The sequence below is a fragment of the Oncorhynchus mykiss genome, chromosome 16, assembly GCF_013265735.2.
Source record: "Oncorhynchus mykiss isolate Arlee chromosome 16, USDA_OmykA_1.1, whole genome shotgun sequence".
Lineage (NCBI taxonomy): Eukaryota > Metazoa > Chordata > Actinopteri > Salmoniformes > Salmonidae > Oncorhynchus > Oncorhynchus mykiss.
The window spans coordinates 38,286,653-38,358,741 of NC_048580.1; the positions used below are offsets into that span (position 1 = coordinate 38,286,653).

Genomic DNA, 72,089 nt, shown 5'->3' on the forward strand with positions numbered 1-72,089 from the left:
TTCATTTAGCCAACTGTACCTTGTACTATTTACAATCCCGTTTTAGGTTGGACGTGCGCTCACAATCTAATTGTTATTTTCCAATTATTTATTCTTTCTTAAAGGAATTTTTCCAGGAGTTTAGCAGTCCCACTCCATTTGTAAATTTTGTATTTTTTATTGAAGAGATGAACAGGGTCTGAAAAGGGGAAGATTTTAGAAGGCATATCTGTGGAAAGTAGGGGTGAGGACGGTGCTGCAGCTTCCCCTGATAAAAAAAAAATGAATTAAATAAATCAATAAAAACATTTTTTTACAAATAAAATAGCAAAATCACCAAATTAGTGAACTAGGCCTTTATTATTACTCCTGTATGAGCTGAGATAAATAATCACCAGCAGAGAGGAGAAAAAAATCTCCCTAATGGAAAATAAATATACCCCCTACAAAGATGTACATTTATTATGATTCACATAATTCACACCAGATGCACGGTTACCTGCACATAGTCTACATGGGCTGCTTGAACCAGAGCCCAGTGGAACTGCAGTCTAAGGTACACTGCATGACCAAAAGTATGTGGACACCTGCTCGTCGAACATCTCATTCCAAAATCATGGCCATTAATATGGAGTTGGTCCCCCCTTTGCTGCTATAACAGCCTCCACTCTTCCGGAAATGCATTCCACTAGATGTTTGAGCATTGCTGCGGGGACTTGCTTCCATTCAGCCCCAAGAGCATTAGTGAGGTTGGGCACTGATGTTGGGCGATTAGGCCTGGCTCACAGTCTGCGTTCCAATTCATCCCAAAAGTGTTCGATGGGGTTGAGGTCAGGTCTCTGTGCAGGCCAGTCAAGTTCTTCCACACCGATCTCGACAAATCAAATCATTGTCATGCTGAAACAGGAAAGGGCCTTCCCCAATCTGTTGCCACAAAGTTGGAAGCACGGAAACGTCTAGAATATCATTGTATGCTATAGCTTTAAGATTTCCCTTCACTGGAACTAAGGGGCCTAGCCCGAACCATGACAAACAGCCCCAGACCATTATTCCTCCTCCACCAATCTTTACAGTTGGCACTATACATTCCGTCAGGTAGCGTTCTCCTGGTATCTGCCAAACCCAGATTCATCCGTCAGACTGCCAGATGGTGTAGCGTGACTCATCACTCCAGAGAATGCGTTTCCACTGCTCCTGAGCCAAATAGCGACGAGCTTTACACCACTCCACCCGATGCTTGGCATTACGTATGGTGATCTTAGGCTTGTATGCGACTGCTCGGCCATGGAAACACATTTCATGACGCTCCCGACAAACAGTTATTGCGCTGACGTTGCTTCCTGAGGCAGTTCGGAACTCGGTAGTGAGTGTTGCAACCGAGGACAGAAGCGCTATTTTTTTACACGCTATGTGCTTCAGCACTCAGCGGTCCCATTCTGTGAGCTTGTGTGGCCTACCACTTTGTGGCTGAGCCGTTGTTGCTCCTTAACATTTCCACTTCACAATAACAGTTGACCGGGGCAGCTCTAACAGTAGGCCATTCTAATGACAGTGTTTGTATATGGAGATTGCATGGCTGTGTGCTCGATTTCATACACCTGTCATCAACGGGTGTGGCTAAAATAACCAAATCCACTAAGTCCACATACTTTTTTATTTATAGGGTACAATGTAGGTAAGGTACTACACTGTATACAAACACAGCTTCTAAATATTTGTTCAACTATTCAAATCATCCTGTTTAAGGATTATTTTCCTCCTAGGATGAAATGGGTCAAATTAAGATCAGACATCTGTATGCTTTGACTTTTATTTGCTTTGCTGAAACTAAATGACAAAAAAAGAGTCATATTATACAAACCACGTTCAAAAACACGAGCTCAGACAGTTGACTGTCAGTGGGGAGGTGAACGAAGAGGTTATCCTTGACAAACTTGACATTCAGTGTTTTGTTGTTTGTTTTGTTGTTGATTGATCTGATGCAGGAAGCAGGTCCTGTGTTGTGAACCAGGAGAGTGTCGACAGGGCAGGTATGGGGCCCAGGTCACATGTTCATTAGTGCCAGTCGCTCTCACCCTGTTCTCTATCATACCCATCCTGCCCAGCATGGGCTGAGGCTGGGCGCACATTACTCCCTGCTGGAACACAAATGCCAGTCTGTGCCCCCCTGCAGAGATAGAGGGAGACTATAGGGTGGAGGGGAGGGAGGTTGAGGAGTGGGACAGTAGAGGTCCTGTGTTTTTTTCGTGTGTGGTTGTCCTGTAAAGAATGGAGAAAGCGAGAGGAAGATGATATTTATTGAATTTGTTGCTAATTGTGTTATTATAATTCAGTGGAGAACTCAGGCTCAGAACTAGGAATTAGAACCCTGTTGCTACCTGAAGCTCCAGGCTTAGTTCTGATCATAGAAATAGAATCCTATTCTATTTCCATGGTTCTGATTCGATTTCTATGGTTTTGATTCGGACTCACGTTCTATCAGAGCTGACATCACAGCATTACAATGTTAATAATCCTCTAGTTGTGACATCATTAAAAAGTGGCTTGAAAAACATCACAGGATACTGGAATGTCCATATGCCAAATGACAGCTCTCAAAATGTTCATCAAAATGAATACAGGAAAGCACTTTTTACACCAGTATGTGTTGACCACAGCATTTGACATTGCCAATTTTGAGTTAACACTCTAGATCCTACTATTAATTGTATTTGCACAGTATCAGATGGAATGGAAACCGAATGAATCACTAAGATGCAGCAATAATTCAATAATTAATTCAACTGACTCCTTTGTAGAGTGGCTCAGAGCTACCACCTAGTGGTCACTAATAGTTTAAGGCACTTCTGAGAGAGGCTAATCATATTAATTTGTTAGGTGCTTATACTTGTCCTATTGTGTACTTGTGAATAGGACAGGTATCTTTTTGCATAATCCAACTCCTCCTGAAACACCCGCAGAGATTGCAGTCACAGTATAAGGATATTACAGATCAACATGATTCCCTGGTAGATATGTGTTCAGTTGATAATGCCTGCTGTACTGTGAGGTGAGGTTGACTCTGGCCCAAACTATACTGGTTAAGATGGGGACTGGTGTGTGGCCTTTACAATCCCTCACTTTGCAAAGCCATGTCTGTCAGTGTGGCGAGGGATGTATTTGTGTGCCACAGTTAGTTGTGCGTCTCTGTAGGCCCCATTGGTTAGACCTTGTCTTGTACAGTGACAAGAGTTAGCATGCTGGGACTTTATATTATACAATTCTTGTTTTTTGGTGTTTGATTATAATATTTTGTTGATTATGATTCGTCGCTGTCCATTAAAGCTATGTCGAAAACTATATATCTCCAATAGCGTAATATGCATTTAACTTGTGTTTCTTAACATTTTCCTTTTGAGCAACATATTTCCCCTCAAACCGAGAATGCTAAATGTTTTGTACCATGGGATTTAGTTAGTGTTTAGAACAACATATGTGAATAGATAAATTCATGTGAATGTTATCTCAATGAAGACGTATAATGCAACTGATATGAACATCAACTGAAGAGCTTGTTACAGTAATATGCTAGAATTTGCAGGTTTACTTTTTCTATGAGGTTGTCCTCTTATTTTGATGTGTCATGATTGCAAAATGATACATATAATCAGTTATCAGTTATTGTTCCTGTCAAATAGGTTATGCATTTGTCAATGCCCGGTTCTGTTATTATCAAATGTACAGTATTTCAACCAAGGACAGCCAACTAATTTGAATAACTTTAGTTTGCCATATTGGATATTCATAAAGGTGGGAGAAAACTCCAAAAGTATTTGTATAGATTGTGCAGTGAGTGTTAACTATCGGGTGATTTTAAATGAGGAGAGAGCCCTTAGTAATGCAAAATGAAAAATGAATGCTTATAAAAGGAATCTTTTTTTTTCGCATATTATGTCTATGAATTGACGGTTTGGTTCTTGTGTTGAGATTCACACTGTCAGCCAATGTCTTTGAAACCCATACCAGTGGTTTTTGGCTTCACATACCATAAATCTGTGGCTGTGATTCAATCCGATCATGGGTTATAGGCATTGCGGTTTTAAAAGGCAATGTTCCTGCGTTCACAAAGATCCCATTCACAGTAAACGCTGCATACGTCGGCTCAATGGAGAATTGCCTTTAAAATCTGCGAAGCCTATCACCCTCGATTGACTTGAATCCCAGCCTAACTCAGCTTCATGTGAACACATCAGGTTACATTAAAGCGCTTCAAACAAAGTTCCAGAGTGTGTGGGTTTATTTGTGTTCATTTTTTCTGAAGACCTGTACTTTCAGTTTACAGGACTGTCTTCCTTAGCGTCTACATACTCTTGATCTAGGGATCTTGGTGCCATCTTGTGGTAGTGAAAATGCACTAAGTATCAACTCCACAATAAAGTAGAATATGCACATACAAAATACATTTGTTTAAACATACAGAACACATTTTGAAAATGTCTGAACATCAGGTCCTGAAGATCCATTAAGGTCCATGATGTAGAAGGAGGGGATAGTGGGTCTACATGAAGAAGTAGAGCTTGGGAATAGATATATAGATAGTGTGCAAAGCTGTCATCAAGGCAAAGGGTGGCTACTTTGAAGAATCTAAAATATAATTTGATTTGTTTAACACTTTTTTTGGTTACTACATGATTCCATGTGTTATTTCATAGTTTGATGTCTTCACTGTTATTCTACAATGTAGAAAATAGTACAAAATAAAGATAAACCCTGGAATGAGGTGTGTCCAAACTTTTGCAGTAGCGGTAGGGTAGGCTGTTCAGCCAGCTGGATTTAGAACCGCAGTCGCCACAGAGCAGGCTGACAGGCTGTGTCAAGCCAAAGCTTCTGGAAGGCACGGGAGAGTAGAGCATAGTTAAGTTTGAATGTGTTGCGCTCTTTCAGTTGTAAAAGCAAGCAGAGCAGAAACTGACTACTCTTTAGTTGACTGATGTAGCTGGCATGGTAACTTCTGTTTAACTGAACATTAAAAGACTAAACTAGTCTTTATTCGCAGTAAAGTTAGCTAATGTTTCATCCCCTCTCGACTGCGGTCGAATGAATAAGCTATGCTAGCTAGTAGCTACCATAGCCAGGTCAGTTCCAGCCTCTAGTTATCTGTCAGATAACAGCCCACAGCTGTAATCGCAGCAAAAGGTGGCGCTACAAAGTATTAACTTAAGGGGGCTGAATAATTTTGCACGCCCAGTTTTTCAGTTTTTGATTTGTTAAAAAAGTTTGAAATATCCAATAAATGTCGTTCCACTTCACGATTGTGTCCCACTTGTTGTTGATTCTTCACAAAAAAAATACAGTTTTATATCTTTATGTTTGAAGCCTGAAATGTGGCAAAAGGTCGCAAAGTTCAAGGGGGCCGAATATTTTCGCAAGGCACTGTAACTCCACTCTGACGACTTAATTAGAAAAACTATAGTACTGTGTGCCAACCACTGTCAATTATACAGTTACAGCATAGTGGGTCAATTACTGTAGTACACACATGCAAATATACCCTGATATTTGCCAGCTCCACGTTCTCCAGCGGGCCTCATCTGCAGCGTGTTCAGGCTGGCCTCACTCTTCCCATTACAGCTCCTGTATCCCTCCAACACCTTCCTGCCCAGGGCTTCCAATATCCCATCCTGCACATAGGGTTAATGGGTGTTCGTCAGTACAAGAGCCATGTGAGGCTGAGTGAGTTCAAGTTTCACTGCCTTACACTCCCACTGTATCTCATTGTCCTAGATTAGGACTCTATGATGACTTTGTCCCTGTAGTGTTCACTTTGTGTATGCGTGTGTACATACTGTAGGAATGCAAGCAGTTGTGTGTGCTGTCTGTCTGTGAACAGTTCACGTTTCCAATCCCTGTCCTTCTCTCTCTGGATGGCATGGGTAATGATGTCAATCTGTTGGGTCAGCTGCTCGGTCTCCTGCTACCTGGATACAAACAAAGTACGTTTCAAATTTGACAGATTTTAAGTGCTTTGCATTCATGCATTCTTCACAGTATGCTCTCTCAGTGGTTCTTGGATGATTAAGAATGCAGAACTCAACAACATATTTTTCTACACAGGTCATTTGAATACAGGTAGTTCAATCATTATTGGCACTATGTCTCCGTCTGCTGCAGCCTCTTCTCCTCCTTGGTGGCCATCTTGGACAGCTTCTGAATCACCTCCCTCTTCACGGCCAGGGATTACTGGGGAATACACCATGAGTAGAGGTCAGTGACCACAGGAAGGAAAGAGAGGAGAGACTTGGCGTTTAAAACAGAAACCGACAACAGGTCAAAATAAGAATGGAGACCGAGAGTGTTAATTGTTGTGTTGTATAGCAATGGGAAGATACAATGAGGAAAGGTAACATTAAAGAGATAGCTGCAATTGCACTGAGGAACTAGAAGTGTTCTTCTTGCTTTGTTATTCTAATAAATGTAATCGGTTAAAGAGCTCTGTCTCTCCCTTGAGGCAAACAGACTCCTTAGCAAAGGAAGTATTTCTAGGTTTGTAGGGTCTGGAGAATGAGTAATCTCAGGAAATGGAAGTGTATGCGGCTCTGGGACTTACGAGGGTGAAATGTGACGCCAGGGGACCTATTAGACACGCAGCTCATGACCTGGGGATTGATGTCTTTTAAATAAGCTACTGCCTCAAGGTGTTTTCATATTCATTTACCTATTTACTTTCTTTGAAACGGTTAGGACTGGACAACAACAAGCATATCCTGATGTAATTATGCCCTTTTTAAAAAAGATTTTTATGAGGCTGTGGAAAGAAATAAGGGGAACATCTGGCGAAAATGTGCGTTTTCACAGAGACTCAAACAAACCGGGTTTTGTCCGAGCTTGGGTAATAGTTCAGACAAGCTTAGCTCAGGGAAACTTTGGGCAAATATAAATGGAGCCTTCAAGCAAAAAGGAGACGCACACGAAGCTGAACCAAGCCATGTGCTGTGTTACCAATAACAACAATCGCACCTTTCTGTTTTTCCACTTACCTCATCCCCAAACTGCTTTGCGTATAAAACAGCTTTTGTTGTTTTTATTAACTCTAAAGCTAAGAAGCCTTGTGGTTTGAAGGGTTAGAAAATATATATTCCGGGGCCTCCCGAGTGGCGCAGCGGTCTAAGGCACTACAGACCCGATGTCACTACAGACCCGGGTTTGATCCCAGGCTGTGTTTGAGCCGGCCGCGACCGGGAGACCCATGAGACGGCGCACAATTGACCCAGGGTTGTCCGGGTTAGGGAAGGTTTGGCTGGCCGGGATGTCCTTGTCCCATCGTGCTCTAGCAACTCCTTGTGGTGGGCTGGGCGCATGCACACTGACCTCAACACATTGGTGCGGCTGGCTTCCGGGTTAAGAGAGCAGTGTGTCATGAAGCAGTGCGGCTTGGCAGGGTTGTGTTTCGGAGGACGCATGGCTTTTGACCTTCCCCTCTCCCGAGTCAGTATGGGAGTTGCATCGATGGGACAAGTCTCTAACTACCAATTGGATATCATGAAAAAGGGGTTAAGAAAATATAAATTCCAGTGGTGAAAACAATAATGCTGTGTTAACGTCTGTTAGTGCAACACAAATAGTCTGGGTAGCCATTTAATTAGCTGTTCAGGAGTCTTATGGCTTGGGGGTAGAAGCTATTTAGGAGCCTCTTGGACCTAGACTTGGCACTCTGGCACCGCTTGCCGTGCAGTACAGTCTTTGACAATTTTTAGGGCCTTCCTCTGACACCACCTGGTATAGAGGTCCTGGATGGCAGGAAGCTTGGCCCCGGTGATGTACTGGGCCGTACACACTACCCTCTGTACTGCCCTTGCTTGACATTCCAGGCAGTGTTGCAACCCATCAGGATGCTCTCGATGATGCAGCTGTAAAACCTTTTGAGGATCTGAGGACGCATGCCAAATCTTTTCAGTCTACTGAGGGGGAATAGGTTTTGTCATTCCCTCTTCACGATTGTCTTGGTGTGTTTGGTTCATGTTAGTTTGTTGGTGATGTGGACGCCAAGGAACTTGAGGCTCTCAACCTGCTCCACTACAACCCGTTGATGAGAATGGGGGCGTGCTCGGTCCTCTTTTTCCTGTAGTCCACAATCATCTCCTTTGTCTTGATCACATTGATGGAGAGGTTGTTGTCCTTGCACCACATGGTCAGGTCTCTGACCTCCTCCCTACAGGCTGCCTCATTGTTGTTGGTGATCAGGCCTACCACTGTTGTGTCATCTGCAAGCTTAATGATGGTGTTGGAGTCGTGCCTGGCCGTGCAGTTATGAGTGAACAGGGAGTACAGGAGGGGACTGAGCACACACCCCTGAGGGGCCCCCGTGTTGAGGATCAGCGTGGCGGATGTGTTGTTACCTTCTCTTTTCACCTGGGTGCAGCCGTCAGGAAGTCCAGGATCCAGTTGCAGAGGAAGGTGTTTAATCCCAGGGTCCCGAGCTTAGTGATGAGCTTTGAGGGCACTATGGTGTTGAACGCTGAGCTGTGGTCAATGAATAGCATTCTCACATAGATGTTCCTTTTGTCCAGGTGTGAAAGGGCAGTGTGGAGTGCAATAGAGATTGCATCATCTGTGGATCTGTTGGTGCGGTATGCAAATTGGAGTTGGTCTAGGGTTTCTGGGATAATGGTGTTGATATGAGCCATGACCAGCCTTTCAAAGCATTTCATGGCTACAGACGTGAGTGCTACGGCTCGGTAGTCATTTAGGCAGGTTACCTTAGTGTTCTTGGGCACAGGGACTATGGTGGTCTGTTTGAAACATGTTGGTATTACAGACTCAGACAGGGAGAGTTTGAAAATGTCAGTGAAGACACTTCCCAGTTGGTCAGCGCATGCTCGGAGTACACGTCCTGGTAATCCATCTGCCCCTGCAGTCTTGTGAATGTTAACGGCTGCGGAGAGCGTGATCACACAGTCGTCCGGAACAGCTGATGCTGTCATACATGTTTCAGTGTAACTTGCCTCGAAGCGAGCATAGAAGTTATTTAGCTCATCTGGTAGGCTCGTGTCACTGGGCAGCTCTTGGCTGTGCTTCCCTTTGTAGTCTGTAATAGCTTGCAGGCCCTGCCACATCTGACGAGCATTGGAGCCGGTGTAGTACGATTTGATCTTAGTCCTGTATTGACGCTTTGCCTGTTTGATAGTTTGTCGGAGGGCATAGGGGATTTCTTATAAAATTCTAGGTTAGTGTCCCGCTCCTTGAAAGCGGCAGCTCTACCCTTTAGCTCAGTGCGAATGTTGCCCGTAATCCATGGCTTCTGGTTGGGCTATGTACGTACAGTCACTGTGGGGACGATGTCCATGATGCACTTATTGATAAAGCCAGTGACTGATGTGGTCCCGGAACACATTCCAGTCTGTGCTAGCAAAACAGTCCTGTAGTTTAGCATCTGCTTCATCTAACCACTTTTTTTATAGACCGAGTCACTGGTGCTTCCTGCTTTAATTTTTGCTTTGTTTGCTTTTGGCAGTCGTGGCCAAAAGTTTTGAGAATGACACAAATATACATTTTCACAAAGTCTGCTGCCTCAGTTTGTATGATGGCAATTTGCATATTCCTCCAGAATGTTATGAAGAGTGATCGGATGAATTGCAATTAATTGCAAAGTCCCTCTTTGCCATGCAAATAAACTGAATCCCCAAAAACATTTCCACTGCATTTTAGCCCTGCCACAAAAGGACCAGCTGACATCATGTCAGTGACTCTCTCGTTAACAAAGGTGTGAGTGTTGACGAGGACAAGGCTGGAGATCACTCTGTCATGCTGATTGAGTTCAAATAACAGACTGGAAGCTTCAAAAGGAGGGTGGTGCTTGGAATCATTGTTCTTACTCTGTCAATCATGGTTACATGCAAGGAAACATGTGCCGTCATCATTGCTTTGCACAAAAAGGGCTTCACAGGCAAGGATATTGCTGCCAGTAAGATTGCACCTAATCAACCATTTATCGGATCATCAAGAACTTCAAGGAGAGTGGTGAAGAAGGCTTCAGGGCGCCCAAGAAAGTCCAGCAAGCGGCAGAACCGTCTCCTAAAGTTGATTCAGCTGCAGGATCGGGGCACCACCAGTACAGAGCTTGCTCAGGAATGGCAGCAGGTAGGTGTGAGTGCATCTGCACGCACAGTGAGGCAAAGACTTTTGGAGGATGGCCTGGTGTCAAGAAGGGAAGCAAAGAAGCCACTTCTCTCCATGAAAAACATCAGGGACAGACTGATATTCTACAAAAGGTACAGGGATTGGACCGCTGAGGACTGGGGTAAAGTCAATCCCCTTTCCGATTGTTTGGGGCATCCGGAAAAAGCTTGTCCGGAGAAGACAAGGTGAGCGCTACCATCAGCCCTGTGTCATGCCAACAGTAAAGCATCCTGAGACCATTCATGTGTGGGGTTGCTTCTCAGCCAAGGGAGTGAGCTCACTCACAATTTTGCCTAAAAACACAGCCATGAATAAAGAATGGTACTAACACATCCCCCAAGAGCAACTTCTCCCAACCATCCAGGAACAGTTTGGTGACGAACAATGCATTTTCCAGCATGATGGAGCCCCTTGCCATAAGGCAAAAGTGATAACTAAGTGGCTCAGGGAACAAAACATTGATATTTTGGGTCCATGGCCAGGAAACTCCCCAGACCTTAATCCCATTGAGAACTTGTAGTCAATCCTCAAGAGGCGGGTGGACAAACAAAAACCCACAAATTCTGATTCCAGGGCGGATTACAGAGGTCTTGAAAAAGAATGAACATTTCACTATTCCATAGTAACATCTGACAAAAATATCTAAAGATACTGAAGCAGCAAACTTTGTGAAAATTAATATTGTGTCATTCTCAAAACTGTACAGATCATTGAGTGTGGTTTTATTGCCAGCATCAGTCTTTGGTGGTATGTAGACAGCTGTGAAAAATACAGATGAAAACTCTCTAGGTAGATAGTGTGGTCTACAGCTTATCATGAGATACATAGGCGAGCAAAACCTTGAGACTTCCTTAGATATCATGCACCAGCTGTTGTTTACATAAATGCACAGGCCCCCACCCCGTGTCTTACCAAAGGCTGCTGTTCTGTCCTGCCGATAGAGTGTATAACCCGCCCGCTGTATGTTCTTAATGTTGTCGTTCAGCCATGACTCATAGACAAACATTGGCAGTAGGATAGCCTTACTGAAGACCATAGTGAATTTCAACGTGGTATCGTCATAGGATTCCACCTTTCCAACAAGTCAGTTCATCAAATTTCTGCCCTGCTAGAGCTGCCCCGGTCGACTGTAAGTGCTTACTTTTGGTCATGTAGTGTATGTGGTCACCTGCTCGTCAAAAATCTCATAAAAAAATAATGGGCATTATTATGGAGTTGGTCCAACCCTCCAGCCCCAGACCATTATTCCTCCTCCACCAAACTTTACAGTTCGCACTATGCATTCGGGCAGGTTGCGTTCTCCTGGCATCCGCCAAACCCAGATTTGTCCGTCGGACTGCCAGATGATAAAGCGTGATTCATCACTTCAGGGAAAGCGTTTCCACAGCTACAGAATCCAATGGTGGCGAGCTTTACATCACTCCAGCCAACACTTGGCATTGAGAATGGGTTTTTTAGGCTTGTGTGAGTGCGGCTGCTCGGCCATGGAAACTCATTTCATGACACTCCCGACAAACAGTTATTGTGCTGACGTTGCTTCCAGAGGCAGTTTGGAACTCTGTAGTGGGTATTGCAACCCGAGGACAGACGACCTTTACTCGCTACGTGCTTTAGCACTCGGCGGTCTCGTTCTGTGAGCTTGTGTGGCCTACCACCACACTTACAGTTGACCAGGGCAACTCTCAGAAATATGACAAACTGACTTGTTGGAAAGATGGCATCCTATGACGGTGCCAAGTTGAAGGTCACTGAGCTCTTCAGTAAGGCCATTCTACTGAAAATGTTTGTCTATGGGGATTGCATGTCTGTGTGCTTGATTTTATACAACTGTCAGCAATGGGTGTGGCTAAAATAGCCAAATCCACTAATGTACACATACTCTTGTCTTGGAAAACATCATTAAGTAATTGTCAGAGTCTATCTAAAAGATAGCGAAGAAGTCAGGCGCAGGACACAGATAAGAGTAACAATCACTGATTTACTCAATGCCAAAGCGTAACAAAATCCCGTTCCAAACAAGGACAAAACAGGACTCAAAATACAACACACCGGAATGCACGAAAGACAATCACACACAAAACAGAAAGGGAAACCATAGGGTTAAATAAGGAACATAATTATGAGATGGGAACCAGGTGTGTAAACAGACAAAACAAAAGCAAAAATTAAACATGGATCGGTGGCGGCTAGAAAGCCGGTGACATCGACCGCCGAACGCCGCCGGAACAAGGAGAGGGGACAACTTCGGTGGAAGTCGTGACAGTACCCCCAACTTGACGCCAGCCGCGTGCCGACACCGGCCTCGGAGACAACCTGGGGGACGAGACACAGGGCGATCCGGATGGAGTCGGTGAAATTCCTTGAGTAACGATGGGTCCAGGATGTCCCCCACCGGTACCCAGCATCTCTCCTCCGGGCTATACCCCTCCCACTCCATGAGGTACTAAAGGCCTCTCATGGGAGCCGAGGTAAACAGAGCCTTCAGGTGACCAAAAGCCCTGTCCGCCCCAGCTGACCACTGCAGTCGCACCGGTCCCCCCTTCAGCAGTGAGGTAATGGGAGTCGCTACCTGCCCAAAAACCCGGATAAACCTCCGGTAGTAGTTGGCAAACCCTAAAAACCGCTGCACCTCCTTTACCGTGGTTGGAGTCGGCCAATTACGCACGGCTGAAATGCGGTCATTCTCCATCTCTACCCCTGACGTGGACAGGCGGTACCCTAGGAAGGAGAAGGACTGTTGGAAGAACAGACATTTCTCAGCTTTGACGTACAGGTCATGTTCCAACAGTCAACCAAGCACCCTGCGTACCAGGGACACATGCTCGGCGCGTGTAGCGGAGTATATTAGAATGTCATCTATATACACCACTACACCCTGCCCGTGCAGGTCCCTGAAAATCTCATCTACAAAGGATTTGAAGACTGATGGAGCATTCATTAACCCGTACGGCATGACGAGGTACTCATAATGCCCAGAAGTGGTGCTAAATGCTGTCTTCCACTCATCTCCCGCCGGGATACGCACCAGGTTGTAAAGCGCTCCTGAGGTCCAATTTTGTGAAGAAGCACGTCACGAGTAATGACTTGGTCATACTGGCTATGAGCGGTAGCGGGTAACTGTATTTTACCGTGATCTTATTTAAACTTGGATAATCAATACACGGGCGCAAACCTCCATCCTTCTTCTTCACAAAAAAAAAAACAGGTGAGATGGAAGGCCGAATGTATCCCTGTCCCAGAGATTCGGTGACATATGTCTCCATAGCCGCTGTCTCCTCCTGTGACAGAGGATACACATGACTCCTGGGAAGTGCAGCTTCTACCAAGAGATCTATCGCACAATCCCCCTGTCGATGGGGTGGTAATTGAGTCGCCTTCTTTTTTATAGAAGGCGAGTGCCAAATCTGCATATTCGGGGGAATGTGCATGGTGGAGACCTGGTTTGGACTTTCCACTATAGTGGCACCTAAGGAAATACCTACATACCTCCCTGAGCACTGATGGGACCATCACTTGAGAGCCCTCTGTTGCCATGAAATAGTGGGATCATGCGAAGCCAACCAGGGAATCCACAACAGGGAACGCAGGAGACTAATTCGCTCCCTATGACTCTCCTGCGTTATCATAGTGAGCGGAGATGTGACCTCCCTAATTAGCCCCGACCCCAAAGGACGGCTGTCTAAGGCATGTATAGGGAAGGGAACATCAACAGACACAATAGGGATCCCTAATATCATAGCAAAGGAACGGTCGATAAAGTTCCCAGCTGCGCATGAATCTACTAGCGCCTTATGCTGGGAACGCGGGGAAAACTCGGGAAATTCTATCGACAACCACATGTGTGCAACAGGGAGCTCTGGATGAGTGGTGTGCCTACTCACCTGGGATGACCCACCAGCACTCCGCCTGCTACCTCTACCTCCTGGGGAACCCCCCCAGCACCGACCAGCAGTGTAACCTCTGAGTCCACAGTTGGTGCAGGGAATGGTCCCCCCTCCGGTCCCCCTCGTTGCAGCGCCTCCCAACTCCATAGGCGTTGGATCAGGAGCGCTTGGGGATGGAACTGACGTACCCCGATCAGGACGTCCGCAGGAGGCCAACAGGTTATCCAACCGGATCCATAGGTCCACCAGCTGGTCCAGTGTAAGGGTGGTGTCCCTGCAGGCTATCTCCCGACGAACGTCCTCTCGTAAGCTACACCTGTAGTGATCGATCATTCCATCCCGCGCTGGCCACCAGAGTTCTAAAGTCCAGCGCAAAATTGTGAGCGGTCCTCATTCCCTGACGTAGATGAAAAAGGTGTTCCCCCGCCACTCTCCCCTCCGGGGGATGATCGAGTACCGCCTGGAAACGGCGGGCGAACTCCTCATAATCATCCAATGTCTGACCTTCCCTGCCCCAGATGCCATTGGCCCATTCCAGGGCTTTACCGGTCAGACAGGAGATAAGGGCGCTCACTCTCTGAAGGAGCTGGCCGGACAGATGCCAGGTAGAGCTCCAGCTGGAGTAGGAACCCCTGACACCCGGCAGCTGTCCCTCGGGAGCGAGAGCTGAATCCCACCGGATCCTGATGACATAGAGGTGGACATCACGGTAGGTAGTGGTGGAACCTGAGGAGACGACTCAAGGGAAAACCCCCTCTCTCCCATTGGTCCATGGTTTGCAGCACGTGATCCATGGCTGCACCCAGACTCTGCAGCATGGTTGCGTGCTGCTGAACGCGCTCCTCCATTTGAAGCGGAGGGCTGGCTGGACCTGCTGACTCCATGTAAAAGGTGCGTGATTCTGTCAGAGTCTATCTAAAAGATACCAAAGGGCAGGACACAGATAAGAGTAACAATCACTGATAAGAGTAACAATCACTGACAGGCCTCAAAATACAACACACCGGAATACACGAAAGACAATCACGCACAAAACAGAAAGAGAAACCAGAGGGTTAAATAAGGAACATAATTATGAGATGGGAACCAGGTGTGTAAACAGACAAAACAAAAGGAAATATGAAACATGGATCGGTGGCGGCTAGAAAGCCGGTGACGTCGACCGCCGAACGCCGCCCAAACAAGGAGAGGGAACAACTTCAGTGGAAGTCGTGACAGTAATCCTGGTCTTGGAAAACAGCAGTGGCTAAGTATTGTAATCCTGGTCTTGGAAAACAACAGAGCAAACATAATTTCATTATTCGTCAATTGTCATATTCAGAGCAAACATAATTTCATTATTTGTCAATTGTCATATTCAATAACTTGTAAAGTTATTAACTTATCCTCAATGTCTCTGGGGCGAATCCTAGCTTCCACTTCCAAGGGGAATTTTCACTTAGTCAAGCATTAATGTCAATGGGACAATCAGTGAAAATGTGAAATTAGGATTCACCTCTCTGAGGCTACAGTAAAAAGCCCCAGAGAAGCATCATTTGCATCATTTAGCAGGCACTATTATCCAGAGTGACTTAAAAGAGCAATTAGGGTTAAGTGCCTTTCTCAAGGGCACATCAGCAGAATTTGTACCTAGTTGGCTCAGGGATTTGATCCAGCGACCATTCGGTTACTGCCCTAACACTCTTAACCGCTAGGCTACCTGCCACTCATAGTGGTCATGGAAGGCCTGATAACCAATCACCCTGGATGGAATCTTTCCTCCAGAAAACAAGATGCTATGCATTCCCACTATGCCCGTAGAATAGGAAATTATATTGAATTATATTATGCTTACTGGATTAAGTTAACCGAGTATTCAAACCGGCCTTCCTGATTTAACTTTCGTAAACTACATAATGTGTTTTGTGAATGAATTCAGTTTGCCCAAGAAAGGTCACAGCTAGTCACAACTGTTGATTTTCTCTAGCAGTCCAGCATGGCAATTAGCTTGTTTACCCATGGTTCTGTTCTCTCCTGTTTCTGGAGCTGTGTGTTGCTCCTTCATCCTTGAAATCAAAATCAAACATTTCCCCCAATCATGTTATTTTCCTGAATTATGAACTGAGGGGAAACAACTGTTTTTATTTGTTAAGATTTGTTGACCACAACATTGGGCTCATGCCCTTGAGAAGGTGATGACCTTTTCCTATTTGTATTGGTTATACCAATGAAAGGAGAGAAAGAGCAAACAATCCTCCAAAGTGGGGGGGCTTTGGGGTTGGAGCCACAGTTCAGTCATGACCTCAAGAGGATATAGATCTCTCTCTCTCTCTCTCTCTCTCTCTCTCTCTCTCTCTCTCTCTCTCTCTCTCTCTCTCTCTCTCTCTCTCTCTCTCTCTCTCTCTCTCTCTCTCTCTCTCTCTCTCTCTCTCTCTCTCTCTCTCTCTCTCTCTCGTCTGAGTATACAACTCTGATATAATACACAATTGTGCTCTAAAATAATCACCTAGTATTGGTAATAATCAAATGCCTTTTAGACTGTACAAACAACATTTACGTTTCTATTCATGAAGTAAATGCATTCATCCATTAAATTACAGTAACACAAATCCAATGGTGCAAAAGTGAACACAGGTTTGTGTTTTTATATACACACTATATATCCCTGCCAACATGTGTGGAAGTAGGCAAAAGGCGAGGGCCAATAATCCATTAAAGAGGATGAGACAGCGCAATGCAACAAAAGCCCTCTAAGCTGTCTAATAAGTGCATTAGATATAGGGGGCAGAGGGGAGAGCCAGGAGGGGCTGTGTTTTTTTTTTTTTTTTTAATTCTCAGGGGCTCTCAACTAGAGGTTTTAGTACTGTATTTGACACTATTCATTGGGAGTGAGACCTCTTGACAGCAATCCAGCAAAGATCCTTTTCTGTGTAGACGGAAGAATCTGTCTGCCGGTGAAGTCAAGTGTCCCGCTTCCCCTAATTGCCCCCTAGTTCCCAGAATAATTCCTCCTGTCTTAACCTCTTTAGGATCGTTCGCGACGCTAGCGTCCCACCTCGCCAACAACCAGTAAATTTGCAGAGCGCCAAATTCAAAACAACAGAAATCTCAAAATTAAAATTCCTCAACCATACAAGTATTTTACACCATTTTAAAGATACACTTCTCGTTAATCCAACCACAGTGTCCAATTTCAAAAAGGCTTTTCGGGGAAAGCAGAACATATCATTATGTTAGGTCAGTAACTAGTCACAGAAAGCATTCAGCCATTTTTCAACCAAAGAGAGGTGTCACCAGATGACACTCCCAGGACTCAATGTTACACAATACATGTATGTTTTGTTCGATCAAGTTCATATTTATATCCAAAAACCTCAGTTTACATTGGCGCCATGTTCAGAAATGCCTCCAAAACATCCATAGAAATTGCAGAGAACCACATCAAATAACATAAAAACTCATCATAAACTTTGATGAAAGATACATGTTTGACATAGAATTTAAGATAAACTTGTTCTTAATGCAACCGCAGTGTCAGATTTCAAAAAAGCTTTACGGCAAAAGCACAATATTCAATAATCTGAGAACAGCGTTCAGCCACAAAAGCAAGCCATACAGTTACCCGCCAAATTGTGGAGTCAACAAAAGTCATAAATAGCATTATAAATCTTCCCTTACCTTTGCTGATCTTCATCGGAATGGACTCCCAGTAGTCCCACTTCCACAATAAATGTTTGTTTTGTTCGATTATGTCCATATTTATGTCCAAATACCTCTGTTTTGTTTGTGCGTTTAGTTCACTATTCTAAAGGCACAATGCGCGAGCACAAAATCCCGACGAAAAGTCAACAGAGTTTCATTAGTTTGTAGAAACATGTCAAACGATGTTTACAATCAATCCATAGGGTCTTTTTATAATAAATCTTCAATAATATTCCAACCGGACAATAGCGTATTTATTACAGAGGAAAAAGAAGGAACGGCGCACCCGTGTGACCGGCAGTAAACAACTGATTGGCCTCAGCCTAGTCCACTTGTTGAAACCGCTCTTGTTCGACACCCTTCCACAATAGCACTCTCAAACAACTTTCTAAAGACTGTTGACATCTGCTGGAAGCCTTGTGAAGTGCAATCTGGCTCCATAGACATTGGATAGGCAATCACTTAAATGAAACGACAAACCTCAGATTTCCCACTTCCTGGTTGGATTTGTCTCAGGTTTTTGCCTGTCATATGAGTTCTGTTATACTCAGACATCATTCTATCCAACACTAATAATAATATGCATATATTAGCATCTGGGACAGAGTAGCAGGCAGTTTACTCTGGACACCTTATTCATCCAAGCTACTCAATACTGCCCCCCTGTCACCAAGAAGTTAACTCAGAGACTTGGAGAAAAACCTCAACACCCCAGCCTGGCTTGGCCACTACAGGTTTAAGTTCCTGTTGGGACTGGAGTGATGGGGGACCAGGCTTGTCTATTACCACACCAACCCCCTTTAAGGGCTGGCGTTGCGCTGGACAATGCATTTATGGACAGTAAACATGTCCCCAGTATCCAGCACTAAGCTTTATTGTCCTGTCTGCCTTTATTCTATACACAATATGCCATTATTCTATTTACATCCAACCAAAATGGTAGATCTTTCTTTACATGTAGGGTGTACATATAGAATAGATTAGAGTAATCCTGTCTAGAGAGAAGATTACCATTTCAAATGTACTAAGTCCATCATGCAATTGCTATGTTATCACATGTTATTATTTCTTATGTAATCAATACGCTAATGTGCAGGGATCTGTGAGTAGGCTATTGAAACAACATGTCCCTTAACCAGTCCAAAACAATTTATTTAGTGGGAGAAAGAACGACCAGTGTGAGACTTTTACTCCCATGTTATTCGGTAATCACCCATGTGTAATCTGGTGCTCCCTGAAGATACCATTAGCTGGTTAACTAATCAGGAGAGATCTAATCTGTATGGGAAATATAGACCAGCCACTGTGGAGTATAGCCTGCCTTATACTCTTTCATTACACTTTTGTACTGTGCCATAGATGTGGCACTGACCTCAAGGAACAGTCAGGAGGCACTTTAAATTTAGTTGTTTCAACTGAATATGAATTTACTCAACTTAGTTTATGCAACTTTTCACCCAAATTTAGCTCCACCATGAGAAAATGTATGCAAAAATTATATTTGGGCATCTTACCAAAAAAACAAAGGCTGAGGAACTGGTTACCTAATAATAATAATTTGAAACAGCTACATTTGTGGTTGTATTTTTTAATTATTTATTGCAGTGTACAAATTGCCCATGACCAGATCTGCTAGATTACATTTATTTTATGGAGCACAATCAATTTTAGATACAAACACATGTGTTCTTATGATTAAATCGATTTCTATGTTGGAAACATTTATGCAGTCTCTATTGCGTTTTAGCTGCAGGATGATAAGAGGGCATTAATTTAATTGCAGTAGCTACGTTTCCATCGAATTGGCAACAGATTCTAGAATCCGCATAAAGAAAATGAGCCTTTTCCCACCAGTGGTGTGTTTCAGGCAAATTTAATTGTTGCAGATAAATAACCAGTTGCACCCTCTACAACCACTGTGATTATTATTTGACCAGGCTTGTCATCAATGAACGTTTGAACATCTTGAAGAACAATCTGGCCTTAATGGCCATATATATACAGTGCCTTGCGAAAGTATTCGGCCCCCTTGAACTTTGCGACCTTTTGCCACATTTCAGGCTTCAAACATAAAGATATAAAACTGTGTTTTTTTGCGAAGAATCAACAACAAGTGGGACACAATCATGAAGTGGAACGACATTTATTGGATATTTCAAACTTTTTGAACAAATCAAAAACTGAACAATTGGGCGTGCAACATTATTCAGCCCCCTTAAGTTAATACTTTGTAGCGCCACCTTTTGCTGCGATTACAGCTGTAAGTCGCTTGGGGTATGTCTCTATCAGTTTTGCACATCGAGAGACTGAAATTTTTTCCCATTCCTCCTTGCAAAACAGCTCGAGCTCAGTGAGGTTGGATGGAGAGCATTTGTGAACAGCAGTTTTCAGTTCTTTCCACAGATTCTCGATTGGATTCAGGTCTGGACTTTGACTTGGCCATTCTAACACCTGGATATGTTTATTTTTGAACCATTCCATTCTAGATTTTGCTTTATGTTTGGGATCATTGTCTTGTTGGAAGACAAATCTCCGTCCCAGTCTCAGGTCTTTTGCAGACTCCATCAGGTTTTCTTCCAGAATGGTCCTGTATTTGGCTCCATCCATCTTCCCATCAATTTTAACCATCTTCCCTGTCCCTGCTGAAGAAAAGCAGGCTCAAACCATGATGCTGCCACCACCATGTTTGACAGTGGGGATGGTGTGTTCAGGGTGTTGCTTTTACGCCAAACATAACGTTTTGCATTGTTGCCAAAAAGTTCAATTTTGGTTTCATCTGACCAGAGCACCTTCTTCCACATGTTTGGTGTGTCTCCCAGGTGGCTTGTGGCAAACTTTAAACAACACTTTTTATGGATATCTTTAAGAAATGGCTTTCTTCTTGCCACTCTTCCATAAAGGCCAGATTTGTGCAATATACGACTGATTGTTGTCCTATGGACAGAGTCTCCCACCTCAGCTGTAGATCTCTGCAATTCATCCAGAGTGATCATGGGCCTCTTGGCTGCATCTCTGATCATTCTTCTCCTTGTATGAGCTGAAAGTTTAGAGGGACAGCCAGGTCTTGGCAGATTTGCAGTGGTCTGATACTCCTTCCATTTCAATATTATCGCTTGCACAGTGCTCCTTGGGATGTTTAAAGCTTGGGAAATCTTTTTGTATCCAAATCCGGCTTTAAACTTCTTCACAACAGAATCTCGGACCTGCCTGGTGTGTTCCTTGTTCTTCATGATGCTCTCTGCGCTTTTAACGGACCTCTGAGACTATCACAGTGCAGGTGCATTTATACGGAGACTTGATTACACACAGGTGGATTGTATTTATCATCATTAGTCATTTAGGTCAACATTGGATCATTCAGAGATCCTCACTGAACTTCTGGAGAGAGTTTGCTGCACTGAAAGTAAAGGGGCTGAATAATTTTGCACGCCCAATTTTTCACTTTTTGATTTGTTAAAAAAGTTTGAAATATCCAATAAATGTCGTTCCACTTCATGATTGTGTCCCACTTGTTGTTGATTCTTCACAAAAAAATACAGTTTTATATCTTTATGTTTGAAGCCTGAAATGTGGCAAAAGGTCGCAAAGTTCAAGGGGGCCGAATACTTTCGCAAGGCACTGTATAATATAATAAAATCTCCACCCAGCACAGCCAGAAGAGGACTGGCCACCCCTCAGATACTGGTTCCTCTCTAGGTTTCTACCTAGGTTCCTGCCATTCTAGGGAGTTTTTCCTAGCCACCATGCTTCTACATCTGCACTACTTGCTGTTTGGGGTTTTAAACTGGGTTTCTGTATAAGCACTTTGTGACATCTGCTGATGTAAAAAGCGCTTTATACATAAATGTGATTGATTGATAGAGTAGGTGATGACCTAGTGTACACAACATTTACCTCATTGAAGTGTTTATGTACCTAATAAAAATCTAAAGTTCAATATATTTCCATGCATTTTCAACTCAACCAATAGATTTGTCACAAAAACTGTTGCATTAAATAGCAAATGTTCCTACTCTGGTCTTGGCACGTGCGCTATAGCCAACGGCTCGCAGATACAGTACCCGTAGGCTGTGCAGGTAGGCTAGTCTACGTGATGAAATTATTATGGATAAGAGCGAGAATATTTTTATTTGTCAAACGGCAGTCAACCATCGATCATCATGTCATCAGAATAATGTATTGGAAAGGAGCATCAAGATCACCGTGCACTTTAATCACCTTGTGAAGTTCATCATTATTGATTTAATATGTAGCCTAATAAACTGCATAGTTTCACGAGTCGTAGTGGGAGGAACACACACCATATCATCGCGTGATTCCAAGTTTACTTTGATACAATGGTTATTAAATCAATATTTGCGAGAAATGGCGGTGGAAACGCCTTTATGCGCAAATATGTATTTAAAAACATTGTATCGAAGTTAACTTCAACTTGAATTCATTTTACCCACACAAAAAGGTATATATATATATTTGTATTTGTATATATATATATATATATATATATATATATATATACTGTATGACTCTACTAGTATAAAAACTGTTGATGTGAACGTGGTTAGAGTCTGTCTGTAGAGAGTTTATTGACGACAAATTTGGAGCCCAGCCTCCAAGCGTTGTCAACCAATACTAAGAGCAGAGCAGACGAGCCTTCATAAACCAACTGCCAACCCCTTATTTTATTTATAAGCTACACAGCACCAATCATGTAACGGTGTAGTACTACCACAGTAGATCGTAGCTCCAGCTCTACAGCTCGGCATTGCGATGAGAGGCTCCTCTCAAGGGGCTATCCACAACCCTATTGACTATTGACGTCATCTCGCCACCGGAGAAGTGATCTCTTACTAAGACTTGGTGAAAGGACAAAATTTCTCTCGATACATAAAGGTAAGTGTATAATCGATGCCGTAAATAGTGTTTAACATGGGAAGTGATGGTAGAAAACGCATTGGTGCGTGCGTCTTCCGGTGCGCTCCCTCGGCCATCGCTGCACTGGACATTACAACATGTTTACGTCGAGAGGACGCATGGTGCTCCATGCTTTCTGCCTATGGGGCGCACACAGTAGGGGAAAACTGCTACGTCGAATGAACAGGCTTATGCTGAGTATGTGGACATAATGTGCACTGTATAGTGTAAGGACATATTTTTCACCGTAGATATGCGCATCAAAATGGCACTACTTTGGATAGGCTATATTTTAGATGCATAGGTTATTGCATTCAACTAGAAAAATGTTTCTCACAGAAAGGGAATGAGGGAGACTGTCACATGGTATCAATGTGGTTAGGCCTACAATGTACATCTCTTTAACATTGCCTACACCATAGTTGTCTAGTTGTTACTATTTTATCTGCTACGTATTTTTAAATAATGTTTTGGTTTATTCAAATAGGCTACTAGTATGACAGAAGTTAATTGCACCCAGCCCGATCCATTCAAAGTATTGGTTGTAGCCAAGTCAACGCTGTCAACGCTTTTATGATGTGCAGGTTATTATCGGTCAAATCACTGAAGGCTCTAAGGTCTACGGAAGGGGGCGCTCAACTAGTTTCAAGCACCCACATTTAGTACAGTGTAATACAGTTAAGTTTTAATAATGATTAAAGCCAATGGCAGATAATCATTGCCAACAAAATCTCTTCGATTTTACAGACAAGTTTTTCTTACCTTTGCCCAAGGAAAATACCAAGCGGATATTACTCGGAAGACAAAATACACCATGTAAATCCTCACTTATCACATATAAAAATATTATTGAAATGAATAGTGGAACAATAAGTTGCCCATTACTTGATGACAAAATGCACTGAAATGTGTGGTTAAGCAAGCCTATTATTTGAAGCTGACAAGTTAAGTTGACAGCAGCTGTTGCCTGCCCTGTAGTAACCTACGGGAATTAGACTAGGCCTACTATTACACTAGGCTAGTATTGCAATGTAACTGGTAACTGCCAAAAATAATGGAAACACTTGAGTAAATGAGGGATACAAATTATATTGAAAGCAGGGGCTTCCACACAAGTGTGGTTCCTGACTTAATTATGCAATTAACATCCCATCATGCCTGGGTTCATCTATGAAAATGCTGGGCCGTTATTTTGGCTACCATGGCTATTCCCCCCATCCACAGAGCACGAGTGGTCACTGAATGGTTTGTTGAGCATTGAAACTATGTAAACCATATGCCATGGCTGTCTCAGTCACCAGATCTCAACCCAATTAAACACTTATTGGAGATTCTGGAGCGGCACCAAGACAGAGTTTTCCACCGCCATGCCAAGGTGCATTGAAGCTGTTCTGGCTCACGGTGGCCCAATGCTAAGACACTTTATGTTGGTGTTTCCTTTATTTTGTCAGTTACCTGTATATCCAGAAGAAAGCTTTGTCAATTGTTGTGGTCATCTTTTTTCGACCTTGGTTTTTACGACCACGTGAAAGTGAAGTGGAAACATACTCTTTAAATGGGAACGGCTATAAGGACACTCCTGACGTGCAAAACAACTCATTAAAAAAAAATCAACAACAACAACAAAAAGTTCAGTGGCATTGCTCCATGCCCAAGCTGAGGTTTAATAAGAACTCATCGACCCCCGGCAGGCCAGCTAATATTTACTGTCTAAACCAGTTGCTCACAGCTCCTCAAGTACTCCCATCAACACACACGCTTGTTTTAGCCCTGGACAAACTCACCAGATTCAGATCATTGAGGGCTTGATGATTAGCTGACAAGTTGAATCAGGTGTGCTTGTCTGGGGTTACAACAAAAAAATGTGTGCTGTTAGGGGTACTGGAGGACTGGAGTTGGGAAACGCTGTTCTAAACCCCCAGGCAGGCTCGTGCTCTGGTGCAAGAGGGAGTGTTATAGAAGTGCTATGTAACTATCCTTATGACTCTTGAGTTATTGTTGTTAGCGGAGGATAACATGATCTCTCTTTCTTGTAATTTTCTCCATTGCCATGCCATTTTTCACACATGATGGAAATCTATTCCTCTTTTCTAGGGAGAAGAGGAGAAACTGAATAATACACTTATAACTAGTATAAACCAGAGGGGAGCTAGCAGAGCTGTGACTGGCACAGGACAGGAATGGTGGATCACTTGCCGATAGGCGAGGAGACCTTCATGTATTACGCCAACTCTCCGGCAGACCATCACGCATCGGACATGGTGACAGACACGGGTGTCTACCAGGCGCTGTCCTCCCCGTTCTCAGAGGACGACCTGAGTGACTCGTCCAGCGCTCGCTCCTGCTCCAGCCCTGAGTCCCAGGTGCTGGGTTCCAGCTATGGCAGCAGCAGCAGCAGTGGAGAGAGCCAGGACGGTCTCCTGGACTTCCTGCTCTCCCAGGCCACACTGAGACGTGGAGTTACTCCCTCTCTATCCCCCTCAGTACCACCCATCCTCCCCATGGGTCTAGCATGGGAGTCAAAGAGGGACCGCCTGTCTCCGACAACCAAAGAGGAGTGCTTTGAGTTTCCTGAGTTCCCAGCGGACCTGGATGATCACATAGGGCTGCTGTTTCAGCCCACCCTGGAGGAGATAGAGGAGTTCCTGGAGGAGAATATGGAGGTGGTGGCGTTGAAGAATGAGGCTTGCGAGGGTGGGATGTTGGATGTTAACAGTCAGGTGACAGGGTCAGTGCCTGGGCTAGCGCACTCAGACCAAACAGTACCTGTTGCCGGTGCTACTGACCTCACCACAGAGACCAAACACACACCAACATCCCCGATAACAGACTCCAACGTTTGTAGTGGGATTAAACAGGAAGACAGTGCTGGGACACCAGCATCAGTAGAGGGGTCCGGTGTGTCGCCTGTCATCCTGCAGATTCAACCAATCCAGATTAAGCAAGAGCCAATCCCAGGTGCGATACCAACACCAGTATCACAGCAGCCCACCCAGCCCACCTCAGACATCAAAATTGCCCAGCTCCTGGTCAACATCCAGGGCCAGACTTTTGCCCTGGTGCCCCAGCTGATGTCCCCAGCTAATCTCAATGGCACATCTTCCAAATTTGTGCGCATCGCACCCGTACCCATAGCCGCCAAGCCCCTGGGTCCCGGGGAGGGTGGGCTTGCAGGTGGCCAGGCTGCAGGGATCCTGGTGGGAGGACAGAAGTTCCAGAAGAGCTCGGTAGCGGACCTTATAAAAATGCATAAGTGTACTTTCCCTGGATGTGCCAAGATGTACACTAAGAGCAGCCACCTGAAGGCCCACCTGAGAAGGCACACGGGGGAGAAGCCCTTTGCCTGCACCTGGCCTGGCTGTGGATGGAGGTGAGTGGGTTCAAGCACGTTATAGGTTGGGTTAGAGTCAGACTTCACAGGTGGAGCTCATAGGTATACTCAGTGTGGGGTTATTCATGTGACTATATGCACTGTGTGTTCAAAGTGAAGTCCAGGAGTGACAGGGTTGCTGTTCAGCTGTCAATGGGATGGTCCATCCAGGTATGACAGTTTAGGGACACCAGTCATTGTTTTAGTTGCAGAAGCAACAGAGTATGCAACCATCTCTGTTGACTGTGGTTGTATTATCTGAGATGAGTCAATTCTTCACAGAAGTTAACATGGTTATCAACTTCCTTTGCTGGCTGATTACCAGGGAGTGATATGATTCCATTCAAAGTCCATCCCTGCAGCTGTTTTGCAAAACACAGAGCTGAATTTTCAGAGAAAATTATAAATATATCATATAAAATCCATATATAATTTGTTCTCTTCTCATGCTCTCTCGTTGTCTCCATATCGGTGTGTTTTCTTCTATTGCAGAGTTTGAGATTAGATTAAGGCCTTTGAAGTGCGGGCAGACTTTGCTCCCTCTACAGTAGCTGTCTCTCTGTTTGCTCTCTATCTGCACTCTGTTGCACACTTGCAAAATCAAGATATAAAAGTTTTGGTTGCAAGCCGCACTTTGACTGACTTTCTGGCGTACTAATTAGATCACAATCCATGACCAAATAGTATCCAAAGGAGTTTTAAGCACGTTTCTTTGTTTCTACTCACTCAGCAAGCATAAAGCATGCATTTGTCCCGTATTATTCGCAGTTTAGTGTTTTTCGTCATGAATCTTGTTCTGGAGGCAGCTCTGCAGAGTGGTCACTAGCTGGCGTAGCCACAAAGGTATCAAATCGGATTTTAAACCAAACCCTAACCATAACCACCCTGCTAACCCTAATGCCTAACCTTAAATTAAGACCAAAACACACCTTTTTGTTTTCATTCATTTTTACAATACTTTGCAGCTGGCCTATCTAAGAGGAAATCACTCAGGACCACCAGGACAAGACTCATGACAATAAACGTCAACCTGCAACCTATCATTCATTCACCAGACAGATATGTAATCCCACAAATAGGAAATCCAACATCCAGTTAATTCTTCAACAACCAAAGTCCAACCTATTGTATGGACCATGAACTTGCTGCCCTTTGGTCTTCAATCCATCTCCCTAACCTCTTCACCCGACACAGTTGCACAACTAAATACTAAACATAGAAATAGCTGGTTCTCCAGTCTGATAAGATTGGCAGTGCTCAGCAGTCTGCCCTGGGACAGGACTGCCCTGGGCCTGTTGTATCCACCCACCTCCCCCAGGGCACAGTGTGGCCTTCAGAGGCTGCTCTCTGTCTGAGGGAACCCTCCTCCTTACGTCGTCCTGGTCAGGAAATGGAAGTGAGCTTGGGAAATTTGCACCTCCAGCCATCTGCAATTTGAGTGACTTGTGTTGTAATGAAAGAGTGTTTTTGACATTCCTCGGATTCTCTTCATGTCCATAAAACCAAATGACACATGTACTATAAAGCTGTGGATCCTTTTGCGTTTTATCACACACACAATATATACGGTACATGCATGCAGGCAAGCATAGATAGGCACAAACACATTTAGACTGTTGTACTCACACTTTCACATCGGTACAGAGTTGCAGGGGAACATTGGTATGGGATTACTAGTGGACCGAATGTTTGAACCCAAACTGTTTGTGAAAACACCATGGCGCTCTGAAAAAAGGGTTTGTCTTGTTTTTGTACCCGATTCAACTTACAGTAAAACGTTTAAAAAAAATAAGATATGATTATATTGTTCCTTAGTGTCCATTCTTCAAATGTTGAACTAAAGTGCTTTGGGGTTGCTGTGTGCCGGATTCTGTAATTGTAGCTTAATGAAGGTCCCAAGAGCTGGATAGTTGTGTGCAATTGGAACTTCTTATGTAGTTGGCTGAAGTTGTTATCTTTTAGCAAAATTGAGGAGCCTTCATACTCATGCACTGAGTTACAGTAACTCTGTCCCTCCCTGTGGACTTACATGAGTTACAGTAACCCTGTCCCTCCCTGTGGACTTACATTAGTTACAGTAACCCTGTCCCTCCCTGTGGACTTACATGAGTCACTGTAAAACTGTCCCTCCCTGTGGACTTACATGAGTTACAGTAACCCTGTCCCTCCCTGTGGACTTACATGAGTTACAGTAACTCTGTCCCTCCCTGTGGACTTACATGAGTTACAGTAACCCTGTCCCTCCCTGTGGACTTACATGAGTTACAGTAACCCTGTCCCTCCCTGTGGACTTACATTAGTTACAGTAACCCTGTCCCTCCCTGTGGACTTACATGAGTCACTGTAAAACTGTCCTTCCCTGTGGACTTACATGAGTTACAGTAACCCTGTCCCTCCCTGTGGACTTACATGAGTTACAGTAACCCTGTCCGTCCCTGTGGACGTACATGAGTTACAGTAACCCTGTCCCTCCCTGTGGACTTACATTAGTTACAGTAACCCTGTCCCTCCCTGTGGACTTACATGAGTCACTGTAAAACTGTCCCTCCCTGTGGACTTACATGAGTTACAGTAACCCTGTCCCTCCCTGTGGACTTACATGAGTTACAGTAACTCTGTCCCTCCCTGTGGACTTACATGAGTTACAGTAACCCTGTCCCTCCCTGTGGACTTACATGAGTTACAGTAACCCTGTCCCTCCCTGTGGACTTACATTAGTTACAGTAACCCTGTCCCTCCCTGTGGACTTACATGAGTCACTGTAAAACTGTCCTTCCCTGTGGACTTACATGAGTTACAGTAACCCTGTCCCTCCCTGTGGACTTACATGAGTTACAGTAACCCTGTCCGTCCCTGTGGACGTACATGAGTTACAGTAACACTGTCCCTCCCTGTGGACTTACATGAGTTACAGTAACCCTGTCCCTCCCTGTGGACTTACATGAGTTACAGTAACTCTGTCCCTCCCTGTGGACTTACATGAGTTACAGTAACCCTGTCCCTCCCTGTGGACTTACATGAGTTACAGTAACCCTGTCCCTCCCTGTGGACTTACATGAGTCACTGTAAAACTGTCCTTCCCTGTGGACTTACATGAGTTACAGTAACCCTGTCCCTCCCTGTGGACTTACATGAGTTACAGTAACCCTGTCTGTCCCTGTGGACTTACATGAGTTACAGTAACACTGTCCGTCCCTGTGGACTTACACGAGTTACAGTAAAACTGTCCCTCCCTGTGGACTTACATGAGTTACAGTAACCCTGTCCCTCCCTGTGGACTTACATTAGTTAAAGTAACCCTGTCCGTCCCTGTGGACTTACACAAGTTACAGTAACACTGTCCCTCCCTGTGGACTTACATGAGTTACAGTAACCCTGTCCCTCCCTGTGGACTTACATGAGTTACAGTAACCCTGTCCCTCCCTGTGGACTTACATGAGTTACAGTAACCCTGTCTGTCCCTGTGGACTTACATGAGTTACAGTAACATTGTCCGTCCCTGTGGACTTACACGAGTTACAGTAAAACTGTCCCTCCCTGTGGACTTACATGAGTTACAGTAACCCTGTCCCTCCCTGTGGACTTACATGAGTCACTGTAAAACTGTCCCTCCCTGTGGACTTACATGAGTTACAGTAACCCTGTCTCTCCCTGTGGACTTACATGAGTTACAGTAACTCTGTCCCTCCCTGTGGACTTACATGAGTTACAGTAACCCTGTCCCTCCCTGTGGACTTACATTAGTTACAGTAACCCTGTCCCTCCCTGTGGACTTACATGAGTCACTGTAAAACTGTCCTTCCCTGTGGACTTACATGAGTTACAGTAACCCTGTCCCTCCCTGTGGACTTACATGAGTTACAGTAACCCTGTCCGTCCCTGTGGACTTACATGAGTTACAGTAACCCTGTCCCTCCCTGTGGACTTACATGAGTTACAGTAACCCTGTCCCTCCCTGTGGACTTACATGAGTTACAGTAACTCTGTCCCTCCCTGTGGACTTACATGAGTTACAGTAACTCTGTCCCTCCCTGTGGACTTACATGAGTCACTGTAAAACTGTCCTTCCCTGTGGACTTACATGAGTTACAGTAACCCTGTCCCTCCCTGTGGACTTACATGAGTTACAGTAACCCTGTCTGTCCCTGTGGACTTACATGAGTTACAGTAACACTGTCCGTCCCTGTGGACTTACACGAGTTACAGTAAAACTGTCCCTCCCTGTGGACTTACATGAGTTACAGTAACCCTGTCCCTCCCTGTGGACTTACATTAGTTACAGTAACCCTGTCCGTCCCTGTGGACTTACACGAGTTACAGTAAAACTGTCCCTCCCTGTGGACTTACATGAGTTACAGTAACACTGTCCCTCCCTGTGGACTTACATGAGTTACAGTAACCCTGTCCCTCCCTGTGGACTTACATGAGTTACAGTAACCCTGTCCCTCCCTGTGGACTTACATGAGTTACAGTAACCCTGTCTGTCCCTGTGGACTTACATGAGTTACAGTAACACTGTCCGTCCCTGTGGACTTACACGAGTTACAGTAAAACTGTCCCTCCCTGTGGACTTACATGAGTTACAGTAACCCTGTCCCTCCCTGTGGACTTACATTAGTTACAGTAACCCTGTCCGTCCCTGTGGACTTACACGAGTTACAGTAAAACTGTCCCTCCCTGTGGACTTACATGAGTTACAGTAACCCTGTCCCTCCCTGTGGACTTACATTAGTTACAGTAACCCTGTCCCTCCCTGTGGACTTACATTAGTTACAGTAACCCTGTCCGTCCCTGTGGACTTACACGAGTTACAGTAAAACTGTCCCTCCCTGTGGACTTACATGAGTTACAGTAACCCTGTCCCTCCCTGTGGACTTACATTAGTTACAGTAACCCTGTCTGTCCCTGTGGACTTTCATGAGTCACTAACAAATAAAAAAATATATAAAAGTCACTTGCTACGAATACAAGAAGTGAATATTACAGTTAATTGCTTAACCATCAATGCAGTTTTAAGAAAATAGCTAAAAAAGTAAGAGATAAGAATAACAAATGATTATATGAGCAGAAGTAAATAATAGCGGGGCTATATACAGGGGGTACCGGTACGGAGTCAATGTGCGGGGGCACTGGTGTCGAGGTAATTTAGGTAATATGTACATGTAGTTATTAAAGTGACTATGCATTGATAATAACAGAGTGTGTGGAGGGGGGGGGGGGGGGGGGGGTCAATGCAAATAGTCTGGGTAGCCATTTGATTAGCTGCTCAGGAGTCTTATGGCTTGGGGGTAGAAGTTATTTAGGAGCATCTTTGAGCTAAAGCTCCATTATCGCTTGCCATCCGTGCAGTAGCAGAGAGAACAGTCTATGACAAGGATGGCTAGAGTAACACTGTCCCTCACTGTGGACTGGAATCTGTGTTCATTCATGAGTGTGTTTGAACATTATGTTTACAGGAAAAGAGTTTAGGACACATTTACTGGTAGTTATTGTATTTCACCACAGTAAGACCGCTCCTTTTGGCCTTTGCCAGCTCTTATCAGTAATTACTGTATGCTACAGGGCTGAGATCAGGGACAAGCTCGAACAGAGCCAGAGTGTAGCCTAACTGAGCTGTGGAGGTGATGGGAATCATGGCTCCCCTCCCCCATGCCTGGGTGTTCCACCCTGCCCCACAGGAGCTCCACAAGCAGCCTTACTGGCATAAGCCCAACCTCCATCACCTCCAAACCACTGCTTATATAAGTTTCATATAGCAGTTACAGTACCAGTCAAAAGTTTGGACACACCTACTCATTCCAGGGTTTTTCTTTTATTTTTTACAAGTTTCTACATTGTAGAATAATAGTGAAGACGTTAACTAGGAAATAACACATATGGAATCATATAGTAACCAAAAAAGTGTTAAACAAATCAATATATATTTTATATTGGAGATTCTTCAAAGTAGCCACCCTTTGCCTTGATGACAGCTTTGCACACTCTTAGCGTACTCTTAAACAGCGTCATGAGGTAGTCACCTGGAATGCATTTCAATTAACAGGTGTGCCTTATTAAAAGTTAATTTGTGGAATTTCTTTCCTTCTCATGCATTTGAGCCAATCAGTTGTAATTTGACAAGGTAGGGTTGGTGTACAAAAGAAAGCCCTATTTGGTAAAAGACCAAGTCCATATTATGTCAAGAACAGCTCAAATAAGCAAAGAGAAACGACAGTCCATCATTACTTTAAGACATGACGGTCAGTCAATCTGGAACTTTGAAAGTTTCTTCAAGTGCAGTCGCAAAAACCATCAAGCGCAATGATGAACCTGGCTCTCATGAGGACCGCCACAAGAAAGGAAGACCCAGAGTTACCTCTGCTGCAGAGGAAAAGTTCATTATAGTTACCAGCCTCAGAAATTGCAGCCCAAATAAATACTTCAGAGTTCAAGTAACAGACACATCTCAACATCAACTATTCAGAGGAGACTGGGTGAATCAGGCCTTCGTAGTCGAATTGCTGCAAAGAAACCACTACTAAAGGACACCAATAAGAAGAAAAGACTTGCTTGGGCCTAGAAAGATGAGCAATTGACATTAAACCGGTGGAAATCTGTCCTTTGGTCTGATGAGTCCAAATTTGAGATTTTTGGTTCCAACCGCCGTGTCTTTGTGAGACGCAGAGTAGGTGAACAGATGATCTCCGCATGTGGTTTTCCCACCATGAAGCATGGAGGAGGAGGAGTGATGGTGTGGTGGTGCTTTGCTGGTGACACTGTCAGTGATGTATTTAGAAATTCAAGGCACACTTAACCAGCATGGCTACCACAGCATTCTGCAGCGACCCATCCCATCTAGTTTACGCTTAGTAGGACTATCATTTGTTTTTCAACAGGACAATGACCCAACACACCTCCAGGCTGTGTAAGGGCTATTTGACCAAGAAGGAGAGTGATGGAGTGCTGCATCAGATGGGCTGGCCTCCACAATCACCTGACCTCAACCCAATTGAGATGGTTTGAGATGAGTTGGACCGCAAAGTGAAGGAGAAGCAGCCAACAAGTGCTCAGCACATGTGGGAACTCCTTCAAGACTGTTGGAACATTATTCCAGGTGAAGCTGGTTGAGAGAATGCCAAGAGTGTGCAAAGCTGTCATCGAGGCAAAGGACGGCTACTTTGAATATAAAATCCACAAAATATTTGGATTTGTTTGACACTTTTTTGGTTACTACATGATTCACTATTATTGTACAATGTAGAAAATAGTAAAAAATAAAGAAAAACCCTGGAATGAGTAAAATAGCCTTAGTTTCCTACAGGGAAATACTTCATATCAAAATCCATTAAGAGATAATAGTTTTTTGGGTCCCTTTGTGGCCCCTTCAGTTAGTTCTAAAGGTACGGTATATTAGCTTAGAGGACAAGGTGAAGCTGAGTTTCGGTCAGAGACAACTGAACTGTCTCAAACATGTCTCAACATGAAGGAGTTATAGAACAATATCAGCTTTGGGGTATAGAGGGTACTGACTCATAACGTAGAGTACATAAGTAATATAATAGTATTACAATGAGATTTCCTAATGTCAACTAGACATGTAACATAGAATGCCCACTCAGATCACACCCTGACCAACCAAAACATAGAAACATACAAAGCAAACTATGGTCAGGGTGTGACACACGTATCTTGCAGGGATCCTTTTATTTAATCTCAATAGCACAGTTGCAACATGGTTCATGGTCAATGTCAATGGAATGAATGTCTAGGAATTACTTAACATCTCTTTAATCAGTATGTTACCATTGGGAATTAACACCTTCCTGGGAAAAGGGCATGCTTGCGATGTGTTAGGAAATCAATCCCCTGTTCCAGATTAAACAGCCTCAATGCGTGCACACACACACACACACACACACACACACACACACACACACACACACAGAGTCTGTCGTGAGTAATGAGTTAACCCTTTACCCAGGGATTAGAGTGAAAACCAAAAACAGATCTGTTTGACTTTTCTGTGAAGATGTGTTAAACCCAAATATGGGTAGAGCTATAATATGGGTAGAACTCTTTTTTTTTGAAGAGTGTTGGAAAGATCCTTTATCCTGTGTTGTGTAGTCAGACAGAGAAAGGTTGTTTTTTTTTATCTCAGGGTGGCAAACAGTTAGACTGATATGGCAAACAGTTTGACTGATATAGGACTCATGTCTTTTGTGCTCTTGGTCTGTCTGTCTCTCAGGTTCTCAAGGTCAGACGAACTCTCCAGACACCGGCGCTCCCATTCTGGAGTGAAGCCTTACCAGTGTCCTGTCTGCGAGAAGAAGTTTGCCCGCAGCGATCACCTGTCCAAACACATCAAAGTCCACCGCTTTCCACGAAGCAACAGGACTGTGCACTCTGCAAACTGACCCTGTTGATCCCCCCCCACCCCCCATCCTGCTAGACTGAGGCCTCGCCAGGGGACACACAGAGAGACAAGGATAGGATATTTGTGTGAGAGAGAGAGTTGGAGGAATGAATGTGGGAGAGGGCATGTAGCAGAGGGGACAGTGGGACTGAACATTCAAACAACGGTGAAGAGAGAGAGTGTTTGAATGTTTTGTTTGTGTATGTGTGTGTTTGTGCAAGATTGTGTGACGCACATTGGTGGTCCTGTGATAATTTATTGGGTGATACAAAACAAAAACTCTTACTTGACATGACATCTTCACAGGTGTATTACGTCTTGTAAATAGTTTTTCTTTCATTCTGGGGGTTTTGTCGTCATTCACATTTTAAAGATAAGATTTGAGAATCGAACAAAAGTTTTGTTATGCAAAGTATTTTTACACTGAGGTTTGAATGAATTGTTGTTGATGTACCTGCCTATAATTAATGCATCAACATTCCTTCTTCTCATCGCCTACGGGGGTTTTAAACTTTTACAACGTAGTTCTTTTAAAACCAAAACATTTATATTAATACTCAAACGTTCATGTTGAACTACTGATCATTATCAGGATCATGCCATTATAAGCTACTGGCAAAATGTGGAGGCTGTCTCCTATTTTCATTACAGGAGCACTATGATGACTCGTGCTAGGTAAAAGGCATGTGGATCAGTTAACAGCAAACAGTGAACAGCCAACTGCCGTACAACGAGGTGCAACAAAAAGGAAATATGCACATTGTTTTATGGTGCGTTGTTTATATGTGAACCGACTGGCCTTTAGATCAGTACTGAATAATTGTATGTTTTCTTTTTGTATATTTGTATACGTTAGCTGGAGGAGATGCTATTTTTTATTTAGTTGAATGTGTGTTATGTCCGTGACTCTTGAAGCTCATGCTATTTGAATATCTTAATGTCATCCACGTGTCTGGCCTTGTAACAATGCAGTGCCTTCGGAAAGTATTCAGACACCCTGATCTTTTTCCACATTTTGTTACATTACAGCCTTATTCTAAAATTGATTAAATAAAAATAAATCCTCAGAAATCTACACACACACAATACCCCATAATGGCGAAGCGAAAACAGGTTTTTAGACATTTTTGCAAATGTAGAAATACAGAAATACCTTATTTTACTTCAGTATTCTGACCCTTTGCTATGAGATTCACAATTGAGCTCAGGTGCATCCTGTTTCCATTGATCATCCTTGAAATTATTCTACAACTTGATTAGAGTCCACCTGTGGTAAATTCAATTGATTGGACATGATTTGGAAAGGCACACACTATATAAGGTCCACAGTTGACAGTGAACGTCAGAGCAAAAACCAAACCATGAGGTCGAAGGAATTTTCTGTAGAGCTCCGAGACAGGACTGTGTCGAGGCACAGATTTGGGGAAGGATACCCCAACATTTCTGCAGCATTGAAGGTCCCCAAGAACAAAGTGGCCTCCATCATTCTTAAATGGAAGAAGTTTGGAACCACCAAGACTCTTCCTAGAGCTGGCCAAACTGAGCAATCAGGGGAGAAGGGCCTTGGTTAGGGAGGTGACCAAGAACCTGATATTCACTCTGATAAGGCTCTAGAGTTCCTCTTTGGGGGTGGGAGAACCTTCCAGAAGGACAACCATCTCTGCAGCATTCTACCAATCAGGCCTTTATGAGAGCCCAGATGGAAGCCACTCCTCAGTAAAAGGCACATGACAGCCCACTAGGAGTTTGACAAAAGGCACCTAAAGACTCTCAGACCATGAGAAACCAGGTTCTCTGGTCTGATGAAACCAAGATTGAACTCTTTGGCATGAAAGCCAAGCGTCGCGTCTGGAGGAAACCTGGCACCATCACTACGGTGAAGCATGGTGGTGGCAGAATCATGCTGTGGTGATGTTTTTCAGTGGCAAGTACTGGGAGACTAGTCAGGATCGAGGCAAAGATGAACGGCGCAAAGTACAGAGATCCTTGATGAAAAACTGCTCCAGAACGCTCAGGACTTCAGACTGGGGGCTAAGGTTTACTTTCCAACAGGACAACGGCCCTAAGCACACAGCCAAAACAACACAGGAGTGGCTTTGGGTCAAGTCTCTGAATGTCCTTGAGTGGCCCAGCCAGAGCCCAGACTTGAAACTGATTGAACATATGCCATTCTTGTAGCGTCATACCCAAGAACACTCAAGGCTGTAATCGCTGCCAAAGGTGCTTTAGCAAAGTACTGAGTAAAGGGTCTGAATACTTATGTAAATGTAATATTTCCGTTTAAAAAAATGTATTAACATGATTTTGCTTTGTCATTATGGGGTATTGTGTGTAGATTGAGGGAATTTAATTTTTTTAACATTTTTCGAATAACGTAACAAAATGTGTAGAAAGGTCTGAATACTTTCCGAAGGCACCATATGTCCTTTGGGGCCAATATCTCAACTGAGTACAGAGGATCTATTTGAACATAATTATAGCACTTAGTTGGTGGCTGTATAAAATCTCCATAGCACATGAGCATTGAATGTCTACCCTGCCAATATGAGCATGTCAATCAGAACATGTGTGTATGTCAGTGACAGTCGATCAATGTACAGTTCCATTCAGTGCTGGTGTAGGAGCAATGAAGGACCCAATCCATGAAATCAATTTCAGTGTAATCATTGTTTTCAGAAAACAGTTGAACTATTTTTTTTTTTAGGGATTCTAGCTTCACTAGCCTGAGTTCACTGTCTCCTCAATATCAACACAATGGTCTGCCTCATGTCATCAACAAATGGTGCTGAAAAAAACCTATAGCCTTCCAACAGTGACTTCTACTTCAAATTGATAGCAGTGCTAAGTAAGCCAAGGCTCCTGAGGGATTGAATTTGGTGGATAAGAACTGGAATTCCATGGTGCTATTTATTAGTTACTCTACTCTTGAAAACGTGAAAGTAAATGGTCATAGAAATCTCTCCAATGCACGTGGCCGTAGTTACCCTCCTTTACCTACAGCTGACACATGATTGGCTTAGGTAGGGGGGAAAACGAAAACCATTATAAACACAGTATTTGAGTTATCTTTTCCCTCTGCAAAAACTGCACTGTCTTTGATGGCATGTCCTTTATGTATTATCAATATCTGAACCTAAGAGGTATAGGGAGAATAGTATGCTTAGTATCCTTTCATTCAATTTGAAAGGCTTTTTTTGTTTTTAAACGGTGTTATTTTAACCCATGAATGTATGTATATACTGTCGCTAGATACATCTAAAAGACACAGAAATATTATTCTTATCATTTCTGGGATTGTGTAAATTTCTAGTGCAAAAATGTAAAGAAGTGTACATAATGACAATGAATTATATATTATATAGATATGATATATTTTTCTTTGTTCTACTTAAGATGCATTTACAAATAAACCAAACCCAAAACATAAAGTAGTTATGCTTGGTGTTCCTTTTTTCCATATTTGGTCTAGTTAGAGCTTTGTTGTCCAAAAATTATCCGTGGTCATTGATGCAAGGTATGTTGTTGTCATTCCATTTTTGCATGACTTCCTGCTTTCTATCACTGTAACGCCTACTCTTTATCTATAGCATTCATCATAATCTGCTATTACACTACCAACAGGGGGAAAACAGTCAAACAACACAAGGGTACAGTGATATGCTCTTATTACCCTTTATGGCCATGGGTCTCTCCAGTGGACCGTTTGGTTTCTCAAATAAGCTTTTGTTTTCAGGCTTGTTTGATATCCTTGCTTCCGAGTGAGTTGGTTGGAAAAACATTTTTTAAAGCTAGACAAGAAACTTTATTAAGCTGGAAAACTCGAGGAATGCCAGAATAAGATGTACACCATATGGCAAGCATTCATGGATCACTCACTCGTTTTCTCCCACTCTCTCATGCTCCCTCTCCTTGTCCCTATGTGCATTTAACAACTTCTTTAATGGGAGGCTGGATGGGTCTCACTGCAGGCATGTTTGCCAGCCACACATTTGCTGAGTCATTCTGTATAAACAGTGAGGTGCTCTGACTATATGATGCTGTTATTTATGTAGCCCACATTGATTTATGAGCCGCTATGGTTTAGAGGCATTCTGGGATGCAGGAGGACTTAATTCAAGACATCTGTTTGGGGGCCATTCTGATTTCAGGCCTAGTATCTTCAGCCCTGTTCCTGTCTTCAGGCTATACAAAAGTGTTGTCATTTCTGCTTGATGTTCAGACACCACTGTGTTGATCTGTGGCATAAGAGACCTCTGGGTGCTTTTTCCATCCTTTGATATTTTATGTAGAAATTATGCACCAATATTGAATTTTAAAAGCATGTTATATTAAACGAAGTGTCGTTTAATATAGACCACATGGAGAATTCAATAAATCTGTCCCTCCGGCAACCGTGTCACTTCTTGGAAGATTTTAACCCACTTAATCCCAACATTTCTCCCAAGTTTCACTATCATGGTAAAGCCCAAATTATTTTGTTGCTTTGACAAAGTCATTTCTGAAGATTAGTATTTATTCCATGTGATTACGTCTGTTCTTTATTTTAAGGTAAAACCCTGTTATGTGAACTGAAATCTAATTTTAATATGGTGAAACTATTCCTTCTAAAAAAAATTTTTTTTAAAAACAATTGTTTTACATCTAATAGTCAAATCATAGAGTAAGCAGGTGAGCTGCTTCTACTCTTTATGGCAATTTTTTGGTGTTTTGTGGTGAAAAACTGAGCAGGTTGAGCATAATACGTCAACACTGTTACCCATAGATAGACAGGCTCAAAATATTTTGTACAATTTCTTATTTATTTGTGAAGCTTGCATTCGATTGCCAATCCCCGTTGCACACAACAAGCTTCCATTCCCCCTGTCACAAGGGGATTCATGGCTGTTTAAGAAGAAATCGTCAACTCTGTTACGGTCAACCCTGTTACGGTCAACCCTGTTAATTTATTTGGCAGTTAATGGGCACTTAGTCATTTTTTATAGAGATGGGAATTTTTTGGGGGGGGTTTATTAAGTTGAGAGTATGCTCTTTATTAGACTTTTCAAAAGGCACCTGATTGGTGGAATGACCCCTCTACATCAATGGCATGATTTGAATGGCAATATACACAGCTGTTGCTTCTCTCATATAATTAGTACTCATTTTAGTGTATCAGATGCTTCATGCCCAGTCTGAAATGTATCAGTATAATGCTGTTACAGATGGATGCTTCATTGAAACACTGTATATATTCCAGTGCTGGGTTTAGATTTGGACTGTGGTGGCGTGCTAATGAGCCACAAGGCAACCTGTGCACGAGAGTGTGATAAATCAGGAAGCATATCACCTTGGCTTTCCAAAGTCAACTGCTGTCTGATTAATGAGTCTTTATTTTAGGAGGATTGGACGGTGTAGGAGCAGATGTCCCATCTGCAGTGGAATTCAGGTAGTCTAGGTCATTTATAAATAACTGCTACCAAGTATAATGGTGCACGTGTGGTTTTTATAGTGTGTGTATGTGCTTTTGTGTTTAAGAGAGGAGACAGACACAGAAAGAGAGGGACAGAGATGAGTGCTCTTAGAGGGCATCTTTAGCTGCGGGGCTAAAGCAGAAATAAATATTGAACCCTTGTCATAAATAGAAACCTGAATAGTATGATCTGTTTTTAAATTTAAATAGCTCTTCCACTGGGAACAAATGTCAGTACGTTTACTTTTGAGTTAAATTTGGTTCAGCTGTTAACTAATGTGAATTCAAAGTGAAATCAACAAAACATTTCACCATGACATTGGATTTAGGTTAAAAGTTGGGTGAAAAAAAGACAAAATGCCCGTATGTTAACTTTTTGCAAATTCAATACATTTTCCACGTCAATTCAACGTCATCACATTGTTTTTTTATATAGTTGAAAGGACATGGAAACAACGTTGATTAACCACAGTTACGATTCATTACTTTCCGTTTGAATTGACATTTTTGTTAATGTCAAACGTGGGAAAGAAAGGTAAAGAGGACATTTAGTGGTAAAATGGCCTCTGTCCCAACTGACCAGAATACACCATGCATAAATGTTACGATGAATAGGAGGAAAAGAATCATGGTGGTAAAGATTGTGTAAAAAAAACTATTACGGGCTAAATTGAGTTGGTAATTCCTAACCATCTGGGGCTCTGCCCAACCCTCATCAACTAAAGGACTGTACAGGAGCCCCCCCCTAATATTCAGTGTGCTTAGGAACATGCTGTCCAAGGTGTTAGGTGGATTCCTGGAAAGAGAGAGAGGGCATGACATACAGCTGATAGCACACACACCTCTGATATGGGGGGCTTGCTATTCCGGCCGGTACTGTAGTTATGCTTACTCTTGGAGTGTAGTAATGTCTAGTAGTTATAGAAAGAGATGAGGTATCATCCTCCAGTATTCATTCATCGAAGACTCGGAAATAGAGAGTTATATCTCAGCCACAGAGATTGTATTACATCACTCATTGGGCTCCTGAGTGGCGCAGCGGTCTAAGGCACTGCAATCTTAGTCACTGCAGACCCCAGCCGTGATTGGGAGTCCCTTAGGCGGTGCACAATTGGCCCAGCGTCTCCCGGGTTAGGCCATGGCCGGGGTAGGCCTTCATTGTAAATAAGAATTTGTTCTTAATTGACTTGCCTAGTTAAATAAAGGTTAAATACATGTTTTTTTAATTACAGCTAGTGAAGCTAGAATCCCTAAAAAAAAACATAGTTCAACTGTTTTCTGAAAACAATGATTACACTGAAATTGATTTCATGGATTGGGTCCTCCTACACCAGCATTGAATGGAACTGTACATTGATCGACTGTCACACCTTCCTAATATTGAGTTTCACCCCCCTGTGCCCTCAGAACAGCCTCAATTTGTCAGGGCATAGAATCTACAAGGTGTTGAAAGCATTCCACAGGGATGCTGTCTCATGTTGACTCCAATGCTTCCCACAGTTGTGTCAAGTTGGCTGGCTGTTTTAACAAGTGATATCAATAAGGGATCACAGCTTTTACCTGGATTCACCTGGTCAGTCTGTCATGGAAAGATCAGGTGTTCCTTATGTTTTGTACACTCAGTGTGTATCTGACAGCAACACCTGAAACGATAAGGGAACGCCTGAGAGACAGAAATGTTATCACCATCTTTACAGTATACTTCTTGTCTTATGCCCTAAATCGAATACTACAGTAGGTTCCTGATTGTCCAGAATAAAGTCAAAGCATGAGAGAGCAAAGACAACAAACATGGCGAAGTAGACAAAAGGACACAACGTGAAAGCAAGGCATTGTCAACTCCCAAACTCTGCCAGCTAACTGGCAGCCCTTTGGGGAAAGCAGACTTTGAAGGAGACCAAATCACAAAACATTTGTTGTTTGGTATTAGCGGTTTGTTCTCTCCCAGTGGCTTTGAAGACTCTCCATTGATTCTAGATGGGAGCAAGCAACCACAACAAAGCTTAGCACCACAATGACATCCAATGACATCCAACCACTCCAAATCCCTTGCAGCCTATTATTCATTGAAATTGTAAAATATTGCATATCTCTCATGCATTGGTGACACGTCATTCAGGGCAGTGTTTTCAGCCCCACATTTTTTACAAAGAACCAACACTTCAGCGAGCAGGCCTTTCTAATCGACCTGGCCCGGGTATCCTGGAAGGATATTGACCTCATCCAGTCAGTAGAGGATGCCTGGTTGCTCTTTAAAAGTGCATTCCTAATCATCTTAAAAAAGCATGCCCTGTTCAAAAAATGTAGAACTAAGAACCGATACGGCTCTTGGTTCACCCCAGACTTGACTGCCCTCGACCAGCACAAGATCATCCTGTGGCGTTCTGCATTAGCATCGGATAGCCACCGCGATATGCAACCTTTCAGGGTAGTCAGGAACAAATATACTCAGTCAGTTAGGAAAGCTAAGGCAAGCTTTTTCAAACAGAAATTTGCATCCTGTAGCACTGATTCCAAAAAGGTTTGGGACACTGTAAAGTCCATGGAGAATGAGAGCACCTCTTCCCAGCTGCCCACTGCACTGAGGATAGGAAACATTGTCACCACCAATAAATCTACGATAATCTATCATTTCTATAAGCATTTTTCTACAGCTGGCCATGCTTTCCACCTGGCTACCCCTACCTCGGCCAACATCTCAGCAACCACTGCAGCAACTTGCCCAAGCCCCCCCGCTTCTCCATTCACGCAAATCTAGACAGCTGATATTCTGAAAGAGCTTCAACATCTGGATCTCTACAAATCAGCTGGGCTAGACAATCTGGACCCTCTCTTTCTGAAATTATTTGCCGAAATTGTTGCAACACCTATTACTAGCCTATTCAACCTCTCTTTCGTATCGTCTGAGAACCCCAAAGATTGGAAAGCTGCCATGGTCATCCCCCTCTTCAAAGGGGGAGACTCTAGACCCAAACTGCTATAGACCTATATCTATCCTACCCTGCCTTTCTAAAAATCTTCGAAAGCCAAGTTAACAAACAGATCACTGACCATTTCGAATCCCACCGTACCTTTTCCACTATGCAATCTGGTTTCCGAGCATGTCATGGGTGCACCTGAGCCACGCTCAAGGTTCTATTTATTGCCTTACCTCCCTACTCTTCCACATTTGCACACACTGTACATAGATTTTTCTATTGTGTTATTGACTGTCCGTTTGTTTATGTGTAACTCTGTGTTGTTGTTTTTGTCGCACTGCTTTGCTTTATCTTGGCCAGGTCGCAGTTGTAAATGAGAACGTCTTCTCAACTGGGCCTACCTGGTTAAATAAAGGTGAAATAAAGAATAATTTTAAAAAATACACAATTATATATCTACACTACCAATCAAAAGTGTAATTATAACACCTCCTCATTCAAGGGTTTTTCTTTATTTTAGCTATTTCCTACATTGTAGAATAATAGTGAAGATATCAAAACTATGAAATAACAGCCACCCATTGGCTTGTTGACAGCTTTGCTCACTCTTGGCATTCTCTCATCCAGCTTCATGAGGTAGTCACTTGGAATGCATTTCAATTAAGGTGTGCCTTATTAAAAGCTCATTTATGGAATTTATTTCCTTCTTGATGCGTTTGAGCCAATCAGTTGTGCTGTGACAAGGTAGGGGGGTATACAGATGATAGTCCTATTTGGTAAAAGACCATGTCCATATTATGGCAAGAACAGCTCAAATAAGCAAAGATAAACGACAGTCCATCATTACTTTAAGACATGAAGGTCAGTCAATCCGGAACATTTCAAGAACTTTGAAAGTTTCTTCAAGTGCAGTCGCAAAAACCATCAAGTACTATGATGAAACTGGCTCTCATGAGGACCACTTTTTAAAAAATTAAGGAGAGCCGCACACTCTTGGAGCTCAGATGCAAAAATATTTATGTCCAACGTTTCGACAGACTTCATCAGGGTATAATGACAAACTATGCGGGATGACTCATTTATATAGTGTCAAAACACACACACAGGTGTCTGTAATCATGGCCTGGTGTGGATAGCAAAAAATAGCATACAAAAAACATAAATGGATAGCATACGATCATAGATACAATTTGGCTACATAAGCCTCCAAACATTTACAATAGCAAAATCACAACAATCACAAGAATGGCTTCAGATCAAAGTCTACGTTGAGACCGAAGGGAGCCAGGGTCTTTAAATTAAAGATCCAGGCAGCCTCTCGTTTTAACAATAAATTGCCGAGGTCACCCCCTCTCCTAAAGAGGGTGACATGTTCGATGCCAATATAACGTAGCGAGTGGTTTTCTTCCAAAAAGTGAGTCGCAACTGTGTAAGTCGAGTTTTTACATCTAATGGTGCTACGATGCGCCGAGACGCGTGCTTTTAATTCACGCTTTGTTTTACCCACATACATTTTACCACAAGATAAATAACGTCCTTAGTGGAGCACGTGATAACACCTTTGATTGGGATCTGTATCCCTGTTTGGGGATGTTTGAAGGATCTACATGTATAAGTGCCATTGCATTGATCACAGCCATTACATTTGTAGTTTCCATCCAGTAGGGGCGAAAATACACGTTGTGCAGGGATATCTTGGGGTGGTAAATCAGAGTTTATCAATTGATCTCTGAGGTTTCTGCCCCACGAGAATACGACCAAGGCAAGGTCCGAAAACACATTATGATTCTATCATCGGATCTTAGAATGTGCCAATGTTGATGAACAATAAGGACTCATGAGGACCGCCACATGCATTTCAAGACCCAGAGATACCTCTGCTGCAGAGGAAAAGTTCATTAGAGTTACCAGCCAAATTGCAGCCCAAATAAATACTTCAGAGGGTTCAAGTAACAGACACATCTCAACATCAACTGTTCAGAGGAGACTGTGTGAATCAGGCCTTCATGGTCGAATTGCTGCAAAAAAACTGCTAAAGGACAGCAATAAGAAAAAGGGACTTGTTTGGGCCAAGAAACATGAGCAATGGACATTAGACCGGTGGAAATCTGTCCTTTCGTCTGTTGAGTCCAAATTGGACATTTTTGGTTCAATTTGTGACGCGGTGTGGGTGAACAGATGATCTCCGCATGTGTATTTCCCACCACAAAGCATGGAGGAGGAGGTGTTATGGTGTGGGGGTGCTTTGCTGGTGACACCACAGCATTCTGCAGAGATACACCATCCCATCTGGTTTGGGCTTAGTGGGAAATCATTTGTTTTTCAACAGGACAATGACCCAACACACCTCCAGGCTGTGTAACTGCTATTTTACCAATGAGGAGAGTGATGGTATTTGGTATTTTATTACGATCACCATTAGCTGTTACAAAAGCAGCAGCTACTCTTTCTGGGGTCCACACAAAACATGAAACATAATACAGAATTAGATAATATCCTGCCTGTTTGGCCCTGTCCGGGGGTATCGTCGGACAGGGCCACAGTGTCTCCCGACCCCTCCTGTCTCAGCCTCCAGTATTTATGCTGCAATGGTTTGTGTGTCGGGGGCTAGGGTCAGTCTGTTATAACTGTAGTATTTCTCCTATCTTATTTGGATCCGGTGTCCTGTGTGAATTGAAGTATTCTCCCTCTATTTCTCTATCTCTTTTTCTCTCTTTCTCCTTCTCTCTCTCTCTAATTCTCGGAGGACGTAAGCCCTAAGACCGTGCCTTAGGACTATCTAGAGACGAAAGAAACGCACACCTATTTAGGTGAGGTGCTGGCTAGCGGAGTGGAAAACGTAAAAAATAAAGGAGAGCCACACACTAGGAGCTCAGGTGCAAACATATTTATGCCCAACGTTTCGACGTTTCGAGCTGTCTTCATCAGGGTATAATGACAAACACTGCGGGATGACTAATTTATATAGTGTCAAAAGACACACACAGGTGTCTGTAATCAATATCATTGGTTGATTCTCATATATTAAAATAGCATACAAAAAACAAATGTATAGTGTACGATCATAGATACAATTTGGCTACGCAAGCCTACAAACATTTACAATAGCAAAATCAAAACAATCACAAGAAGGGCTTCAGATCAAAGTCTACGTTGAGACCAAGGGTCTTTCAATTAAAGATCCAGGCAGCCTCTCGTTTTAACAATAAATTGTCTAGGTCACCCCATCTCCTAAAGAGGGTGACATGTTCAATGCCAATATAACGTAAAGACGAAATAAAGTGGTTTTCTTCCAAAAAGTGGGACGCAACTGGGTAATGCCTCTGGACTACCTGGCCTGATGACTCCTCGCTGTCCCCAGTCCAGCTGGTCATGCTGCTGGCTCCAGTTTCAACTGTTCTGCCTGCGGCTATGGAACCCTGACCTGTTCACCAGACGTGCTACTTTTTCACGGACCTGCTGTTTTGGACTCTCTCGCTACCGCACCTGCTCTTGGCTATGAGAAGCCAACTGACATTTAGTCCTGAGGTGCTGACCTGTTGCACCCTCTACAACCACTGTGATTATTATTATCTGACCCTGCTTGTCATCTATGAACATTTGAAAATCTTGGCCAAGTACTGTTATAATCTCCACCCAGCACAGCCAGAAGAGGACTGGCCACCCCTTAGAGCCTGATTCCTCTCTAGGTTTCTTCCTAGATTCTGGCCTTTCTAGGGAGTTTTTCCTAGCCACCGTGCTTCTACATCGGCATTGCTTGCTGTTTGGGGTTTGGGTTTCTGTACAGCACTTTGTGACATGATGATGAAATAAATCATTCTCATACTATTACTATAGTATTCTCATAGTATTCTCATACTATACTAGTATTCTTATACTATACTATTATTCTGATATTTCACATTCTTAAAATAAAATGGGGATCCTAACTGACCTAAGACAGGGAATTTGTATTAGGATTAAATGTCAGGAATTGTGAAAAACTGAGTTTAAATGTATTTGGCTAAGGTGTATGTAAACTTCCGACTTCAACTATATATGTAAAACCAAATATTGGTGGGCCTTGCCTGTTTTGCATGTTATTTTGATATTAATACGTGTCACGTGTCAGTTTGCAAACCATTTTTAAATATATATATCATTAAGTTAATAAAGCCGCATACACACGTGGTCTCTTTTTTGTTTTCTTCAGTAAGGCAGCTCCAAAATGCAGGTGTTTCAGCCTAGCTCAGTGCTATCTGTGGTGGTGGGGAGAGCCAGCAAAAAATAGGAGCATTGCGCCGTGATTGGCTCAGTGTCATGTCACTCATGGGGACACTACGCCATCGCAAAGTTTATGTCCTTCATATGGGTAGACATTCAACATTTCAGCCCTTTGGGTCCTGCCATAGAGTAATATTACAAGTGCCCTTCCAAGAAGCCCCAAGGTCATTGGCCACAGATAAAATGATGTCAAATCACATTATATGTACAGTAGCTCTGATTCGACTGATCATGTCAACATCTGACATTCAAAGTCTTAGCTAGCAGTCATCCTCATGAATCAAGTCGACAATCTACTGGCAAATCCTTTTTAATCCTTGTCATATGAAGATAAATAATGAAGCGAAATTATCGATAAAACGTATCGGTGCTCATCGGCCATTGGACATAAAGACTACACAACAAGTTGGAAATTGCAAATTCAATGAGTCTTTTGGAAGGAATCAGTGGCTAACTGCAAGCAGTGCAAAGCAACCAGTAGCCTGCTATTCAATGGAGTGGCTGTGTCACGGTTTTCTGTATGTGAAGGAGAGTCGGACCAAAATGCGGCGTGTAGATTACGATCCATGTTTATTGACTATAGCAACACGAATCTAAATACAAACAGTGCAAAATAATAAACGTAATGAAAACCGAAACAGCCTAAACTGGTGTAAACTAACACTAAGGACAGGAACAATCACCCACAAACACACAGTGAAACCCAGGCTACCTAAATATGGTTCCCAATCAGAGACAATGACGAACACCTGCCTCTGACTGAGAACCATATCAGGCTGAACATAGAAATAGACAAACAAGACATGAAACATAGAATACCCACTCAGATCACACCCTGACCAATCAAAACATAGAAAATACAAAGTAAACTATGGTCAGGGCGTGACAGTACCCCCCCCCCAAGGTGCGGACTCCGGCCGCAAAACCTGAACCTATAGGGGAGGGTCTGGGTGGGCATCTGTCCGCGGTGGCGGCTCTGGCACTGGACGTGGACCCCACTCCATGACAGTTTTAATCCCCCTCCTAAACGTCCCTAAATAGGTTACCCACCACAATGATAACATGGGACAGAGGGACAGCTCGGGACAGAGGTAACTCGGGACAGATGGGTAGCTCAGCACTGAGAGGAAGCTCAGCACTGAGAAGAAGCTCAGCACTGAGAAGAAGCCCAGGCAGGTAGTAGAAACTACCAGAACCTGGCTGGCTGGCGGTTTCAGCAGATCCTGGTCGACTAGCAGATCTGGAAGAATCTGGTCGACTGGCGGATCTGGGAGAATCTGGTCGACTGGCGGATCTGGGAGAATCTGGTCGACTGGCGGATCTGGGAGAATCTGGTCAACTGGCGGATCTGGGAGAATCTGGTCGACTGGCGGATCTGGGAGAATCTGGTCGACTGGCGGATCTGGGAGAATCTGGTCGACTGGCGGATCTGGGAGAATCTGGTCGACTGGCGGATCTGGGAGAATCTGGTCGACTGGCGGATCTGGGAGAATCTGGTCGACTGGCGGATCTGGGAGAATCTGGTCGACTGGCGGATCTGGGAGAATCTGGTCGACTGGCGGATCTGGGAGAATCTGGTCGACTGGCGGATCTGGGAGAATCTGGTCGACTGGCGGATCTGGGAGAATCTGGTCGACTGGCGGATCTGGGAGAATCTGGTCGACTGGCGGATCTGGGAGAATCTGGTCGACTGGCGGATCTGGGAGAATCTGGTCGACTGGCGGATCTGAGAGAGTCTGGACGACTGGCAGATCTGGAAGAGTCTGGACGACTGGCAGATCTGGAAGAGTCTGGTCGACTGGCAGATCTGGAAGAGTCTGGTCGACTGGCAGATCTGGAAAAGTCTGGTCGACTGGCAGATCTGGAAGAGTCTGGTCGACTGGCAGATCTGGAAGAGTCTGGTCGACTGGCAGATCTGGAAGAGTCTGAACGACTGGCAGATCTGGAAGAGTCTGGACGACGGGCAGATCTGGAAGAGTCTGGTCGACGGGCAGATCTGGAAGAGTCTGGTCGACTGGCAGATCTGGAAGAGTCTGGACGATTGGCAGATCTGGAAGAGTCTGGACGACTGGCAGATCTGGAAGAGTCTGGACGACTGGCAGATCTGGAAGAGTCTGGACGACTGGCAGATCTGGAAGAGTCTGGACGACGGGCAGATCTGGAAGAGTCTGGTCGACTGGCAGATCTGGAAGAGTCTGATCGACCGGCAGCTCTGGAAGAGTCTGGTTGACCGGCAGATCTGGGTGCTCCATGCTGACTGGCTGCTCAATGCTGACTGGCAGCTCTGGCTGCTCCATGCTGACTGGCTGCTCCATGCTGACTGGCGGCTCTGGCTGCTCCATACTGACTGGCAGCTCCATGCCGACTGGCAGCTCCAGCTGCTCCATGCTGACTGGCTGCTCAATGCTGACTGGCGGCCCTGGCTGCTCCATGCTAACTGGCAGCTCTGGCGGCTCCTTGCAGACTGGCAGCTTTTGCGGCATCCTGCAGACAGGCAGCTCTGGCGGCTCCTTGGAGACTGGCAGCTCCATGCAGACTGACAGCTCCTTGCAGGCTGGCAGCTCCTTGCAGACTGGCAGCTCCTTGCAGACTGGCAGCTCCTTGCAGACTGGCAGCTCCTTGCAGACTGGCAGCTCCTTGCAGACTGGCAGCTCCTTGCAGACTGGCAGCTCTGGCTGCTTCATGTAGACTAACAGCTCTGGCTGCTCCTTGCAAACTGACAGCTCGGGCTGCTTCATGCAGACGGACAGCTCAGGCTGCTCCATGCAGACTGACAGCTCAGGCTGCTCCATGCAGACTGGCAGCTCCTTGCAGACTGGCAGCTCCTTGCAGACTGTCAGCTCCTTGCAGACTGGCAGCTCATTGCAGACTGGCAGCTCGGGCTGCTTCATGCAGACTGGCAGTTCTGGCTGCGCTGAACAGGCGGGAGACTCCGACAGCGCAGGAGAGGAGAGAGGCTCCGGCTGCGCTGAACAGGCGGGAGATTCCGGCAGCGCAGGAGAGCAGAAAGGCTCTGGCTGCGCTGAACAGGCGGGAGACTCCGGCAGCGCAGGAGAGTAGAAAGGCTCTGGCTGCGCTGAACAGTCGGGAGACTCCGATAGCGCAGTAGAGAAGAGAGGCTCTGGCTGCGCTGAACAGGCGGGAGACTCCGGCAGCGCAGGAGAGGAGAGAGGCTCTAGCTGCGCTGAACAGGCGGAAGACTCCGATAGCGCATGAGATGAGAGAGGCTCTGGCTGCGCTGAACAGGCGAGGCGCACTGTAGGCCTGATGCATAGTGCTGGCACAGGACGTGCAAGGCTAGGGATGGGCACAGGAGGCCTGATGCGTGAGACTGGAACCAACTTCACCAGCCGACTAAAACGGACCTCAGGACGAGTATGGAGCGCTAACCCAGGTGCCATCAAATCCCTGACACGTTCCGTCAGGCGAATTCTATGCAAAATGCACCAACACAGCAACTCCCTCATTTCTCTCTCCTCCAATTTCCCCATTAACTCCTTCACAGTCTCTGTTTCACTCACCTCCAACACCGGCTCTGGTTCTGCTCTCCTCCTTGGCTCCTCACGATAAACAGGGAGAGTTGGCTCAGGTCTGGCTCCTGACTCTGCCACACTCTCCCTGAGCCCCCCCCCAAGAAATTTTTGGGGCTGACTATGGGGCCTCCGTCCGCGCCGCCTTGCTTGCTTCGCAAACTCCATTCTCCTATATCCTTCCGCGCACTGCTCCATCGAATCCCAGGCGGGCTCCGGCACTCTCCCTGGGTCGGCCGCCCACCTGTCGATCTCCTCCCAAGTCGTATACTCCATACTGCACTCCTCTTTGGGCTGCTCCTGTTGTTTCTTCTCCCGCTGCACCTTTGGGCGGCTACACTCCCCTGGTTTAGCCCAGGGTCCTCTCCCGTCGAGGATTTCCTCCCATGTCCAGAAATCCTTATTGCGCATCTCCTCGCGCTGCTCCTGCCTGTTGACACGCTGCTTGGTCCTTTTGTGGTGGGTGATTCTGTCACGGTTTTCTGTATGTGAAGGAGAGTCGGACCAAAATGCGGCGTGTAGATTACGATCCATGTTTATTGACTATAGCAACACGAATCTAAATACAAACAGTGCAAAATAATAAACGTAATGAAAACCGAAACAGCCTAAACTGGTGTAAACTAACACTAAGGACAGGAACAATCACCCACAAACACACAGTGAAACCCAGGCTACCTAAATATGGTTCCCAATCAGAGACAATGACGAACACCTGCCTCTGACTGAGAACCATATCAGGCTGAACATAGAAATAGACAAACAAGACATGAAACATAGAATACCCACTCAGATCACACCCTGACCAATCAAAACATAGAAAATACAAAGTAAACTATGGTCAGGGCGTGACAGGCTGTGTGGTTTTTTAGCATTCCCACCATAAATCCAGAGAATACCAGACTTTGATGACAAAGTTTGATGACAAAACCGCCGCACCAGCTTTATGATTAAGTGAGCACATCACAAGCCAAGATGAGTCCAAAAATGTGTTGTATGCTGCTGCATAAATGATGTAATATGTAAGGGAGATATGTATACCATAGCTAAGAAAGTAATACTAAGTGTATGTTGTGTAGTAAGCTGTTAATAGCCCATGTGCCTCACCGTAATAATTTGGTCTATTTTCACCTCTTAATTTCACCTAACGTTACTGTTCTGACTCGGTGGTACTGTACATGTAGCCTATAACCTGTTTTTGAGAAATGTCATAATCTAATATTGTAAGAGGTTTCATTGTTTGCTTATGTGCCCCCTTTATTTATCCTACGGTTGTGACTTGGTGTACAGGGACATTTCTGTAAGAGCAGCCCATGTTCTGCATTCTGTCGCTGTACATTTCAAAGGTGCTGAACATTTCAAAGGTGCTGAACACACAATTATATTGACTACGTTCGTCGTCGCTCGCTCAGTAATGTCTTAATCGAAATGACGGAATGCCTCTTATCCGCTCATTGTTCCTTTATGCCACAGTTTGTACATCTCAATTGTCAATAGAAACCACATTTGTTGAAGCAAGTCAGCCATATGAGCTATGTTTTTTTTAAAGGCAGTAAACGAGGCTGAAGGCCAGACAAGGTTCCGCTGATAGCCAGGTGTAGCGGTGGTAAGGATGAACTTCATTGTGCTGGAAAGAAAGCTCTGCTGTTGGGACAGCTTTATGGAGGCCCTAACAGTTTGTGGGCATCGCTTGTCGCCATTACAGTGCAATTAATGCATTGTTTAGTGTTGTGTTGTGTAGTGTCTTTGCTGGCATGCATCAAAAATGTTTGGTTGTTGAGTTTGCCCCACCAAGATTTACATGCTAAAATCGCCACTGCTCTCATGGATCTTTGCTACAGTAGTGCCAAGTACCTTCTCGTTATTCCCAGAATATTGTTTCTCTAAACTGGTCTATTTTGCATCTGAGACAACACAGAATCAGATTCTAGAGTGGAAGTAAGTAGCACCAGACTCTGTGTAAGGGGAGTGGCATTGATGGTTGCTGTCTTGATTTGGCGCAGTGATGATGTGATGGGAGGGGGAGTTGGGGGGTCCTGTTCATTCTACTGAAGGTCACAATGAGCTAACCTCTATTCTATCACTTCAACTATGGTGAGGTTCCGCATGCCGAATCAGAGGGGGAGATCAAATGAACCCCGTCTTGCAATGGATCGGTCCGGCCAAGTGTGACGAGGAGCGTGTAACATTGCACAATCGCCATGTCACCACAGCGCACTGTCACGGTACAATTTACCGTGCAGTGGAATCTCCGTTTCAGACTGCAGTGTCAGCTGTCTGTGAAAGAGGCTCTGTGAGTGAGTGAGTGAGTGAGTGAGTGAGTGAGTGAGTGAGTGAGTGAGTGAGTGAGTGAGTGAGTGTGTGTGTGTGTGTTCATAGCTGTGTGCATGGGATGACATGCGTTTGCGACTGCTTGTGTGGTGGAAAGGGTGTATGTGTTTGTGCACACATTCTAACATTTAAAAAAGTGCTTATGCAACATTATTTGTTAACTGTGCTTTTCATCAGTAATTGTGCTAGTAGCTATAAAGCACTTCTGTAAACCTTAGGTTGATTAGTATTTGATCACCAGAGGGGTGGAGACTGCTGTGAATAATGTAAAACAAATGGAAGTTAGAGGAAGCAAGTTAGAGGAAGCTGTTATCAGGTTGAAAAACGTCATACAAATGTAATCATACAACATATGTTTCCTATAGGCATACCTGATTGTTTTATCTAGTCTAGCCTAAACCTTCCAAAGTATGCCCAATAAATGTATTTTATTACACCCTAAAGAATAGGTGCATGCATGCTAAAATGTGAACGTTTTTCCATATGATAGCAGTACAATGCATCCTAGCTAGGCACAGAACGTTATCCTGCTCAGCTGGACAGCTTAATAATAACAGCCAAACTGTTCTGGAACTGCTCTGCTCTCAGGGCCCAGGAGAATACCAGCCATGCTACGGCATTTCTAACAGACCTCAACAATAAGTTGATGACCTATGATAGCATGGCCAGAAACATTATAGAAAGACTGAATGAATGGACATTATAGAACAATATAGCATTTATCCATTCACAATGGGATAATCCACATGGTTTCCATAATTCCTTAAAACGAAACAATAGTAACCATTGTTTAGGTTTTAATATTCCCCCGATTTATAATCTGCAGGAATGCCCTTGATGGTGAATACTGTATAATCTCTCAAAATGCATGTCATGTCCACATTCATCAACTGTCCACTATTTAATAATGTTGTGTTTTTGTCGATGGAATTCCCACATAACATTCCTTATAGACCCAGTATACTCATTACTGGTTCTCTGCTCTATGCCACCCTGCTCCATGCTGCAGATGAAGACAATGGGTCCTGCACCCAGTCAATATTTATCCAGAGAAACCAGAGTGGAAGAAGGTTTTCAGGCCTCACATGCACCGCCTGTACCTTTCGGAACATGAATGATTGAAATGCAGCTCCTGGTGGGAAAACAACATGAGACAATCATTCTTGTTGTTGATGAACTTGAGCATACATGAGTTGGTATTTCATTGAGAAATGTTGACAATTTTTTAGTTGCAGGTATTTGCGTGCAGCCCAGTGGGTGTTTGGTATAACATGTGTTGGCTGCCCTGTCAGCCTAGCCAATATCAACCATTACTGAAGTCCTTCCAACAGATTTTGTTTGAGTTGTTTTGACACAAAATGAGTTTTGATCGAACTCTTTGTCATTAAAAGACTATGAAGTTGAAGACTTCTATGCAAAGGGGCCCAGGGCCCAGCAGTCATGCGGATTGTATCCAGGCGGAAATGCAGTCAATCTCCGCAGAAGAACAGGGTCTGAGAGTGTTTTGGAGTTGTGGGGTTGTGTGACCACATTTTAATTTTTGTACCTTTATTAAACAGGAGAACCAGTCTGGCCGCCAACTTAGTCATTTTCAGTCATTCATTCATAGATGGTGTTAAGTGAAACAAGCCCAAGATTATTAACCTCTCAGTCGATTAACTTGGCGTAGTCACTGTTGCATTGTTTAATGCATAACATGCATGGGTTATAGGCCAATGATGAAGAGGGATGTGGGGAATAGGGGGGAAGCCTTTCATAATACAGTTTCAATAGGGAGTCTCATTTAAGGAGTACTCTTGTTTTAGAAGCCCTCCTTGACATGTGTATGCTTTGTGTCAGAGTTCAGTGACCAGTCGGAGGAAGACGACACAACAGCACCCTCCTCGGGGGATAGGTACTCAGTGTAAAGCCAATTAGTACACACCTGGGTCCACTAATTGCTTTGTGTCTTCCTCTGTATAGGGGTGCCAGGAAAGCAGCTGGGGGAGAATGGGGGAGAATAGAGACGAGGACCTGGGAGGACGTCGGATTTTCCTATCTCAGAGAAAGCTTCGTTTACTGGGGCACCTTGACTCTCTGTTAACCAAGGCAGGCTTTAGGTAGAGAGAAACATTCCTCCTGTAACTATTATGTCTAGACGATAGTCTAAAGACAGGAGTAGCCGTTTGTTGTTTTGCTTTCCCTTTTTGGCCACAGCCTTTTGGTCAAAGGCTTAGTTTATGTTTATTTGTATTGTTACGCTGGTGTTTCAGCGTTGGACGTTACCCTGTACTGGAGTTATTTTGTGGGGTGAAAGAAAACCCGTTTAGTAAACATTCACAAGAAAAGGAATCACAACCACTGCCTCTGATCTGTTATTTTTTTTACCTCCCGCCTGTGTTAAAACTTCTTATGGCTGGGGGCAGTATTGAGTAGCTTGGATGAATAAGGTGCCCAGAGTAAATTGCCTGCTACTCAGTCCCAGAAGCTAAGATATGCATATTATTAGTAGATTTGGATAGAAAACACTCTGAAGTTTCTGAAACTGTTTGAATGTTGTCTGTGAGTATAACAGAACTCATATGGCAGGCAAAAACCAGAGAGAAAATGAGGTTTGTAGGTTTTCCTATCCAATATACAGTGTCTATGGGGTCTTATTGCACTTCATAAGGCTTCCACTAGATGTGAACAGTCTTTAGGACCTTGTTTGATGCTTCTACTGTGAAGGAAGGGGGAATGGGAGCTGTTTGAGTCAGGGCTCTGGCAGAGTGCCACGAGCTTACTCAGGCACGCCCCCGTGAGAGTTAGCTGGGTTCCATCGCATTTCTACAGACAAAGGAAATCTCCGGTTGAAACATTAGTGAAGATTTATGTTAAAAACATCCTAAAGATTGATTCTATACATCGCTTGACATGTTTCTACAAACTGTAACGGAACTGTTTGACTTTTCGTCTGGCCTGAACATCATCCATTTGGATTTTGGAACTAAACGCGCGAACAAAAAGGAGGTATTTGGACACAAATTATGGAAGTTATCGAACAAAACAAACATTTATTGTGAAACTGGGATTCCTGGGAGTGCATTCTGATGAAGATCATCAAAGGTAAGTGAATAATGCTATTTCTGACTTCTGTTGACTCCACAACATGGCGGATATCTGTATGGTTTGTTTGGGCTCTGAGCGCTGTATAGCATGGTGTGCTTTTTCCGTAAAGTTTTTAAAAAATCTGACACAGCGGTTGCATTAAGGAGAAGGTTTATCTAAAGTTCCATGTATAATACTTACATCTTTTATCAATGTTTATTATGAGTATTTCTGTAAATTGATGTGGGTCTCTGCAAAATCACCGGATGTTTTGGAGGCAAAACATTACTGAACATAACGCGCCAATGTAAACTAAGATTTTTGGATATAAATATTAACTTTATCGAACAAAACATACATGTATTGTGTAACATGAAGTCCTATGAGTGTCATCTGATGATCATCAAAGGTTAGTGATTAATTGTACAGTGGGGAGAACAATATTTGATACACTGCCGATTTTGCAGGTTTTCCTACTTACAAAGCATGTAGAGGTCTGTATTTTTTATCATAGGTACACTTCAACTGTGAGAGACCGCCTCTTAGATTCCGCCTCTCACAGTTGAAGTGTACCTATGATAAAAATTACAGACCTCTACATGCTTTGTAAGTAGGAAAACCTGCAAAATCGGCAGTGTATCAAATACTTGTTCTCCCCACTGTATCTCTATTTCTGCTTTTTATGACTCCTATTTTTGGCTGGAAAAATGGCTGTGTTTTTCTGTGACTAGATACGGACCTAACATAATCGTTTGGTGTGCTTTCATCGTAAAGCCTTTTTGAAATCGGACACTGTGGCTGGATTTACAACAAGTGCATCTTTAAAATGGTGTAAAATACTTGTATGTTTGAGGAATTTTAATTATGAGATTTTTGTTGTTTGAATTTGGCGCCCTGCACTTTCACTGGCTGTTGTCAAGTCGATCCCGTTAACGGGATCTCAGCCATAAGAATGAAGGTGTTTCCGATGAGCTGATCCGTTCAAATTTGCTCCAAAACAACTGTTTCATGTTCCTTTAGGTGTGCATTGCCAGAGAATTAGAAATCCACTGGATTACTTTTGAAGTAATCCAAAGTAAAAGTTTGATAAATGAAATGATCCACTATTTTCAATAAAAAGCATTTGGAATCTCCATAAACATCATATATTGCCTATCAGAAGGTAGTAAAAACGCTTTCTTCTCCATGATCTACCTTCTTTTACAAGTTCATAAACACATGCAGAGCTTACCTTTTCTTGAGGAAAAATATGATCTAAATATTGGCCCCCTTTATCCTGGCGTAATAGCCTGCATCGCCTGAGGGAAGCTCTGATCATTTAATCTAGGTTTGAATATCCAACACAAAGACACTGAGCCAGGCGGACCGCAGCCAGTGTGCCAGCACACCTGTAGAGAATTACCCACTGTTTTGTAACATTACACAAAGACATTACACATCATTTTAACAAGCAAAGGAGAGGAGAAATATACATGCCTTACCTTAAACCTGAACTCTATGGATAACCATTTCATACACATTAGCACTAATTGGGTTTCCATTTACACTTTTAAAGTGTTTCTTGATTCAGCCAAGTAAGTGTTACTTGCGAGTTTTTAGTGTTGCGTTTCTGTTATTTATCTTCCCGTCATGTCAATAATTTTTTCGCTTGAAATGGCACGAGGAAGTTATTTTTCAAGGTGGTTTAATGACCTCAAACCTTTTCATGCAGAAAAATTGAAGGGAAAGTAATTTACACACAGCCAGACCTGTTGGCTGAGTACAGTAGTAATGATGTATTTAAAGACTGAGATGTCAGGTAACAGCCATCTGTTCGCTGAAGCCTATGGACATTAGATGAGATTGGAAAAAATGACTGGTCTGGATACATTTACTACATAGTTGCTGTATTTGACCAACATATGGGTGAAGGAATGATCTCATAACCCAATTAACACAAGCTCATCAGATATCTAATCAGACTTGGCAGATGAGATTGGCTGTTAGCTGCCAGCACCCAGACTGGTGGAACTGGAGCATGGGATCATGGGATGGACAGGGAAACACAAGCATGGCTGGGGCTAAGAGTGTGGGACAATGACTGACTGTCTCAATCATCGTCCGGGACAGGAGTGTACTTTCTGTGAATGCTATTGTTTTTAGAGCTTTAGTGGGGGTTTTAAATTCAGGTTTAGTTTTTTTTCACAGAAAAGGCAGATGAAGCTACTGTTGTTGCCTCTCGTTTGTGGGTCTATGCTTGGCCACCTAGCCCCCACCCAGTCACGGTCCATGGCATAATCACTCCTCACATTTCAAATGTCTCCCTCCCTTCACCAGAACCATATTCCGGGTTAGGATAAACACTCTAAATCAATCCCTGGCTCCCCTTCCCCCCCTCAGGAGAAGTCCTAAAAACTCAGAGAGGCAAAGTCATGTTTTGTATCAATCTTTGGAATATGCATAGGCATTGATGATGATGACAGTGTGGATTCACAAAAAATACTGAATGTACTCTCATTCAAATGTGCTGCTCTTTAGGAAGTGCGTGTCAAATATTTGGAATTGTGTAATATCTACGTAGCTACTGTCCCAACATGTTAATGAAAATAAGTCGTCAGGATAATGAAGACCGCAATGCTCCATTTCTCCAACAAGAGAATTGTAATTCTGGAAAACATGTACCCATCCTCCACACGGGAAGGATCGGAGGGTTACGGGCATCTTTCCAAATGGGCCCCATAAACAGCTTCTTTTTACGGTCATGACTCTGCACCTTTATCCTGCCCCCCATGTATCCCGCTGTGAATGAGTGCACACACACACACCACCACATCCAGTGGGGCCCCACTGCTGACTGACTGACTGACTGACTGACTGACTGACTGATAGAGGCCCATTCACAAGTGTCATGTCAGAATGTCAGTCAGAGCATGGCTATTCCCTGTCCTCAAAATACATTCTGTATTGTTTTGAGCTAGCACCTCAAAAGATTAGCATTCCAAAGACCACTCTTTCAATGAATGTCACATACAGTGCCTTCAGGAAGTATTCATTGATATTCCACATGTTGTTGTGTTACAGCCTGAATTCAAAATGGATTTAAATCAATTTAAAAAAGCTCACCCATTTACACATTTTGTGCAATTGTACGCATTTTGCCATGGGGCAGAGTGAGAATTGTGCAGTTTTATAGTTAATGTAATGCTATTATACACATTTTGTCATGAGGCTGAGAGAAAATGTTGCAGTTTTACAGCAAATTTCCTGTAATTCAATTTTTTTGGCAGGGCTTATGATGTATTTATGTGCTAGAAAAAAACATGTTTTTTGGGGGGGGGCCCCAGAGCCCGTGGGGGCTGTGGGGGATGTGGTATGCCAGTCATGGCGGTATGTACTTAGTAGTACAGAGTACAATTTAACAGGTTCAAACATGACACATCTTCAAAACAAGACAGAGAGCCAGCATTTTTTTTTTTACAATTAGACAGCTCAAGATATTAGGAAGACACTGAAGCAGAAACTGAAGGCGAAACATAGAGACAGGGTCAATTTGAGAAGGAGTAACCTAAGTGAATGAGTGAGTGAGAGAAATAAGTAGAGAAAAAAAAAGAAAACTGGAGATCCCAAATGGTGATGGAAGGGGGTTGTCAGGGGGAGGAGGGGCCAACTGCGATTTAAGAACTCCACTACATTTTTTACACTAGTTATTTATGGCCTCCGAGAGCCAGCAGCTACATTATTGTTAGAAACACACTTAGAGAACTTTTTGGAGAGAAAAAATGACTGTCAATTACCAGCACACTTTTGAAAGGGAACATTAGACTGCCATAAAGCATGGAAACACAACACCCTTACAGGAAGAATTTCTCATTCAAAGCGGCCCTACGGGCTTATGAATACACGGAACTCACAAGGTAGAGTTGAACATATTCACCACAGGCACTGCTACACTGCTTACGCTTTTAGGGGCCGATTCAGACTTAGGAATTGTAAGCCTTTCCTATGCAATTCTTAGTAGCTGGTTCCATTGCGCGTGCTAAATACATTTTACTCAACCATTGAAAACCCTCCCACTTGCTGGCCAACAGATTCTCTTGTGGAGTTTTCATTCAATGGGGTTTTTAGTACATGTATCTAAAGCCATCCCTTTAAATTTGGTATACCTTTAATTTGAATATATGGCGAGAACGGTTCAAATTATTAGAGACCAATTATTTTAAAATGTAGGCCTAAAAACATGCATATAGCGGCTGAATAGCATGCTATTCTCATACTTAAATTCAAGGTCAGAATACACGTAGAGAGAAAAGTGCATAAAAGGGGAATTACGTCTATTTACATGTGCTTAACTTGGGTCGGAATTCCCCCCCCCCCCCCCCCCCCCATTGTACACACACCTTAGAACATCAGGAGACCTTTAAAAATACCCACAACTTTCACAGCTGGGTTATTTTGGCCTGTTCTAGAATGTGGTAGAATGTTCTACCATTCTACCACATAGTGTTGACTGTTCCTGACTGGTCTAATAGTTCATATACCTGTAGGATATTCTATCTTAACATATTTATGGACTATCAAAGTGTCTTCACATCTATCTTAAGCATTTATGTATTCTATGAAAAATATTCCTCTTAGCCATTTCATTGTTATGCACTTTTCTCTTGTGGCCCAAGGAACCATAGTTCTAAAAAGCTTATTCTCTTTCCACACTTTCAAGAATGAAGGCAAGTAGCTTCCTGTGGAACTTCCTGTTTGCACTGTACAGAGTTAAATATTTAGTGGAAAATATACTGGTAACAATGGCTTTTTTCATAGAACCTAGAATGTTTACAGTGGGGAGAGTGAGGTAAGATGAGCCAACGTGTTAGTTGAGCCATCCCTTATATCTAGGAAACCATACACAAAATGAGTAATGTGACCATTTAGGAAGAGGTAATCATTTCATGGAGTCTGTGAAGGAACAAGCCACATGGAAAAAGTTAGATCCAAAAAAAAGGATTTTCATCAAGTCAAATCAATGTATTGTGTTATACTGTAGGTTTCGTGAAGCTTGTATCTAAGCCAAAGTAGATTGTTTTAAGATTATTTTATACATCAGTTGGGGTCTCTATAAGCTACAATATGAGGTCCTAAATCTAGCCTGAAAGTGCATCATTGTAGCAGTGTGGACATATAAAGTCTAAATGTTTGCCTTGGGTTAAGTTGAGCTAATGGCCACCATACACGTGATGATTACATTTTCATCCATACTATGCATAGTATTTTTTCAATGTGTCATGCATATGAAGGGTATTTGTTATTGTAACAGAGCAGACATCCTCATGAGCAGTGTGTACAAACCGAAAACAAGCACGGGTCTAGCAGCCAAGGAAGTGAGAGCCGGGAAGAAGTCCATTAGAGCAGGAGCAAGAGAGGAAAAAATAGTCTGAATGATACTGAAGACGTACATTGACAAAACATATTATGAACATGTACCTATGTGAAAGAGAGGTTATGATAGAGTAGCAGAGGCACACAAGGTCTCATCTGATGACATGGAGTCTTAACTTACTAAACATATCAAGATGGACCAGTTTGGACCAGTTTCATGGTCTTAGTCGCCTCAAATGCAGAGAACTTACCTACGAATTTGCACATCAAAACAACATCCCTGTCCCAGGGCACTGTTCAAGAAATGGAAAGGTAAGTGATATTGAACAGAGATATCTGTTCAGTATATCTGTATATCTGAATGTGGGCATACATTTAAGATATACAACATACCACCCCCGCATTCCATGAACTTAACTTTGACCCCTATGTACCGTACCAGCACCATCCCCCACTGTCACAGGACACCATCACCCACTTACCCCAAGGTGGCTCACCATGTCCCTATGCACAATTTACCCCATGCGGGGTAAATTGTGCGAAGAGACCACATTCTTTGGACAAGCTATGTATTAAAAACTGTAATGTTGACATGAATTCTGATTGTTTCCAGGGATACACAACATCCTGAAATATATGTAGCTATCTTTGTTAGAAAGAATACTATATTTCCCTTGGCGTAGAGATGCTGAATGTAAAAAAAAGTCTCAACTTACCCCACTCTCCCCAATGTGTGTTGGTGTGCGTTGATGTGTGTGTGTCTATGTTGAGGTAGTGTGTATTTGTGGAGTGGGGGGGAAGGGTTCTAACCAAAGGAGTTCATCAGGTCCACCCAACACTCATATAACAACACATAGCACAGCCAATTCGTTTTGTCATTTTCACTTCATTGATGCGTAAATGTATTTGTAAAAACTAACATACATCAGTTGTCCACCCTCTTATCTTGAACCTGGCGAACACATCACTTTGTGCTAATAATCACAGTAACACATGCCCTCTCTCGTTCATTATTGCTTTAGGAAGGTGTTCTCAGCACTCCCAGGCAACTTGAGGTTTAATCAAACAGTCAGCAATCAGATGTGGTCCAGATCCGTGCCTCCCATCACTAGTGTGAGCTTATTACTGTAAGCATGCTTGACAGCAGATCAAAGAGGTTATATACCTAAACTTTATAAGACTGAAAATCTGCAGTATTTGCAAATGCCCTTTACCTTCTACACAGCTGCACCTTGAATTGATTGATTGATTCATTTTCTTTGCCAGTTATATAAACATATACACACAATGCATACATTTTCAAAAAGTGACGAGGATATAACAAAAAGTCAGACCCTTGCAAAAACAAACACATGAAAACGGGAGAAAATGTTTTCAACACGTGTGAACATACTTATGAACAAATCACCGTAAAAAATGTCATGTGAATAATATACATATATACAGTACCATCAAAAGTTCGGACACCCCTACTCATTCAAGGGTTTTTCTTTATTTGTACTATTTTCCGCATTGTGAAATAATAGTGAAGACATTTTAAGCTATGAAATAACACATATGGAATCATGTAGTAACCAAAAAAGTGTTAAACAAATCCAAATATATTTTAGATTTTAGATTCTTCAAAGTAGCCACCCTTTGCCTTGATGACAGTTTTACACACTCTTGCCATTCTCTCAACCAGCTTCACCTGGAATGCTTTTCCAACAGTCTTGAAGGAGTTTCCCCATATGCTCAGTGCTTGTATCGCGGGTTTTCCTTCACTCTGCAGTCCAACTCATCCCAAACCATCTCAATTAGGTTGAGGTCGAGTGGAGGCCAGAATCATCTGATGCAGCACTCTATCACTCTCCTTCTTGGTCAAATAGCCCTTACACAGCCTGGAGGTTTGTTTTGGGTCATTGTCCTGTTGAAAAATAAGCTCAAACCAGATGGGATGGCATATCGCTGCAGAATGCTGTGGTAGCCATGCTGGTTAAGTGTGCCTTGTATTCTAAATAAATCACAGACAGTGTCACCAGCATAGCACCCCCACACCATCACACCTCCTCCATGCTTCACAATGGGAACAACACATGCAGAGATCATCCGTTCACCTACTCTGAGTCTCACAAAGACACGGTGGTTGGAACCAAAAATCTAAAATGTGAACTCATCAGACCAAAGGACAGATTTCCACAAGTCTCTTCTTCTTATTGGTGTCCTCCAGTAGTGGTTTCTATGCAGCAATTCGACCATGAAGGCCTGATTCACACAGTCTCCTCTGAACAATTGATGTTGAGATGTTACATGTCTGTTACTTGAACTCCGTGAAGTATTTATTTGGGCTGCAATGTGAGGGGCAGTTAACGCTAATGAGTTTGTCCTCTGCAGCAGAGTTAACTTTGTGGATCTGTTGGGGCGGTATGCAAATTGGAGTGGTTCTAGGTTTCTCGGATAATGGTATTGATGTGAGCCATGACCAGCGTTTCAAAGCATTTCATGGCTACAGAGGTTAGTGCTACTTGTCAGTAGCTAGGTTACCCTATTGTTCTTAGGCACAGGGACTATGGTGGTCTGCTTGAAACATGTTGGTATTATAGACTCAGACAGGGAGAAGTTGAAAATGTCAGTGATGACACTTCCTAGTTGGTCAGCGCATGCTCGGAGTACATGTCCTGGTAATCTGTCTGACCCTGCGGTCTTGTGAATGTTGACCTGTTGAAAGGTCTTAATCACATTGGTTGCGGAGAGCGTGATCACACAGTCGTCCAGAACAGCTGATGCTCTCATGCATGTTTTAGTGTTACTTGCCTCGAAGCGAGCATAGAAGTTATTTAGCTCGTCTGGTAGGCTCATGTCACTGGGCAGCTCTCGGCTGTGCTTCCCTTTGTAGTCTGTAATAGTTTGCAAATAGTGCCACATCTGATGAGCGTCGGAGCCGGTGTAGTATGAGTCGATCTTAGTCCTGTATTGACGCATTGCCTGTTTGACGGTTCATCGGAGGGCATAGCAGGATTTCGTATAAGCTTCCGGGTTAGAGTCCCGCTCCTTGAAAGTGGCAGCTCTATCCTTTAGCTCAGTGTGAATGTTGCCTGTAATCCATGGCTTCTGGTTGGGCTATGTACGTCATCGATGCACTCATCGATGCACTTATTGATGTGGTGTACTCCTCAATGCCATCGGAGGAATCCCGCAACACATTCCAGTCTGTGCTAGCAAAACAGTCCAGTAGTTTAGCATCTGCTTCATCTGACCACTTTTTTATAGACTGAGTCACTGGTGCTTCCTGCTTTAATTTTTTGCTTGTAAGCAGGAATCAGGAGGATAGGATTATGGTCAGATTTGCCAAATGGAGGGCGAGGGAGAGCTTTGTATTCATCTTTGTGTGTGGAGTAAAGGTGGTCTAGAATTTGTTTACCCTCTGGTTGCACATTTAACATGCTGATAGAAATTAGGTCAAACTTATATAAGTTTCCCTGCAATAATGTCCCCGGCCACTAGGAGCACCGCCTCTGGATGAGCGTTTTCCTGTTTGCTTATGACGATACAGTTCATTGAGTGCAGTTTTAGTGCCAGCATCGGTCTGTGGTGGTATGTGGACAGCTGCATACCACCACAGGCGAGCAAAACCTTGAGACTTCCTTAGATATTGTGCACCAGCTGTTGTTTACAAATATACATAGGCTGCCGCCCCGTGTCTTACCAGACAGAGGCTGCTGTTCTATCCTGAGTGTATAACCTGCCAGCTGTATTTTATTAATGTCGTCGTTCAGCCACGACTCTGTGGAACATATAACATTACAGATTTTTATGTCCCATTGGTAGGATATACGTGCTTTCAGTTCATCCCATTTATTTTCTAGCGGTTGAACGTTGGCTAACAGTACGGATGGCAAAGGCAGATTAGCCACTCGTCGCCTGATCCTCACAAGGCACCCGATCTCTTTCAGAGAAATCTCAGAATCTTTCTCCAGCGAATGACGTGGATGAGGACCTGTTCAGGTGTTTGGAGTATATGCTTCCAGTCCAACTCATTAACGAAAAATTATTTGTCCAGTTCAAGGTGAGTAATCGCTGTTCTGATGTCCAGAAGCTCTTTTTGGGCATAAGAGATGGTAGCAGCAACATTATCTACAAAATAAGTTACAAACGATGTGAAGAAAACTAACAAAATAGCATCAATTAGGGCTATCTTCTGTATACCCCCCCCCCCCCCCACACACACACACACTTTCACTTTCAAGAAGGCACACCTGTTAATTGAAATCCATTCCAGGTGACTACATCATGAAGCTGGTTAAGAGAATGCCAGGAGTGTGCAAAGCTATCATGAAGGCAAACGGTGGCTACTTTAACAAATATAAAATATTAAATATATTTTGATTTGTTTAACACTTTTTTGGTTACTACATGAATCCATATGTGTTATTTCATAGTTTTGATGTCTTCTCTATTATTCTACAATTTAGAACATTTACAAGAACAACAAAAATGATTCACATTAACATTATTTCCTTGCAATATTTAGTTTTGCTATCAATACTTTTGGGTTTATGTTTCGCTTTGAATATAATTATTTTTGTTTGCAATACTAATAATTGTGTTATCTTTGGATTTGCTTGATAATAATGGCACAAATGTAACTAACTCACTAGAGGATTGCACCAACCTAAAACATTATTATTCTACACCACAGTTTCCGTAAAAAGCTGAGGGATGGTGCTGAAGAAATGCAACCACTCTCAAATCCAAAGACTACACTAGGGATGCAAGCTTTTATTTTGGGTTCTGATGGGGTGCAACAGTTGTACTAAGCTCATACGTTATATTCTTCAAGAATCAATGGGTTCATATCATTCGAAAATGTGCGGTGCAACTAAGGATTGCCTCTTTAACAGGCAGTGAACTTCATACAGCCATTTGAATGTGATTCATTAACCTGCCACCCGAAATACTATTCTGTCCACTGTTCCGAATGTCCTGCAAAAATCGTTTCCTTGTCCTGCATTTGGGCTTGTGGTCAACCTAATTCCACTGGAGGAAACATTGCTACTGCAACATGTTAACACCATCTTTGCACGCAAGGAGAATGACATTATTTCAACCTCACATCTGATCTGAATTAAAAAAAAGACTTCTTTATTCTGTCTCATCCCCTTCATCTGCACTGATTGAAGTGGATTTAACAAGTGACATCAATAAGGGTCAGTCTATGTCATGGAAAGAGCAGGTGTTTTTCATGTTTTGCGCACTCAGCGTATACTTCATTATCTGATTAGGGTTGATCAAACTATGGATTTCATCTGAATGTATGGGGACATACTCATACTGTACAAGTAACATGCACGTGACTATGAAGCATTCTCCAGACGGTGAAATAGCTGAACAAAAAACTGTTTCTAGAAATTGAACATTATTAGAATAGAACCACTTGTATAAGTTGCAAATGTATTATTTGACACATTGAACATGCAAATGTTTCCGATATCATTGCAGTACTTAAGACAGATTGTGGGGTTTGAGAAATGGGGTGGAGTACCATTCATGATGCAGCCCTGCAGCCCTAGAAGTTCTGAAAGACAGACTGTGAGTGCTAGGTTGACTGGTGTCTCTGTCCAGAAGTAGTGTGGATATTAAGTGGGCTGCCACACCCGTAGGCCGCAGGACGTGACTGTAAGGAAATCAGGCTCCAACTGAAATTCAAGTGTTTATTGGAAGCCATTAAACAAAATTGTTTCAAATTGCAATAATGAAGGTAATTATTTGGATCTCAGGTCAAATTATCTCTTCTCCTCGTCAGTGGCTAGGCTTTCTGTAAATACAGACCACCATTAGGAAAAGTCAATAATACAAACCTGAGTGTCAGTACGAGTTGATAACTTTTAAAACAGTCTGACAGTCCTGTAAATGTCTGTCTTAGTGGAGAGAGTTGAGTTGGTGGTGTTGGTAGTGTATTGGCTTCTTCCTAAACTGAACTGTTTTGACTCTTCACCATTGAAGCAAATTTTTCATACCGTTTTCCGAAAGTCGATCTACAACCAGCTAATTCTAGCACATTTCTTCCAAAATATTACTTCAAATTATCAAGAAAATAAGTGAGCAAATGGTATGTTGAAAGGTGAACTCCTAAACGCTAGTAACTAAGCATGCGCGGAACCACGCAGGTAGCCTAGTGGTTAGAGCATTGGACTAGTAGCCGAAAGGTTGTAACATCGAATCCCAGAGCTGATAAGGTAATAATCTGACATTCTGCCCCTGAACAAGGCAGTTCCTAGGCCACCATTGAAAAGGAGAATTTGTTCTTAACTGACTTGCCTAGTTAAATGAAGGTTAAAAATATATATATAAAAAAAAATGGATATGTACAACTATTGTAGGAATTATCCTAGTAACTGAATCATTTACCAACATTTGAAGTTGATTATTTTAATAGTTGTACTAGAATTACCTGGTGCTTTTTTTTCATTCCTACTGGGAACTAGTATATATATAAACGTACCCACAACGCCCAGTATAATTGTTTGAAATACCAGGATTGCCCTCAAAGCATCCAAAAATGGACAGGTACGCTTTACAGAACACAAGTTAAAATGTACAGTATGCAATAGCACACGTTCAATCAATGACAACAGTTCAAACCCTGTAGGGAATGTTCTCTTTCAAATACCATGTCACTGCACCAAATAAAAACTCAAGTGGTTTGTCACGACAACACTGGTCCATGTCATGTGAAACTTGAGTCATGTGCACCCAGTCAGGCCTGACAGCTGACAGGCAGCAGTGATGACGTCCTTACGGAGAGCAGGACAGCACAGCGGTGGTGTGACGCTCAGCTAATATGGAAGAGGTGGGGTATCAGCAGCACTGTTCACTGCTGTGCAGGGTGCTGGGGGATGGCAAGCACAGGGCTGTTTCCATTGGGTCACTGACACCAGGCCAGAAACACAAGGGGAGAGGAGCCAGGAAGGTAGGCAGGCAGCACAGCAGGGTGGGTGGGTGAAAGAGACAGGCAGGGAGAGAGGGAGGCAGGCAGGCAGGGTGGTTGGGTCAGCAGGTTGGATCAGTAGGGCTAGCTCTCCATGAAGGGTCTTGGCTCTGTGGCTAAGTATAGACACTTATGATGGGGTGATGCACCAGCCAGCTGTAATGGAAAACGTGCTTGCGTTATAGTGTGTTTCTTTAGGGTACAAAACAAACAAGACATATTATTTACCATTGGGACTAGAATTAGGCTAATAGCAATGGCACACAAGTCTTACACAAGAGAGTACACACTCTTTATCAGCCAGACCAAATGAGGCGTATTGATGAATACCCCAGAGTAAAAAGAAAATAGTTTGTACATTATGTTGAGATATGTTTGTGTGCCTCAAGTCAGCTTATAATCGGCTCAGAAATCAAAATATTTCAAAACATTTAAGGGTTTCAGGTCTCTGGGAATGAGAATGCCTGTGATTGTGAAGAATAATTTAGCTATCACAATTGGCCTAGCACTGCCTTAGTAATAGCCCTGTCATTATGGCTATGATTACAGCAGATCGTAAGTAAGAGTTCGCTGTCAGCTCACAGAGAGGGATAGCTGTTGACATATCTAGATATGGAATTGATATTGAAAAACTGCTGGGTAATTCTGTTTCTCTGGCCTGCTTCCGCTCCTAAGGTGTGTGGACATTGTGTGCTGTACCGTAGCAGTGGAGCACGTGGCAGACACTAGAAGCATGCCCTGTCCTGTGTCACTTCTGATAAGAGGTGAGGAGGGAGAAATGAAAGGAAGCATGAATTAATTTTTCAACAACAAACTGATCTGACCCACATATGAGATGGAGATGGTCATCCTCAAAGAGGATTGTTTTGGTCCTGTTTTTGTCCTGTTTTGGTCCTGTTTTGGTCCTGTTTTTGTCCTGTTTTGGTCCTGTTTTGATCCTGCCATTGTGGCTTTAGCCTTAGTTTAGTCATACTCCCATTGTTGATTCTTAATAATTGTTTTCAGCTCAAGGGGAACTCATATGTATGGGTTTCCTTTGAGATGAAAACAGTTATTCTAATGGAGACATGTAGGTGGGTACAGTAGAGGGACACCTACACTACCATTCAAAAGTTTGGGGTCACTTAGAAATGTCCTTGTTTTCGAAAGAAAAGCAAATGTTTTGTCCATTAAAATAACATAAAATTGATCAGAAATACAGTGTAGACATTGTTAATGTTTTAAATGACTATTGTAGCTGGAAACGGTGGATTTATTATGGAATATCTACACAGGCCTAGAAAGGCCAAAATCTGCCTACAACATTAACACTGTATTTCTGATCAATTTGATGTTATTTTGATGGACAAAAAAAATTGCTTTTCTTTCAAAAACAAGGACATTTCTAAGTGACCCCAAACTTTTGAACGGAAGTGTAGGTCTAAGGTCAGTATGTTTAATATCACACTAATCAGAAACCATTTCTATGTGTCCAATTAACCCTGCTCAGAAGACATGATTTGAATTTAAAACAGATTATAAACAGCACATTTGCTCCTCCAAACGGCATGTGGCACAAACTGTTCCTTCATATTAATTGCCTCATCCTCATGCAAAATATAGGCATAATTAAGACATTCGTTACATTTCCAGCCTTAGGTAAGATGCTGATTAGGACTCACTTAGAGTCTTAGACTCTAGAGAGGAGGACTCCGTGTTCTTTGCATTAGGAGATGTTAATAAATAGTAGTGGGTCCATTACACCAGCCAAATCCTGATCTTGCAGATAAGGGTGTAACCCAGTTCCTTTACTACTACTTCTAATACAACTGTCGCAACTCATGATACCATAACAGTGCTGGGGAAATTATAATGGGAAGAGAGATAAAAATAACTGTTGACCACTGAAATCAGCCATAACATGACCTTTTTTTGCACTATTGGTTAGAGCCTGTAAGTAAGCATTTCCCTGTAAGGTCTACTACATGTATTTGGCGCACGTGACAAATAAACTTTGATTTGATTTGAGTTTACCCTGACGATGTGACAAGGTGCTTCAGAGGCCATGGTTTCCTGCTCGGTGTATAGGACTAACAGAAAGCACTTCATATAGCTTCTGTTAAATAGCAACATTTAACAGTGGCGAGTGTAAAGGTACAGTCAAATAGTCATAAAAGTGGGACTTGAGAATGACATGATGTGTATGTACATCTTCTGTGAGGATTTGCACACACAGGCCCCTGTAAGGACTACTGTATTTAGTCAATGCCACTCCGACATTGCTGTGAGGACCAAACAAAAGTGTGTCATGTAACAGCTGAAGATGAATGAGAGAGCCAATCAGCAGTGTCATTGAGGAGGCTTTTATTGACCAGTCTCTGGTGTGGTTGGTTATTATGATGGCTGCTCCCTGATTGGGTGATGGCAACATAAACAGAGAACAGCATACACAGTTAGGGGCAGAAGGGTTTAACAAAGCCCATCTTTATGTGCTGGGGATAGACTCTGTATCTCAGAGTATAGTGCTTATTAAACAGGGTATAGTGTCACTGCTGTGTTAGGGAAGCAAATGCTGTGTGGCAATACCGCTGTAGTCTACTCGTCTGAATGAATGTTCAATGAATTCCGTCTGTTGATTCATATTTGAGTTATTCATCGACCAAGGCTCCAGTACTCTGTTGGTTAGCACGTCAGACTAATACCTCCAATGTCCTACCAGGCCGCATAATGTTTTCCTGGTTGTGTTTGTTTGCTGTTTCCCTGTACAGCAGTGAGCCTCTACATGCATTGTTCAATAAAGAGGACGTTGTTACCCCAACACTTCCTAGTGTAATGCAATGTAAAGGCAATAATATTGTCGCCACGAAAAGGGCAATCCTTTTCATTACTTGAAATCTATTAACTATGTACTTGCTGTTATTCGTTAAAGGCAAGGGGTAATATGATTATGTGATCTACATAGAAAAATATTAATAACAGCACTGGCAAAAAGCTACCAACAAATCCAATCCAGAGGGGCAACATCAAAGCGTTTGTGATTGGGGTTGATTACAGAGTCTTCACCTTACCCATGTGCAGCACAGAAGGATCTGGGCTCAATGGACTGACTTTTTAAGTACCAGCAAACACTTTGTTTAAAGGAATGAGTGCAGGAAAAAACCCACAGAGTGGGTACCATAACTATAACATACATTTCCAACAGAAATTAAATCCCGTCACTAAGCTGTTTCTCAGTCAATTCAACGTTTTTTACTTTGAGCTGAGTTTCATTGTGTTTTTCTTCTCAGACCGCTTTTGAGTTTTCAGCGTCTTCTGGTTTCTCCACATTCCTGTGCACCGTTCAATGTTTTCATTCATCCTATAAAAACAAAGAGACTCTCTTCCTTGAGTTTAGAAAATCACATTACCATCTGCAGCTCCATATGGCTAGGCTTTTGCTTTCACAAACACAGATTCTCTCTACGAAATCCACACACACAGGGATGCACCCGCACGTGCTCACACACACACGCACGCGCACACACACACACACACACACACACACACACACACACACACACACACACACACACACACACGCACACACACACACAGTCAAACACAGGCACGAATGCATGCACACCTGTTACTGTTTTATATAAATGGACAACTTCACTCAATGCTTACCTAACCATGATGTGGTCAACACTGTCTATTTAATATCAGTGTTCAAAGAGGAGCAGAGAATATCACACTGTAAACCAGATCCTTTATACCATCCCCCTTTGCAAGACTATGTGGAAAGTCTGACCCATTTCAACAGTCCATAGTATCTGTTACAATTTAACAGACTGGTCTGGTCTCTCCACAATGCAAACAGATG

The 72,089-nt window shown here is 43.2% G+C and overlaps 1 protein-coding gene across 1 annotated transcript; it reads left to right on the plus strand.

The window, feature by feature from the left end:
* The first annotated feature begins 22,377 nt into the window (after nt 1–22,377).
* Nucleotides 22,378–35,464, plus strand: klf15 (Kruppel-like factor 15). The gene is made up of 3 exons (XM_021565744.2): nt 22,378–22,592; nt 24,708–25,983; nt 34,208–35,464. The coding sequence occupies exons 2-3, from the start codon at nt 24,794–24,796 to the stop codon at nt 34,374–34,376; spliced, it is 1,359 nt and encodes a 452-aa protein (XP_021421419.1). The 5' UTR covers nt 22,378–22,592; nt 24,708–24,793; the 3' UTR covers nt 34,377–35,464.
* The last annotated feature ends 36,625 nt before the right edge of the window (nt 35,465–72,089 follow it).

Coding starts and splice junctions, on each gene's coding strand:
- klf15 (XM_021565744.2), top strand. CDS start 24,794: ATGGTGGATCACTTGCCGATAGGCGAGGAGACCTTCATGTATTACGCC. Junction 25,984..34,207: donor TGGCCTGGCTGTGGATGGAG/GTGAGTGGGTTC, acceptor TCTGTCTCTCAG/GTTCTCAAGGTCAGACGAAC.